Source organism: Lepeophtheirus salmonis, chromosome 2, assembly GCF_016086655.4.
Source record: "Lepeophtheirus salmonis chromosome 2, UVic_Lsal_1.4, whole genome shotgun sequence".
Classification (NCBI taxonomy): domain Eukaryota; kingdom Metazoa; phylum Arthropoda; class Copepoda; order Siphonostomatoida; family Caligidae; genus Lepeophtheirus; species Lepeophtheirus salmonis.
The window spans coordinates 37,982,454-38,054,542 of NC_052132.2; the positions used below are offsets into that span (position 1 = coordinate 37,982,454).

General features: G+C 30.0%; 1 protein-coding gene and 1 pseudogene across 1 annotated transcript; both read right to left on the bottom strand.

Annotated features, from left to right (window-relative positions):
• Positions 1 to 8,633: 8,633 nt before the first annotated feature.
• LOC139907640 (cytochrome c oxidase subunit 3-like) lies at positions 8,634 to 12,002 on the bottom strand (annotated as a pseudogene).
• Positions 12,003 to 24,309: 12,307 nt separating this feature from the next.
• Positions 24,310 to 57,557, bottom strand: LOC121113790 (uncharacterized). Its single transcript, XM_040707652.2, has 2 exons — positions 57,254 to 57,557; positions 24,310 to 25,348 (listed from the first exon to the last, which is right to left on the bottom strand). The coding sequence occupies exons 1-2, from the start codon at positions 57,256 to 57,258 to the stop codon at positions 24,604 to 24,606; spliced, it is 750 nt and encodes a 249-aa protein (XP_040563586.1). The 5' UTR covers positions 57,259 to 57,557; the 3' UTR covers positions 24,310 to 24,603.
• Between the last annotated feature and the right edge of the window lie 14,532 nt (positions 57,558 to 72,089).

Here is a 72,089-nt window from a genome sequence, read left to right on the forward strand (position 1 = left end):
CCGGTCAGTATCGATTCCAGATTTTGAGCAAATTTTCAATACAAGGCAATCGATTCCAATATTAAATGATTAGGTATATGGCTAATATTAAATATATCTTTTAATTTAAACAATGACAGTAACGCAATGCACAATGTACGAGTATGCTGGGAGCAGTACCTAAAAAAACAATTTTTCAATAGACGGCTTTAGTAATGTGTATCTTGCGTTATATCATTGCGATTACCTTACGTTAGATAATATTTTGTACTAAAAAAAACTGGTTACACAGTTTTGTGATTGTTTGAGCGTGCGTCAAAGATGGATACCAGCAAAGAGAAAATACGCTTTTTTTTACGAGTTTTCTTCGAACTCAAGCCAGGGGGCTAAAAATAGGAATAGTGTTCGTGATTTTGATACAGAACAAGCCAAACTCATGCAATTTTGGTTTTGTCGATTCCATTACGGTAGTTTTGATGCTAAAGATTCGCCACGCTCTGGAAGGCCAATTGTCGAAAATGTAAATAAAATAATGGCAATGGTCGAGTCCCACCGTCGTGTAAGCACTGTTTTGATTGCCTAGGAGATAAATGTTAATAATCAAAAAAAAAAAGAAAAAAAGAGAATAATACTGGATTTCTTATAAATTTCTTTTTATTACACTTAATATTATACTAAATAACAACTAAAATAATCACTGAAGCAACTTAATATAAATATTCAAACGAAAAAAAACAAAAACATGATTTTTTACAATAATGGTCCCAAATCATCAATTACTTCGGCAGTTTTTTTTCAACGAGTAAATATCTACTATTTATAAATGAGGAAAAGTAATTCCTGGTCTTTTTTAAATCCCTTTGAGGAGGAAAGGTTGACAGGGCAAATAAAGATTGCTATGTGTTAGATTAATTTACCTATATTTTAAAGTATTTAAATTTAGAAACTTCATTTCAATCTCAATTATAACGTTATATCGAATGTTTTTACTGTGTCAAAAAAAAAAAGCATTTGTCTGTCCATTTGTAGACATGGCAGGCAGTAGGTTGCTCATCTCAGGTCTACGTAATTGAATTTTTCTAATTCTAGAATAGATATACTAACACCATTTTTTTAAAGGGTCGATATGACCACTTTCAAAAATATCTAACAAAACAACGCGCATTTTTGAAGTTCAAGGTATTTTTTATAGTAAATACATAATTAATTAATAAAATAATAATTAATTTTTCATATAAATACGTATTAATTTTACAGTTATTATAAAAATTACCTGATATAAATTTAAGTCACATCAAAAAATATATTTTCCTATCATTCTTACGGATTTAAAGACTTCAGGGATCCTCACAAGTAATCTTTTTATAAGGCACTGTTTGAGCAGTTCCAGTGTCTCGATAACGTTTTAGGATTTTATAGATCCCCCTTATAGTTATAAGTCTGTTTAAGATCATAAATTTTTTAGAAGGCTTTTTTCCTTCTTGATGTAAGGAAATGATACATTATTATCTCTTTGATTTCCAATCATGATTGACAAAGTAATATTGAAGGTCGAATATTTTATGTTATTAAAGTGGGATAGTATTACCTGTCAGTACTGAAGTTTTGGCGCATAAATATTTGGCACGAACCCAAGATTTGCCACTTATATAGAAAAGTGTGCACACTTATTTTCCCAATACTGTACATAAATATTGTGTTTATATAAATACGTAGTTCTAAATCTATTGTTTCTTCAATAACAGAGCTATTATTCTGTATCTATGTGCAAATAATATGGTCATATTTACTCCATGCGAGAATATCGATCAATATTTAATTAGGTTTATATGTGTTTCCTGAATTTTGTAAAACATTAAATATCATTTATAATTACTTTGTCTTAATGAACTACAACAAAAAATTTATATAAGTCATTTTTAGCAAAAAATAAATTATTCGAAATAGTATTCTTTTTACTTTACCTAAAGTTGAGGTCTATTTTGGAAAATTAAATAAATTTGAATACTAAAAAATATAAATAAGAGCTATTATTCGTAATTTGAAGTTGAAAATGGGCCACTTTGACTCCTAAGGACAACACGAGGGTTAATGAATCCTTAATTTGACTTCCCTATATCGAAAAGGAATCGTGATTCAAGTCCAAGATAGTAAAAAACGACTAAATTACTCATGAATCGAGTACTACAACTCTGTCTCACGAACTTCGGAAATGAAGAGTCTGACTCTAAATATGTATATTAAAGGTTGTGCCCGGTTCATCGGTACTGGTTCTTTCATTTCAACAATATCGGACTCAGTTCAGCTTTGCCGGTCTCGGTTCTTTTTCCATCAGGCTCAGTTTGGTAACAGTCACTTAATACAAAGGATGTCGCTAGAAAATTATGCATCGGTTTGATGTGGGCAAGGCGGCAATCCCAAAAGTTGGAGGAAGGTTGCTTAGAAGAATTGAGAGGACATTCCTCTCCCAATGTCAAAAAGAACTCCGTCCTCAGCGATGTGAACAACTCTTGAATGATCTAAAGCACAAAAGCAAATAAGTAATTTTTGTCTCTGATGAAAAGACCTTAACCGTTGACCCCGTCTACAACAAGCAAAATGATCGGGCTTTATGCTTTGGCAAGGCTGACAACAGCACCAGGGCAGTCACCAAGACCAAACATCCGTCCTCTGTGATGATGTTGGGGGTTGTGGTATCAACTGGAGATAAAATACCTCCAATTTGGTTTCCTATTGTATACCGGTTACCTGCAGCCGACTACTTGATGGTGTTGAAGGAAAATGTTGTCCCATAGATCACCAAGATCATGATGGGTAGCAACATGAACTTACGGTCCAAGAACCTTTGGCCCCTCATAGCCCAGATCTGAATCTACTACATTACTTTTTTTGTTGTATAAATTGAGAAGAAGGCCTGAAAAGTCCTCTTCCGAAAATTGATGCCCTGAAGACCCCCGTTAACCAGTAATGGAGGATCTTAAAAAAGGACTACGTTTGCAATGTGTGCAAGGGCTTCCGGAGGCGGTTAGAGGTGTCTCTGAGGATGATGATAGCCAGATTCATAATTGATCTGCATTCTGATAGTAAAAAAATATTATAAAATAAAATTTTCTATGTGCAAAATCATCTTGATCAATTATGAGTATTTTAATTACTACTTAGAAGCAGGTCTCAGTACATTTTCTACACACCCGAAATCACAGTAAAATAGGGCCTGAATATAGTGTGTTTAACATTTTTTGTAATGTCAAAATACAAATTTCAGCAAAGATCAGTCTTTTTCCAAAAAAATTATTTCAACTTTTGAATTTTAAGAATTATTTTTGACAAAAGTTTTAATTAAAAACTCATTACTTAGTTTGGATATCTTTTTATACGTTTATTTATAAATAAGTAATAAAAAAGTGTATCAAAATACAACTTTTGCTTTAAGAACTGTAATTGTATAAAATACATATAAGAAGAAGAACCTATGACTCGAGTGGGAAAAAAGGAAAAAAAAAATGATGTAGATATACTTCCATTTATCTAGAATTCCATAATAGAGTATATTAAAGAGAATTAGGACAAAGGGACAAAACGGAAGAGATAATATTGAAAAAAATTAACAAAGACAAAAATTATGTTGAATTATAATTCAAGTAACTTCTATGAAAAAAGACTTAGGATGGGAATTTCGTAAAGGGCGAGGAGAATAAAACAGTAATTTTATCCACATAAATCCTATCCCCTCAAAATGTTGCAGACAAAAAAGTTATTCCAGAAATTCAGAGTTCAATATGATCATATCTTTTCTACGTTGATTTGTCCTCTTGCGAACAAGTCTTTTAAGGATGACTTTTGTATTCTTCGTCAAATTATAGTCAATTTCTATAAACAAGTTATTCTTATTAATCCTTTGGAGATATCATTGTGTCTGTATGTGTTTATATGAAGTGAAAAAATATATTGATGTTTTTTCCTTTTCTTTATCTGTGTTCAATATTGTTTTTATGGTGATGCAAACATCTAGCTTGTATATTTATTCCTTAAATATGTTCCTTGTATAAAATGTTAATATTAAATCCAACTTTAAGATCTGTTTTTTGTATTATTATACTATCAAACACTGTTTTTTTTTATATAAATCCAATTCGGAATTCAAGCCACTACTACGAAACGGCATGGAAAAAGTAATCATGACATATTAATTCCTGGAGGTTCACTCCTCAAGGACAAAACAATTTAAGTATTATGTGTGTTTACATGTGTCTGGAAATTTATTCATTAGAATGATTTCCTTTAAGCAATTTATAATAATTGCATTTTCATATCATGCAAAAATTGGGTCACACGACTCATTTCATTCAGGCTTCAATGCCGGTTCCATTTGACTCACTTATATAATTGTAATTGGCAAAGGACATAAACAATCTTTATATTTAGGCATGGATACGCAAAAAGGGATGTAAGATCAAAAATTAACAAATACATTCGTCGTTCTAACAAACAAAGCAACGAGCACAAAATAAATCGATGATTGTTTTTTTCAAAATTTAAATATTTAGAAGCGTTTTCTGGAATTGAGATCAACAATGGGGTCAATAATGATTTGTAACAAATAAAAATATATAAATGTCTGAAAAAAAAAAAAAAAAAATTGGAAAACAGCATTAATAGAAAATATGAAATGAAACAAGTATTTGACTTACTTTTATATATAAAGAAATATTTACAAGACACCATTCAACTTTAATCACGTTTTTGATCATAATTTCGATTCCGAGCCATATTTCGAAATGAAATAATTATATATATCTGAAAATCAAAGGGTATAAGAATGACCAAATCATTCCAGCATTCAAAAGATAAATTATTTTGAATACAAATTCATTCAAAATCTATCTAATTTATCTACGTTAAGGATCATATAAGCAAGCAATATTTTTTTCATTTCCTTTATATTATTCGTAAAATTAAAAAATAACCTCATATAAAAACTTTAAAAGCTGTCAAAAAAAAGTTCGATTTTAATATAGTTTTTTTACGGTTTAACTTTTAATTTTTTAATGAAATATTGAATAAATAAGCAATGAAGGCTGCGTGAAAAAGTTTCGATATTAAATATAAATTTGGCGACTATTTGACTAATTCTAATAAGGAATTAATATTTATAAGTACAAGAACATTTAAATATGTTTCCTATTCATGGTATTAGATTAGTAATTATTAATTACGTACAAGCAATATAATCGACTTATTTATATTCAATTTCTGAACTTTTCTTGCCTCTAAAGTATTCATTATTCATTACATTAATCAAATAATTGACTTAATTATATTAACACATTATACATTTTCATGCAAACATTACAAATAAAACAGTTTATTTGACTTGATTTTTGTATGATTATACACATTTTGTATTCAATATAACTTAATACACGTTTTATCTTTCAAATGCTCGTACAAATTTTTTTTATCAATTGTTATTTCCTTTAATTGAAAACTTTCTTGGGGGTGGCTGTTTAGGGGATAGATGTCCTATAATCATGTTAGCATGGATTCCAAAATAGAAAAACTTTTGAAAAAAATAACAATGAAAAGTTGCATATTAACATAGCATCATCAATATGTAACTTTATTTCTACTCAACCCTGTAGGTATATTCATAAATAGGTAAATGGTATATAATTTCACTTTCAAATGAGTTAAAAAAAGAAATAACTCCTTTTATATTATAAATATCATACATACCTCGAATTGCTCTAATCATTAAATCATATTCAATTAGTTCCAAAACCCTTATAATTTATTGATTGTTCATGTTCATTGTTTCACAGCCCCCCCCCATCTATAGACAATTACAGCCTATCATAATTGGTGTGCATAAAAGGTATTATACGTGTAATAAAGGCCTATAAAATTCATACACATTTGGCATGGGTAATATATCATAGATAGTTGCTGTTGACCGTGAGTGGGTCTTTTTTTTATTGTTGATTTCAAACGAGACATTATTAATAAATGAAATAAAACTCCAAGATTATAATTATCCATAACAAATGGTCTGGGAAGATTTTTGAATCAATATACATTATCGTTATAATTTTTCATTAACGTCTTATTCTCTTTAAAGCGTGAAAATTTATTAGTTTCTATTCGTTTTTGTCTAAATTTGAACAATTTAAAATGAATCATATTTGAATATTTTTTTAATGGCATGTTCCTACCTCTATTTCAATGATAAAGAGGTGGGGATTGGAATACAGACATACGATTTGACTTGAAATTAAGTCCATATTTTGAAAACTTGCTACTTCACTTGGACTCGAAACCTAAGAAAACTCTAAATTTTAGGGTATATATATGTGTCTTTAAAGTTATAAATAATAGAATAAAGAATTTAATTAATTAAACAGTTTCATGACAAATAATAAAAATAACTGTATAAATTTAATATATTATTTCTGAAATTTATTTTGTCTGTATTGAAAGATTAGTAACTACATAATTACTGGACGAATTTTAGTGATCTAAATAGTTTCTAATTTCTTATATACAGTCTAAAGATATTGTTCATAAAATTGAATAATAAAATGTAGTGAAACCCTTAGGTAGTAGACATAAAAATGAGACAGGAGCGGTTCTCCTCTTGGTATACAATTGCCTAGGACGATAACTTGGTGTCTGGAATTGGACGGATTCCTCCATTGAGGATTCAGTTTTCCCTGATTAATGATATAACAAGCCATGATATATGTTTTAGCAACCACCATTATCATCAAAAGCAAAGCAGCTGCAATGTGTCTTATCCACATTTCGATTATTGTCCACTTCTACGTAAAAGTACCAAGATCATTCTGCGACATTTGTTTACTTAATACATTTTGCTATTATCTTGAGAGTTTTTTCTATCCAAACTTCTTGAACATCACAAAGATGGTTAGTTGCAATCAAAGCAGCCTTTCATTTTTGTAGAATATCACGGATCGGATATCCTGTCCAAGTTATGGAGGAAATTCTACTGTGAAACACTATTATTTTTGATTATATTTTATTAATATACGGAGTGGTCCATTAAAATCTGAACACTTTGAATTTTAAACTTCAAAACGATATAATTTAAAAATTAACTTAAGAATTTCAACAAAATTAATAATATTAATAGATGTGCCGCCTCTGATCTCTCTTAATCATAAATGTAGACATCCTCAGTGGCAATGATGGCTTCTAGTCCGTAGCAGAACGCCAACCTCCCGATCCTGGATGTAGTCCTCTGTTCTGACATCCCAGTAATGGTAGATAGTGGCTTTTAGGGCCTCTGCGTTTCGATGTTAGACACTGTAGGCCTTTTCCTCGACATTCACCCAAAAAGGTGTAGTCGAGGGGGGTTGTGTTATGGCTGTAGGGGACCAAAAGTATCAAAAAAGAGTTCAATCCTCATTCAAAAGAGTCTGCAACGGAAAAGATGAGTTTCTTTCATTGCTGGTGTCAAAAATGGCATTTCCATCCACACAAAGCTCTTTTCACTCACTTTTGTTGGTAACTCTCTATATATGTAGTCTGGTGTGAAAACCCGAGACATCTTGCACAGGTCCTCATAGATTTGAGGGATTATGGCTGGGCTATTTTCTTGAACTCCAGCGCGTTCAATTTGGCCTTTTTGACAGAACCCTTCTTCTTCAATGTTTCGGACTTGATGACGGCGTAGACAGTGGACCTGGTGACACCGCTCAAATGCTCTGAGTGCACGATTGAAAATGTGTCGATCACGTTCAAGTGTAATTTTCTCGACTTGTAGGTAATCTATGTACAGAGTTCAGGATTGTTTTGTATTGTGGCTAATTGTTTATACTTTAATGAAAAGAAATATTAATGAGTTAAAATCACTCCACCTCCATTAATTATTGAATTACTAAGTGTTCAGACTATCCGGTATATATCGATAGTTTTTACAATTTGAGATCATACGAGCTGTTACAAATTGATTTGATAGAGGGCGCCTCAGTGCCAATTCTTGTGCTTGAAACAGTCCCGTTAGTACAACAATTGATGGAAATGACGTAATTGGTGAACTACTAATTAATTTCGGTCTATTTTTAATGGAAAGGCTTAGGAATATAATTAAAATTGTCATATGTTACAGGTAAAGAGAGAAGTAAAAGCACAGCAGTGATTAAAACAGATCAGGGGAACATAGGCATTTGCCCCACTAAAAGTCCTAAACATCGTAAATTTGTGATAGTTCTGATAAAATTCACCGCCCCCAATAAAGGGGCTTTCGATGGCTCACATTAGGATTAAACCCGCACTCAAAAGGGCTCAACTTATCTAAGTTAACTTCTCCTCTGCGTTTTACGGTGTAACCTAGCACTATAATCAATAAAGAAATAATTAATCTCAAGCCTAGCACCCACAAAAATAAGAAAATTATTACTAGGTTAAACCTCCTTTACAGCTTCAATGTAATACTCTTTATAAGTTATAGAAATTCGGAGACTAAAGGGATTTATTGTCAGTTTTGAAGACTGATAGTTTTATTAACTTAAGTTTCCCAAACTAAAAGGAATTTCTTTTTTTAGCTTGACAAGCTAATATTTTACATAAATTATTAATCTATCAGAGAACTAAAGTTTTCTTTAACTCCAAAGTTAATATTTTCATAAACTACTCTAATAACAACCTTTTTTCACTAAGCAATAAACCCCTAAAAATAAAAATAGTCAAACTTTATCTACAAAGTGTCAATACCAAGCCGCAGCCTCAAACCCGAAATGATGCCTATCCCCGAAGTGGCCTGACACTATACGAAAATAGCAAACTCCTAGGAAAGTAGCCTCCACTAGCACGTGTAAGCCATGAAACCCAGTTAGTAAAAAGAAGGTGGAACCGTATACTCTATCCCTAATCCTAAACCTAGCTTCGAAGTATTCGACTCCTTGAAGGCAAGTAAAGTAACATCCTAATAATACGGTAATAAGTAAACTTAAAGTAGCACTTTGGTGCTTACCTCTTACCAGCCTGTGGTGCCTTCAAGTAACCCTGGCTCCAGACCATAATAAAATGATAGTATTTAGTAGAGGAATCTCTAAAGCCCTAAGTCTTATAACACCTAAGGGAGGCCACTCTCCCCCCCCCAATCTCTACCCTTGGCACTAAGCTACTATGGAAATAACCTCAAAAAAACTTAAAGAAGAACAAACCTTCTGATCTAATAAACAAAATTATTCCTCATCTCAGTCCAATTTGAACTACTTTTGAATTAAGCCCCTGATAGGTCCCCTCAACGGATACGTCTAATCATCACTGAATTATGATTAAAGCCAAGAAAGTTAGAGAGGTGAAAATCAAGCTCCTTCTCCTGTTTACGAATAAGCCTAATAAACCTAAGGCTACAAACCCTCCAGCAAAAACCTTAATAAAGGTCACGGAGATTCATCTACTAAATGGAAAGGGTGGTGAGACACATTAGACAAATAGCTTTGAAGAAACTCCACCAGTTATTTTCAAAATAACTTTTTAAAAGCTATATAAAATTAACTCTCCCTAACTGTTATCAATATTTGAGGGAGAAGTACCTGGAGTAACCCTCTCTTCCTCTCACCCCTGGAGTAAAAATTCGCCCCCCTATTAGTTTCAAATGTAGATAAGGCACTAAAAGTTCCATTAATGATTTAATTAAACGATGAAATTTGAGATTTATTGTGACTCCTATTATAATTTGTTTAAAAATCAAAATCAAATCCCTGGGTGTGCTATAATAGTTTTTGTTTCTTTCTTCGTCCCATTTGCACCTTTCAAAATTACAAAACAATGACTTAAAATCCAAGGATCTTCATTATAATTGGACTTGCCCTAATTATAATTTATGAATCGATATAATGCATTCCAATGGACCCTGTAAATTATAGCTCAAGGATTGGTGATAAGTTAACACAAAAACAATATGGAGCAAAAATCATGAAAATGAGAAATATCCAATACATGGAGCAGGGATCAAATTGTTGCCTACTTTAAACCTTGATAACTTGAAGACGACATAATCAAATAACAACCTGGTTACCAAATAGGAAAGCTATTCTCGTTTGCTGACGATACGTAGTTCAGTTAGCATCATGCCGTCATCACATGAGGAGATAAAGAGCTATAAGTGGAACGAGGAGCTTTCGAGGTCCGCCGTAGTCATGGCATTGGTTAATAATGGAGGTGAAATCTCCAATTCAACAATTGCTTCAACCTTAGGAGTGCATTTACGGACTGCTCAGCGTATCCGTAAGAAGCTAGAGGACACCTGAGATGTTGATGCCACCATAAAGAGGGCACCCAAGGAGGAGGGCGCCGACAGGAAGGTCAGGGACACCGACTTTGTCGACAAGGTGAAGAAGATGGTTGATGATGACCCTACCAGGTCCATGAAGGCCATGGCGAGGGAGCTGGGCTGCCATGAGAAAACAATAAGGGAATGTGTACCCTGCCATGTGTCCAAAATCTCCATGCAGTGGTTAAACGAGAACTGTTATGACGTCGTAACCAAGGATTTGTGGCCTCCTAACTCTCCCGACCTTAATCCTTTGGACTATTTTATCTGGGGCTATGTCGAGAGACATACCAACAGACATCCCCATAGCACCAAGGCCAGCCTGATGGGCTCCATCTAGGAGGTATTCGGCAACATGGACAATGAGATGGTCAGAAGAGCCTGCGGCCGGTTCAGAGGCCGTATTGAGGCCGTTATTGATGCCAACGGTGATTATATCGAAGGAATGGCTACTCTATGCATATATGCTCGTCATAGTTTTGATTTTCAATAAAAAAGTTAAAAAATGTATATTTTGTGTTGTTTTTTGTAGAAAAATATTTTGGCGACAATTTGATCCCCGCTCCATGTATATTTGTTTACATAATATTACACATACATATATAATTATAGTTACATATAATACACAGCTCAATATTTCAATCATATAGATATTTCTCTCAATTATATTCTTAGTATTCAAATCTGCACGATACACTAAGATATGAAGGACTGTTAATTATGGTTTAAAACCTTCATTTGATTTATAAGACTCAATTCGACTCGAATATGGACTCTCACATAAAATCTGTCAATTTCTAATCTTTTCAATTTGACAATTAATTTTTGTTAATTTAAGTGCAATTTACGGCGCTTCCAAAGGGTTAAACAGAGTAATTTGTTAATATAAATTGACGATAAATATGTAAAAAATGACAATGTAATCCAGACTCCTTTTTGAGAAAATTCCTTTTTATTGAACGCATGGCTCTTCAAGGAAATTATCTTCCTTTGTTTGTCCTCATCAAACAAATACCGATACTGGATTCATCACGACGTTATCTCACTAAAAATATAAAAATGTAACGTGAACTTTGTCGTAAGCAGTCAATTATTTTAATTCTTTTTCCTTTAGCCATGTTCGGAACGTTGATTGGTTGAATAAGAAAGAGTTCTGGTTGTTAGAGTGTGAATAATTCCCTACAATTACTAAACAGTAATTCCATATTTTTTTTTTCTCTTGGCGAACATGGATTATCTATAATTCAATTTAATAGAACGATGAAAATGATGGAAATCAATAACATATATAAATATTCAATTACGTCCACAAAAAACAAAAAAAACACACTAAAATTTAATCAAAGGCATAATATAAAACAAAAATTCATATATCACACAAATGTACAGATAAAAACTTGAAAAAAAACCCACTGAATTGTAGAGTTGAACTATCCGTTTTAAAACACAAAGGTTAAGTTCCAAAGCGGATAAAACGCCGGAGATATCATAGTCTGAGGAAGCACACTTCGCATACAAGATAAACTGAGCTTTTGTAATATCTGCCTTAATAATCTACTCCATTTTTCCAGAATAAAAGGCTAAAAAGTAATCTTTCTTCATTCTATAAAAAACAAAATGTTCCTCTAAAAGTTTGTCGATGGCGTTCTTTATTTGGCAGGGCGTCTCGCAGTCAAAGAGAAAATGATTGCTTGCCTCGTCCTAAGTCCGACAAAAGCCCCATATTCCCTTATCTCCGTAAAAAAAACTTTGCCTTAGTTCTAGAGTACTGGAAAGTATTCTATACTTTGGCAATTTTTCTTATGATGATAGTTATTTTTTTTACATTATTTAAGCTCTTCCTTACAGGGTAGTTTATTGCTCTTTTCCCATGTATTTAAAAAAAGGGTCCCATGTTGGAGTTTGAATGATCATTTTTTATAATATTACAGAAATAACCTTAGGTAAGAATTTCCCCACCTAAGGGACATCTCAAAAGAGCAGAAGATATCAACGCCCATTTTGATAGTCTTGGCATCCTTTCCGAGTATGTTATCAATTTTTCCAGAAACATTCCAAGACTTCTATAAAGGTTCATTAGTATACCTTTAGTCTTAAAACATTGGGAGATGAACACTCCAGAAATGTTCCTCTCATCCAAAGTTGCCTTATCCAGATGGAGTTTCCATAAAACATTAAAAGACTTGACGGAAAGTCCACAATATTTCAGAAAATTATAAATTATCTTCAGTGATATATTTTTTTTCTTATTTAAATTTAAAAACGTAATCTCTATCATGAGAATCTGTGTGCAATTTCTTCCTCATAGAGACTTACTTGCAACAAATGAATGACTTTCAAAATTATATGTACCTGTTCCATGCCCAAAATTTGTCCCAGGTGTTAAAATTGAAAGCTGAAAAAAACCACAAGCCCGCTCAACCATTCTAGTGATTTCTTCTAGATTTGTTCAATGCAATGGATCCCAATCCAAGACCCTAATAACTCCCTGTTTTCTGTCGTGTTAAAGGTTGACCATATTTTTTCAATGATTCCATTATATCGGCTGAGTATTTTAGTTTTCTTGGGGTTTATTTTTAGTCCAATCACTATGAAAATAACATCTAGGAGCGTAAATTTCACTTAAATAACTTTATGGTTTATTTTTACTGTTTACTGAAGAGTAATTCCGTCGTTGGAAAGAATTAGCTGACTACAAATAATTGTGTCTTTTTTTTATTTATTTCTAGAGGAAAGGTTGTGAGATATAATAAAGATAACAATGTACATAAACAAAGATGAAGGGATTAATGATTACAACATTCAACTTGTCCTTACATATAGGTACACAGGACTAAATAAAATTAATTTTCTATATATATTATGTTATGTAATCTCTCACGTACTTCAACCCATGTGACTATTTTTTGAATCAAAAGAAACAGTTCTAATCTTATTATATTATATATTATTTTGTGTCCCCTGTAGATCAAAATATGAAACTTTTCTTTCACAAGGTCCTTGATGTGTTAGAAAAATGGATTACTCCATATTGCAACTATGAAGTAAAATAATCACTCATATAGATATTCAGATTTTTGAAATAATGAAATAGATGATTGTTTTCAAGAAAAAAAAATCTTCATTATAAGTCAATCAATCGAATATTTTATGTGATCAAGTAGGGAAGACGGAGTACAGTTGCAACACTTAAGTCCTTGATTTAAAAAAAAAAGCATAAACCGGCAGAAACAAATATGTACATAATTCAATAAACTTAATAAAACAAAATAAAAACACATTAATTCATGATTGACATTGTAAATTGGGGATAAAAGTTGTTGACAGTAAACAATCAAATCAACCATAATATTAGGTCAATTTAGCCCTTTGGTCTTGATGGTATAAAGAATGCTGAAGTCAACATTCCCAATATACTTCATTAGGGGTATTGGAAATTATAATGGGTAAGATCTTTATTCAAATTTTAATATATTTGAATTATATTTGCTGAGATAGAAATGATTCAAGGTAGAAACTTACATAAATCAAACATGTGATATAAATAAGTAATCCCTAAAAAGTCCCGAATTAAATAAATACCACGATTTTCCATGGTGTCGAATGGCTAACTTTCAATATGAGTATTATAGTAGATGTAAATTGAGTTAATAAATAATAGATCAGTATACTAGATATGAGAAGTTCACTCGCAGGACGCTAGTCAGAGCCTTCCTTTGTCAAACACCTTCTAGAGCCTTCTATCAAGAAGGGATTGACGAAGCTCGAGTCTGACTACACAGTCAAAGTAGTATTAGGCTACGTATTGGGGCAATTATTAGAGCTGATGGATAACATATTGAATAAAAGTTGGGACAAATTCTATTTTCCAATGATTTTGTCATCTAAATAAATGTACTCACGAATCCTCTTGTTTAAATTTTATTCTTGAAAAATTAAAAAAATATAATGTGTACCACTAGATAAAATCAACCAATTTATTGCTTCTCCACAAATTATTTTTCCCAAATAACTGGAAGGAAAGTTGTAAATATGATTGATTATTGATTTTTTTTGCTGTAAATTTTGTGGTTGTAGCTTTTTGAGAAAAGCCCTCCTTACAACTCATTCCGGTATCCCCTAAAAAATTATGCAAAATAAACTGATGCATGTACAACAAAGACTTATTCACACAATGGATAATCTCAAGTTAGTGTGATCAAGATTTTTTACTCTTTTCCATCGATTCAGTTATTATCAATAGTATTCCATCATAAAAAGAACGCTTAATTTGTATCTATCATTTTGAGATAAAGTAAGCAACAAGCACTTATTTCTGCGTTGTACCTAGAAATTAGTTTAATTTCTTTTTTATGCAGAATTAAATACCCTTTAAAAGTTGAATAAGTAAGGTTGATTTATGGCAACTCTACATGTTTTGGCCCTTTTAAGTTTTTTTCCGTTCATTCCTTCATTTCTAAAATTAGTTGTTCATTTTTATTTTAATTGTTGTTTAAATCTAAGTTATACGAAGAAACATTTTTTGTCACGAGATATCCATAGATTAAGGTTCCTCAAAAATACCTCACCTAATCATTTTTTCTCGTTACATATGTCATCCTCCCTTCAAAAATATAATTACTTTGTGAATTTATGGAGGTTGCCTAGTTATTTATAAAGCAGTTTATGATATTTTCAGCTTCCCTAGGAAACAAATAGGTATCCCCTTTTGCCAATTAAATTCGGGCAAAAAATTGATTATTTGGTCGATGTTTAGTTACTTAGTTTTAGCTTATGTGTTTGGATCACCATAAAAAAGGATCAAATGAATGAACGGCTAAATGAGCTCGATTTGGGCCTCACCTGACCACATCACCTTTTCTCATGCCTCTTCTGAATAATTTTCGTGTTCATAGTCTGACTTGGGACGCGCCTGTATAATAAGAATAAATATCTTTTTAAGGAAAATAGCGTGCGAGGAGAAGGCAGGAGCGGGATATACGGTACTACTGAATTAAGAACCCAGCTGCCAGTTATATGATTTTGTGGGAGAAAATGAACTACTCCTATAAAGAGGAGAACCTTCTAACAAAACAGTTTTCTGATACAAGTACATATGATTCGTTTTGAGTAGTTTTGAATGAGGTACAATTATTTTATTGACAAGAATTATTTTGTGAGAGACGGAAAAAAATATAATTTATATTTTCCCAACGTTCTTTAAGACCTTTTTCACAATTACATAACTAATTACTTATTTGTCTATTAATTGCCAACGAGTGAAGAAGAAGAAGCAAATCCTTCATAGTACTTTTTTGTATTACTATCAGATTGTTCACTCATAAATTATAATTATTATTTATAAAAACGATTTGCTATTTGAATAAAGGTAAAACCAAACTTTTACGTTGTGAAATCATTTTTAAAACACTTCATACTGAACTTTAATAAATGTTAGATTTACATAATCTACTCTTATTTACTTTATATTATTTCTAAAGGATACATGGAAAGATATACAAAGATTTGAATAGGGTGACCAAAAGCTATAAAACAATATTGTGAAACCCTCCCCTCTCCCACAACATGTCGTTTTGGAGATACTACAGAAACATGTTACTTAATCATTTTCCAGAGCTGGAAAAAAGTCCTTATTCTTCAAATCCAAGTCAAGGATCAAGTCTTTGATCACAAGTCCAAGCACTTGAATATTTTTAAAGAGTCCAGTTCGAGTCTTCAGATTTCTTTCAAGCTCATTTCAAGTCCATAATCTGTATATATATAAAAGAGTTTGTGTGTGTGTCCTTTATGGGTTCTCAGACCGTCGGGCCTAGGAGGCTGATACATTGAAAAGGGACTGAAATGTAGATTTTTATGGGGTGGGGGAGAGGTGTCATATAAGGGGCTTATTTTATACCTAAAATACACAAAATATTCTTTGAAGGCTCAAGGAGACTACTTAAGGTTGAGTTTAAATGAAAAAGTGATTGACATAATCGCAGATTAGTTTTTTTAGTTGGACAAAAAAAAAAAAAAAAAAATAAATCGATTTCTAATTGAATATTGGATTTCTAGAAAAATAAAACTAATTGATATTTGTTTCCAAATAAATTAAATACAATAAAAGTTGATGTTTAATTGAAATATCGGTCATTTTCTGAATATTTTTTTTTTTTTTTCATCGAACGTCAATTATAAATTTTTAAGAAGAAATACCACAAAACGATACATTTTAGACAGATGGTTAATGACCTTCAGTATTACAGTATAATATTTTTAATTTCCGCAACATTTTATAATATACTTTTTGTGATATTTGCAAAAATGAACCAGTTATAGAATGTTTTTTTCTTCGACGATATTATTCTCCATAACTTTTTGGGTTTTGCAAGTACGAAAAAAATCTTGAGAGGTTTGTGTTCCTATATACAATGCCAATAAATACTATTAACTACAGTGTTTTGTAATTTACTTAGCTAATTTCAATTTGGAAATTTTCATCTAGACAATTTCCTCATGCATATACATATGTTGTTGGATTATTTGTAGTTTATAACACAATTTCTACAAATCATAGTAATACATTTTAGACCCTATATTATAATACACTAACGCTCATCCAAATCAAAGGAGCTTAAATATGAACAAAATTGCATTGACAGTTGACAATCTTATTTCTCGCTCCCTGCTTGTCCCGAGCAACGGCTTGTAACACCTTGCTAGTTAGAATATAAGACCAATAGCGTCAAAAGCTTATCTTGAGTCAAGTATAAATTAGTTACAGAGTTCAAATCGAGTCTATGTCAATTCTTGAGCCTTGGATCATGAGATAAAGTGGAGTTTTCAAAATGTTGAGTCAATTCCACGTCGAGTGACGAGCACAAGTCCTCACCTCAATCAATTTCTTTTAGTGAAGTATGCTATTTTCATCCCATTTTAAACTCTATTAAAATAGTGAATTGATTGAGGCTGCGTAGTTAGTTAATTCCTGACATCCTTAGCGCTCATTTGTGTACAAAAGTATTCTCGTAGCTAATTTAGTTTGGAAAAACATGATCACGTTATCATTGTTTCGCCATCTAGTTCATAGTTTTAGTGAGGCGAACTGTCTTATTTTCCCGAGACAAATCTTTTTTCTACATCCTGTTTGAGGACTTTTTTTTATAAATTCAATTAAATTTCCGGGTTTTTGTAAATCAGATAGTTCCACTAGAAAATATAATTAAAATGAAATTAAAATCTAAAACATAGAAATGCAAAAACAATTTCTTTAAATAAATAAAAAAGATTCAAAATATCTTTTTTTTTCTTAAATTTATAATTGGTACTTTTTATGAGATAAACTATAATGCTCCTTGCTCGCTAATACGTTTGAATTTTTAATTAGAAAAAAAAAAAATAATCAGAGATAATGTTAGATCCCTCTAATAAAAAAAATACTACAGTTCTATCTGTCCGGTACTCACAAAATTTGTTAGTCCTAGTACCGGTCGTTACCGATTTTTTATGGAAACTCACACAGCTAAAGTTACGTACTTAATACTAACTATATCATTTGAGTCGCTGAAGTTTCATCATAATTCATAACTTCTTTCAAGAGGGACAAAATACCTTAAGTTGAAAATAGGATATGTGTGACTAGAACGTATTATTATACGTAGCTCATAGCCAACGCTCTCGGGAGAAAATATTCTCTTTAACTCAATAATGCGTAGATTCGATACTCGGACATTCCTAGAGAAGGAAATGCACTTAGCGTAAATGGAATTCAAAGACAATGCCTCTGTGTGATTGAGTAATTATAATACCTATTTATACTTAATCAGTGCAACTCCATCTGACCAATTAAAGGAACATTAAAAAAAAGAATATAGTAACAAAGGATTTAAGATATGATAGCTATAGCGTGTAATACTTTATTATTACATGTTCTAGCTACACACCTCCTGCTTTAAACTTCAAGTATATTTTCATTTTGAAAAAGGTTTTGATATTAATTGAATCAACATGGTAGATAAGGTCCTCCAAGTTCTACTTTTTTAAACCTGGCGGATAAAAAAAGTACTACTGTTTTGCAAGCCAGGAAAGCGAGAGTAACGAGTTAAGCTCGTAATTCCGCAAGTAACTAGTAATTCCTTGAAAAACTTTAACTACTAAAATGAAGTTTTTAATAATCACACCTTTCTGTTGATCGATCCTAAGACTGAAAATTTTGGCTAGCACCAGACTAATAGGACTGCAGACTTTTTTTTTTTTTTTTTAAACCGATCTTACACTAATAAGAGCAGATTATCATCAAATACTTTTTTTAAATGTTTCCTCTCGAGGATTTCGACAATTTTCACATCCCTATAAATTAATTATATTAATCTGACAATTTAAGTAAGTACTATCTAAGTAACAAATATTCAAAATATATTGAATGCCATCCATGTTTTATAGACGAATTTAGGAAAATGAAAGGGTGTGAGTAAAGTTTGAACCAAGACTTGAACCGACACCAAGATCGGCAAAGTGAAAGAACCAAGACCGGAACAGATAGAATCGTTGAAGTTTAACCGGGGTACAATCTTTCAATGGGATATATGTTTAGAATTGATTGTTGAATTGAAGAAAAAACTTATTTCATACTTTATCAAATATTACCTATCTATTAGTGCCATTTGTTTTTAAATTTTTTTTTCTCAATTTCAATTTCAGCTAGTGCGGAAAATTTGTGATTTGGTTTGAAAATTACTTATGCAAAATTGTATAGTCCTACGATGTCATCGTATCTCACACATTAATTTTGATATCCATTTTTTTAAACTGTTTTTTTCTAACATTCTCCAATGAAACAACAAAAAGAAAAAAAAAGTTAGTAAAATTTTATGATCTGCGTATAGCACGCATGATTTTTTTTTACATTTTCAGAAAGGAAAAATAATTTTTTTTAATGTTTTCTCTCTTTTTTCTCCATGGGTACTTTAAAAAAAAACATTCATATATTTTTTTAGGTTATATATACATTAATGCAAAATTATGATTAATGCGTTATTTAAGCATTTATTAACTAAATAAAGAATTTTTGTCCACAGTCAAACTTTGAATGAGATGTGCCTTCCAAAGATGACATTATAGAATTTTGCATAGGGTATTTTCTTACCGTATCATAATTTTTCTAAAGTAGCCGTAATCGAAATTTGAAAAAAGTTGAAAAACAACCAACTTACGATCCATTACTAGGCTCTCTTTACTTAAATTTTAAGTTTTCAAAGACTTCTTCGTAATTATAAACATATTTTTGGACTTGTAAGTGTAAATATTTATGAAAACAATATAATTTATACTTATTTGTTAGTATATTGGATTATTACATAATTGTCAATCTCTTTACATCACTTGAAATGGTTTAAATCTGTGAAAGTATTCCTTGTTTTTAATTTTTATTTACGCTAATTATGTTGGAGAATCTTTTCCAGTCACGGTTTGGAGAATGTATATTACTCTGATGTCATCTTGTTCTTTGTTACTATCCTTCTCATAATATGTATATTATTATCGTTAGGTTAGATTTGACGAATTTATGATAATTATTCTAAAAACAAACACACATAAGATCAAAATTAAATATTTTCATCATTTTTTCACCATGTTAAGACTTTTTTTTCTAGGACGTTAAATGATGACCTAGATCAAATCTGGATTAAAACCCCATCTGTGTAAACTTTTTTTATGTGCTCAGTTAGTTAGTAAACACTTTTATATTCAGCAAATATTGTCCATTATATTAATTATCTATAACAACAGCAATATATTTGTCAGTGACAATTTCTAATAAATTACTATAATCAACAAATAGTTGGTAGAATTGTTGCGAAATGTGAAATATAATTAGGAACTATAATTATTATTGTGCTAATAGGGTGTCTTGTTGTTGTAAGGAAGCCAATCATTGTCTTTTATTAACAGGAGCTGCTCCTGTAAGAAAATCAGCAACACGAATTGAATTCGTGGTTAAGTTTATAAAAAAAAAAAAATCAAAAAAGAAATATATTGCTCAAATTAAATTTGTTATTGAGTATTGATATAAAGTTAATTAGACAGTCACCGTTTTTGGGTTAATGATTATGTTCCTGCAAAAAAAAAAAAAAGAAAGAGTATTTGCGGACAATCAAAAAACTGACTTAGGTAATGTTCGAAGCCTCTCAGGTAATTTTTACTTTAAAAAATGAGATTTTTGGGTCGAAATTACATATTTGAAGGCCTCATTTTTGAGCCTCGGTTTTTGGCCATTACCCTCATTCGTTCATGGAGGCCCTGAAGAAGGGCATTACCCGTACAAAGCGAACTGTGGATCTGTGGGAGATCGCCCGGGCCTGCAAAGCTTCCAGCCCCGGGTAGCCGATGTTATCAAGAGAGGCTGATCTTATTATAAATAATTGAATATCATTAAATGTAGCTTTCAACAAATAAAAAAATAGTGTTCTACCCCCATATAATTCGTTCGTTATCAGCATTTAAAGATTTTCCCAATTTATCTGAACCACTCTGTACATGCACTCTCCTGCAATGTTTCACTAATATACGAATATATTACTATTTAGGATTATGTTCCTTCTTTTTACAACAACTGTAACTCCAACTAAAGTTAAATTTTGCTATATTATGCTTGATATAACAGGGAAACTACGAATCATTGAATCTTTATGTTGAGGGAAAAAAATGTTGACTTGAAAATGGGACAGTCTAATGAATAAATATAATTAATTCTGGACTCCATACATGGTCTTACATAATTCCCTTGCAAAAAGGAGAAAATTAGTAAAGACTCTAATTACCTAATTATTTGATAATAACGAGCGGAAGTACCAACTTACACATATTTCTAATATTCAACATGCCATAGGACATCTCATGGAGTGTTTCTTATATTTTATTACCTTTAATTTGATGGATGGATCACGATATAAAGGTATGTATGTATATAAACGTTTGTATAATTCAAATCATCACGTTAAGGTCTCAAGTCCAAGGACAATCTTATCTCTCAAAAACAAAAAAACATTTCTCCTCCGAGATTTCTCCTCCAGTTTGATCTTTATTGATTCAAATATTGAACGTTTTGGAAAAAAATTTCAAAAGTCTACAGCATTTCACATTTTACGAAAGAAGAGGAACATATCATTTCAAATAATGCACAATCCCTTAAAGTTTGGAGGATAGAACATCATAATCATTTAAAACATGTGGAAATGCCTTAACTCCTACTGGGTTAAGAAGTTGGGGAATTTCCATCACTACTACTCTGACCTCTTGCTTGCCTTTTTAGAGAATCATATTTTTTATTATAGTATGCACTCATACCGTAGGCTCTCAAAAGCAATTTTAAAGCTTGGACAATTCTCGCGCAGAATCAAAAGCTTTTGCGATAGATCCAGTCAATGTATTTAAAAAAATTGAGTTTTCATTGCTCTGGGAGATACCTACAAAAACACATTAACGTGAACTGTACCACAGATCAGGATTCAGAAATTGTAGCTGATGTCATTGTCAAATTCTTTGGTAAGAAAAATTGATTTTAAATACGATGAGTCAGTTTTAGGAAAATATACACCCATTAAACTTCTGTTTAAAATTAAAATAAGCATGCTCACTACTACAAGCCTAAGAATATATTTATACAGCGCAACTCTGAATACTTTTACCTCTTATCTAAGTCACTGCGATATTGCAAGGACTCCCAAACAAAGTATTAAAGCAATTAAAAATAAATTGTTGGTACGAGAAGTTGTTCAAATATTGAGTATAGTCAGGTACACTTGAAGTTGCTGGCAAATACTTTAAAGGCAGCCAATCTAATTGTTTCTTCTGTGAAGAAACAATAGAAACCATATTTCCATATTCTGTGGGATTGTAAAATCTTAGCTGACACTGATAAAAAAATTGAAAACTCATAGAAGAAAATTTTAACTGCCAACTACATAAATAAGACTTTTTAGCTGCTTTGAACAACGAAAAAATTGATGCAATTATAACCAAGGTGCAATATATTATCTATACCTGACTAACTGTCAAAGAAAATAATATTGCTGGAATTAAGGCCATTGTGAAATTGTATTATAATGTTTAAACCAAATTTGCTTGATTTTTAGTGCTTCACTATTGTTGATTTAAACTTTTTAAAGTCATCTTGTATTTTTTTTTAGTTGTTTTTTTGATTGACTCATGATTTTAATTATTTTCGAAATTTATTGTGTTCTTAAATTATTGAATGTTAAATAAAATTGCCTGGCCAGTTTGAAAAATCTACAACTATTCACAAAATAATAAATTTTTTGAAGAAAAATTTCAAAAATCCATAAGTATTGACAAAAAATTAATTTAAAAAAAATCTAAAATTAAATTCTAAATATTTAATTCTTTGAAAAAAAATTTCTGATATAGAATTATTAAAAAAAAATTCCCAAAAATCCATAGCTATTCACAGAAAATTATTTTTTTTTGGGAAATTTGGATATGGGGGAGGTACAGACCCTTTACCCCCTGGAAGGAAGTTGCAACTTTTACAAAAAAAAAAAAAAAAAAATGGTTTGAGGTTTTGAAAGTAAATTTTTTGATCTATAATACTTATAAGTATTTTTGTGTAAGTCCATATTTATTTGGTTTAGTCCAGTCATTGGAACAGTCAGTCCTTTGAAGAGTCAGTACTCTAACTGATTTAAACAAAAAATTATGGATGAAGTTGAGTGAAGTCATCAAAGACACAACTTTATAAGTCTTAGAACTCATATGCAGGACTGAACTGTACTGGACCAAGACTGAACTGGATGGGACTCTAGTCTTTAGTACTAATAAGGACTGATCTAACAGTAATAATGAGTTATCTAAAATATATTATTGTATTTTGAAAGTCAATAATTATTCAACATCATAAAATGCCTAGTAATAAAAATTATTATTCCCATAATTTTAACTTATTATTTAAACTGTTGCACTCAGTGATCTGGTGATTGACTTGTATAATCATTAAATCGATTCAAACAATAGAAGACATATGTTGTATTTTTATTTTGTTGAGTCTAAGATTTTTTTTTCCAAGTGGTGTGCCCAAAAATATAAGGCATTGCAACTGTGCCCTATATATCCCTATCTGTTTGATTGTCTCTGTACTAAAATGTAGATTAAACGTCTACTTCTAGCCATTTTCTAAGCTAGACCCCATGTGTCAATTTAAATTTACAAAGTTACACTGAATTTCTAGCAATGCAGTTTTTGACACAAATAATGATGGCCTTTGTTCTGATTGTTCATTCCTGACTTTGCCCAGACTTTCTGGCAACTGTTCCATGGGTTTTAAATTACTTTTTAATGACATACACGGGCATCTGTCTGATCTTATTGAAAATCTCAGTTTAGTACTTCCTGCGCGTGAGCATTTCTAGTACAATCATTCTTATTTCTTCCGTTTTGTTGTCTTTTAAGATACAGCTAATATTTATTAATAAAAGTAACTGTAAATGATCATTCTAATATAACACAACCTGACTGTTGTGAAAATTCATATCAAAACTTGAGCTATGAGTATTTCTTTAAGTGTAAACTTAAATATAAAGCATGGGGCAGATCATGTGACAATAAGTTTGAATATCCCTGTTTCATAGAAGAGGTATACGAATATATAAATAGAACTGTATATGTAAATGGCCCAAGCGCTTTGAAAAATAAATAAGCAATTATCATTGCATCATAATAGTCTCTGCTCATACCCTACTCTATGTACATATATAGGTTAATTTAAAGGTATGAATTTTAAATTTCCGCCTCTTTGCATGGATTATAAAGTTCATTCGATTGCTTAATGATCATAATATTATATTGTAGTAATATAAAACTATTTTGATTACCATTAAGAAAGTGAACGTTTTCGTAGAAAATTATATAATAAAAAGAAGTTTTTATTTTGTTAAACATATGGGGATTAATATTAATGGAGTTGAAGAGTATAACCTGTTTGTCTCATGCTTCTATCAAAATTGAGTGGAACAAATTAAAAGTCGAGTTTGGTAATATGAGAGGTTTTTTTGACAGATAGATATATTTTTTTTTTGTTCAACATTTACACGGCAAAGACGACATTACATACAATAATATACATATAATTATGGTAAAAATAACTTTAATGTTAGTTGACTATTTGATAGTTGAATAAAATATTTTTGTAATCATAACAAATTTGTATATATACATGTTTGTAAATTATGTATTTATATTTTGTCATAAGAAAATTGAAAAAATGGGGATTCTTTCTTGCAAAGATAAGTGGAAAAATTACATATAATAATCTGATCCAATGCTCGAGTTTATCATCTCCTGAATAATCGAAGAATAGGAGAGGATGGTGCCTTTGTTTCTTCAAGGGAATTACTCCAATAGAGGGATGAAAAAGGAGATTTGAACTCGTAGAGCTTGTTTGGAAGTCCATTCATAAAGAATTTGCCTAACCAAATTATGGGACTGTCCGTGACAGTACTTTGATTGTCTTCAGTGGGAGCTATTGTGGTCGTTGTTGTTGTTGTCGTCGTCGTCGTTGTTGTAGTTTTCGTCGTTGTGGAGACTTGTTTCATCCTTTGAATCCATTTGTAGACACTGAAAGGCTTTCCATTCGAAATATATTGAACATTAGGCCGATTCACTGAAAGTCGATTCCCACTTCCCCCACGAACACTCTCTCCTTTTGGTCGATCCGATAAGTGGTTTTTGGATGAAAAGATACCTCCCTTGTTGGAGTTACGAGATTGAAGAACATACATGGAGGGCGGAAGTTTGATGAATGTAATGGGAGAGTTCTCCATTTTGCTGAGTGCATTGGAGTCCGCTGATTTCTTACTTTCCCACTCTGTTAGGTATTTATCATTTCGCCTTCCCGCTCGACTGCTAAAATGTGGCCCTTGATCATTCAGATTCGAGGGGGATGGATTTGATCTTGAGCTTGGAAAGTTATTGCTCCAGGAAAGAGATGCGAGGGAGGATAGAGAGTGTAGAAGAGAGGATGTGGACATTGCGGATACATTGGAGACGAGTATGATGCATAGATTCAAATGAAGGAATCTGAAATGTACAAAGGGTTTAATTAATTAATTAATGAAAATGAAACTTGAAAAATATATGTATATGTATACTATTGTGTTTATAAAAAGTGAGAATGATTTTTGAATTTTTTATTTATATATATGTTGGAACTACATATACTAATTAACTATTTGCAAGCATGATAATTAAATTCATTGTTTTTCTTTGCAAATATCATAACTTCTGATTTGTTATTCATGACAACTTAATGAACCGAATCCTGTTTACGTCATCAATTTGGTTGAAAAAGTGATAGATATATTCGTTAGTTATTGGCATCAGAGTGATATTTAGACTTATGAGGAGCTTAGTTCAAACTTTGAGCTGCAGTTTCAAGCAAATCGATAATAAGGAAAAGTCCTTGTACTAAAACAAACTATCACAAGGACATATCTATTATATGTTAAACATATATATGTTGAAGTATGCTTACAATGATAAGCATTCAGGCTATGTTAAATAGATATGTATACTTATATATTTATTTAACATGGCCTGAATGCTAAATAGATATGTATACTTATATATATTCAGCTGATCATACATGTACAAATAGAGTTGTAAATAATATGTCTGTCTGTTATGCTTAAAAAAGAAATCGAAAAATAACATGGTAACTTTAACAAATTGAAGAATGTTTGGTATTCTAATATTTTTTTTTCTGGTCATGGTGTTGGTACTTGAAGATCTTGATATTTTATAATTTTTTGTAATCAACTTGAATTTTTATAACTTCAATAGTTTTTAAACATTTTTTGATCATTTATTGACCAGAAACTAAAAGAATTGAATAAAATCTCAAACCATGAATAAAATAAAACCCTTACAAGTGAATGGGAAGTTCCAAAATTCTGGGTCTCTTAAAAATTTTGCAGATGACAGGGGGGTCCGCAGAAATATGTATATACATTTTATTTTTGGGTGGGGAGCTTGGTTTTTGGATTTTTTTTGAAAAAAATAGAAAAATTACCTTTCCAATATTAAATTTTTGATTTTTTTTTTCCAAAAATCCACAGCTACTTAGAAAAATTACAAAAATGAAACTTGAATATTAAATTTTTGGAAAAAAAAATTCAAAAATCCATTGCAATACTCATAAAGTTGAATTCACAGTAGGTAACAAAAAATTTAATTTTTTTGGAGAAAAATTTCAAAAATTCATAGATATTCACAGAAAATTAAAATTTTTGGAAAAAATGGACAAATTAAATTTTTTTGAAAAAAAAAATTGAAATATTTTTAAAATTTCAAATGTTAAATTTCCTACTAAAAAACAAAAATTCCTTAATTTGAAGGCGTCAATAACCCTTATAGCCAGTCTTTATGAACGCCCCTCGATGAGTATTGTTATACATATAATAATCATAGTTTAACTTTTGATTGATTTTTCTCCATTTATTTTTGATAAATTATCCAGGGTTAATCTACAGAAATAGAATTGACTGATTAATTGGTTGTCGGGATTTCTCCTCTTAAGAAAATAAATATACTTCGATCCTAATTCAAACACTTTTTCATGTTCCGTCATTTTCAATCACTGTTAATTGAACTCAAGTCAAATACTATACGTATGCATCTATCTATATAAAAATCCATATCCAAAAAAGTTATCTGTCCAAATAATGGTCCCTTTTACTCATGCATATTGCACATATGCATTATATTTGCTTTAAAAAAAGAACATGCATTTCCAAAAAATAAAAATAAAATTCGTAGAATACACACATTTCCCTAAAATCATGGGTTAGGTCATTAGTCTCTAAAAGTATTCTTTTAGAGACTAATAATGCATTAAAAATGAAATAGGTCAATCGCCGCTTTAGTGGCTTTATTTATATTGTATATGTCAATCCTTCACATCAAATTAATTTTGATAGATTACATTTTATTTTTTAAGGGTAAAGTGAGGGTTAATTTAGAAATGAACTGAAAGCTCAAATCCATCAGACAACCATAGTGCTTCTTTTTGTTGTTTTAGGAACGATATGAAAATAGCTAAAATATTTTATTAAAAGAGTAATGCAGGAGAGTCGAGTATATAAAATATGACCAGGGTTGGTTTTCTGTTAGCTTGGCTTTGGCAAGGATAATTGCATGGAGTTTTATTTTTCTTTAGTTAAAAATAAGTTAAACAATTTGTTTTTTTACAAAAATAATTTCGATTTTGTTTTAGAAAATAATGTTTAAAAAAAAATCGTAAACGTCCTTTTTTTTAATTTTTAGGTGACATTTAATAAAATGAATGACTGTTTAAATTAGAGACTTATTTTTTCCAATTACTTTTTTATATAAGTCCTTTTTGAGTATTTCTTGTAATCAAACAGAGGACCTTTAAATAAGTGTCGCAAATGCATCTCCTCTCTCATAAAGCAGATACTGTCTATGACGCTGTTTGAGAGGAATTCTTGCATTTTGCAAACAGGGAAATGATTAACCTATATGAAAAGGCTTAGCTCCAAGTTGCATAATTAATTAACTTCTAACATTTGCAATGAACTGTTGTTTTTTTAATGATATATATAAATAAAACAAAAAGTACACAAAGGGTCATTATATAATTAAGAACTTACTATCATTTCTACTATGTACAATAGCATAGGTAGAAGACACGTCATGAAAGAAAGTTGCAAATACTTCTTCACATTAACATTTGTTTAGATTAAAATCTTGATAGAAAGTTTTTAACGAAAAAAATTACAATTATTATATTGTTTATAATTCTCTTTCTCTCTCTCTCTTTTATCCCCCTGTCATAGTGTAATATAATAATGCATTTCTAGAGGGCTCTTCAAAAAAAAATATATATATATGATACATCAAAAGTCCCTTTAATAACCCACACATGTCAGATAAATAAAAACAAAAATATTTAACGGCCATTCAAAAGTATAAAGTCAATAATTTATTAAAGTATACTTTCTGTGTTCAAGTATTTGTTATCTGAGATCAAGATCAGATCAAAGGCTTTGAGGGATCGAGAGGAAAAAAAAAGGCAAATTTCACTATTTTTATTCATCTACTTGGTTTTGTCTTTACCCATGTGACCAAAACTCTCTTGGAATATGGGTATTCTGTTTCTTCAGGATTTACAAATATGGTATGTCAACATAAAAACAATCCTGAATAAAAATCAAGAATAGGAGAAAATCACCATTTATTTTTTTACTTTTCATATATACATACATACAGGCCAGTATTTCAGAGACGTACTTGAGTCAATTATAAACTTTGTATTCAAATTTGTGGGATGATTTCAGATACACAAGAATTTTTAACTATTATTTAAAATCATTATTTGATTGAAAAAACTTATTTTGGCCGATATGATCCCTTTCAATTCTGTCAATATCTTTTTTTTATGTTGACTTTCAATTTTGGGTTACTTTTAGTTTAATTTGAAAGAACCCAAAGGGAAAAGAAGAATATTTTATTAATATAATTGACAATTGTTTGTCGAAGAACATAAAATTAAACCACTTTCATTTTTGTGAAAAATCTTATTTTTTGTTAACAGTCCACAAATTCCAAAGAAATCTCGTCTTTTTTTTGGTTTTTTTAATAATACAAGCTATTGTTATTTGGCGTACCCCTACAAAATATAGTGATACTAGAATACAGACTCCTCTAAGGCAATATTATACTGAATAGTTATTATATTTTTTTAGGAAATATAAATATATGTAAGTAAAGTTGTCTTTTATAAATAAAATTCATTAAATTTTTGAGTTAGGGAAAAGTTTTTTTCCGACTTCAAATAATGCAAACAATTCTGTTAGTGCTTGTCAATTAGGATATGCTTTATTTATTTTTTTGAAAAACTATGAAAAACCCATGTCTCTTTTGGTACCAGAATCGAAATTAAAGAAATAATTAAGAAATTGATATTACTTAAGTTGATATAAGGTTTCTTCGGCTATTATCTCCAAATTCTGTTTTTCCCAAAATTTCTCAGGATTTTTCACCTACGAGAAAAATTCAAAACAAATATTCCTAAACAATTTCGCATTTCAATGTATACAATACATGTAGTTTCCTTTATGCAAATAATTAAATCATTAGTTGCATATATCTTGAAGATTCACTTGAGATAAAGTTTCCAACAATTTATGCTAAAGTACCTATAATGTGTAACCACGACAAAAATTGATTCCAAACGAAGCACATATAATTCAATGACAGAGAGCATTCAGAATTTGACGTGATCTTATGGGAGACTAGCTCCCTTAAGCATCTAGACAGATCAATGAGAAAATAAACAAAAACATAGACAGCTGACAAGAAAATACACTCTACTTTTCAATGTTAGTAAGGTAACGCCTTGATAAACCAATCAACGTTGATTTTTTTTTTACTTAATAAACAATTGAATGAATTATAAGTTAAAAGAATTCACAATGTATTTTTTTCCAATTAAGTGAATAAAAAAATAACAATATTCTCTTTTCAAAAGAAGAAAATTGGCAAATCATCGGAATTAGCGCAAAAATAAATAAAAACAAGCCTTGAATAAACCATTTAGTCACAATTAGATTCATTTTGTGATCTATGAATATGTTAATTGTCAAAATTGTTGCAAGGACATTATACCTTTAATTACATACTTTTGTTTTTTCATTCAAATGGAAAGACAAGTAATTAGTAATCTACTTAATAATAAAAGTACTTATTTATTACCTTGGTATTAAAATTAATATGTGGGCAGTCAACAAAAAAACAACCTAGAATGATTTTTTGCAAAATCTTTCTGGATGAATATGAATTAGCAAATTATACTTGAAAGGTGTCATATCCTTGCAAAATTAACGTTCTCACAATTCAATTCAAGCTTCTTAACTACGTATAGTTAAAATTTTTTTAGATATCTCAACTTATCACAGAAATTTGTATACAACACCTATAATCAATATGAGTATATTCATATAATTTATTCTCCTATTTTGAATCAAAACTACAAAATCTCAATAAAAAAAATCTTCCATTTTGACCAATTTAAAAAAACAAAAAACTTGTTTTTAGAAATGAACGAGGGTTCGAATTTTATAATAAATATCAGAAAATTCTGACCACATATGAACGTCGTTGGCCTTATAGGTTTAATTAAATTTTGGACTACAAAAACGTTATCAAAAAATCTCATGAATGAAGAAAAAAGCAACTAGGTCTCTAAAATTATATCATTCATATATATTCAAACGACATATGTCAAATCCCTGAAGTAACTGATACGGATATGGACTCTTCAATCATGGAGAATCTCTTTGAGTATAGGTTTTTACTTCTAAAAAACTCAGACAATATATAAGAAATAATTTCAAGAAATTGGGTACCATAAATATGTTTCCAAGATTTCATTGATTAATAATAATATCACAAAGGCTATAAATGACTATTTACATATATGTATATGCAGAAAGGTTCATGTCAACCCCCGGATTGACAAAAAAAAAAAAAATATATATTTGAAATGATTTAAATGGAAAGTTGGAGTTCAAGCTTTATTATAAGTGTTTTATAATGTGGATCGTGGGATTTTCTCTCTTCCACCTCTCAAGTGTTATGTAAATATAAAGCCTCAATTGTTGACATGCTTATCAAATTATGTCCTTTGCAATGAATTGCATGAACCATCCAAATGTTTAGATCTCCACCTTTATTATTTTTGTGAGGTTAATCATTATAAATTCAATTTAGATCACGAATGTGTTATGTACATAGAACTACATAGGTATTTATGTGTACATAAACTTTTGACAGGAGTCACGATTTTTGTCAGATATTACTTTCATTTTCATTTCATTTTTCCAGATGTACAAACATTCATACATTGTTCAATCATAGAGTTGACTTCTATGGTATGTAAAAGTACATATACGTTTGTTTGTCTTTCTCTTTTCTCAATCCAACAGATCCAAATATGATGATTCATGATCGTACATATCAAGAAGAAACAAATGACAGATAATTATTATTATTCAGATAAGAAAATTACTGTTTGGAGAACAAGGAACAAAGAATATGTAAGTAGGGGGAGGGAAGGAGGGCCTGGTCAAGTATTTGGTTGTGAAACATGTATGTATTTTGAATTCGTTAACAAGTAAAATAAGGATACAAAGATTTCAAAACAAAACTATTCTATATTGCTTCAAGGACCTGTGGTTATACGAGCTTGTTTACGTCATAAAAATAAGTTTTGCCCACCAATGATGAAATTAAAAAACAAACAATACCGATACTTATTTTGGAACCGGAACGACTATAAAAATATGAGTTTCGAATTACAAAATATGACTAAAAAAATGTTGGGTGTTAGTCACCAATTGATTTCCAATTTATATGAACGATTTAGGCGTTGTCTGTAGATAGTAGGCATATATAGTATTTCATTTGAACCACAGAGAATATAGTTGTTCGGTGTACTAGTACATTACATCGGAGTACTGATGTATTTTTAGCGGTACTAAATGGAAACCGGTTTCCAAGCATGAAAATTTTACTATATAAAACAAAGTCCCCTTGAACCAGTTTAAATAAAAATCCAATCGACAACCCTGTAAATCCATGTAAATTGATCGCAACGAAATTATAAATAGTTATTGAGAATTATTAACAGCTTAACAAAAAGAGCTAATTCTAAATTATCCAATCAACGGAAGTAACACTTACTGAGCAAAAATATTGAGAAAAATTGACAATTGACTACAAAATACAGTGCAAATTTTTGAATTAATGAAGTATCGTCGTGAATTGTATATCTTAAACAACTACTATTTGTTTGTCAGCTGTGGATTCACCTACTCATCCTACCCCTAACTAATGTTTTAAACGTTGATTTGTTAAAATCTAATTACATATTGTTAAGCCTTAAATATGCTTACCATTAATTGAAGAAAAGTCCAATCGTTGGACCGAATGACGTCATAGAATATAAACAAAGTGACACAAAATTGAGTTGAAACTTTATTTGATATATGAGAATTAATTGGACCGTATATTGTTTCTTTCAAATAAAATCTTCATTAAATAATCATTCATTCATTTAGACGATAATATTTTGCTTCTTTATGTAATACAATCATAATTCATCGAAGTTACAAATGTAATCCAGGCTCCATTTTAAGAAAAATCACTCAAGTTTCCTTTTATGCTGAGGGCCCAGATGTGTATGCTACATTTTTGTAATAAAGGTTTAAAAAAATATACCAAATATTTTCTCATAATTTTATGTATTTGACAAATATGGCTCAAAATTATGATATTATATCAAAGTGAGCCCCTAATATACACTTTATCTTGATAAAAAAGAAATGGTTTTAAGCATTGAAATACGCATAACAAAATTTAGGTGTGTATGAAATAATTTCCGTCTAATTATTTTGTTTTTTTTTTTCTTGAGAGAAACATAAATTTATGGATACGTAAAAAAACATTTACTAGTTAAGAAATCAGAAGAGCTATAACAATTATATCAATATCCACGATATTCTATTTTTGTTCCTCTTTTAAAAATTAAAGATAAACTATATTTAATTATAGTAGTTTGGATTACGAAATACGTAGAGTAAACTAATAATTACATTTATGTATTTTTTGACTAGAACTTTTTTTTCCAATGACAGGATTGCTCCTATATTGCCATCAGTAGATAGGAGGGGTTGTCGGTGCCCTTTTGGTGATTATGTCATTGACTTATAAAAAAATAAATAATATCCATACTATGTACATACCTAATAAAGGAGAATCAAAATTCCATTCATGCCCAACTTTCATTTTTATTATAGTACTTCAATATGATGTAGAATTAACATGTAGGAACTCTATTTAAAAAAACAACAACATGAAAAAACAGTTTTTTAATCGATTTATTGGGGTCGATTTTCCATATTTGGATAATAATGATTAGAGGAGAGAGGGGAGAGTTGAAACACTTTTTGTTTTGGGCTCAATTACTCACTCCGAGCTGGTTTGACTTATATTTGTCAAATTTTAAAACAACCTATTTACATATACTAGCTATTGTTTGAATTAAGCATTATTGTAGAGAAATTTGCAGTAGTTGATCCCATCAGAGTGGAAGGAATCAGAGCTATTTTGATCGCAGCCGTAGCCACATATTCTACGTTAGGATTTGAAGGGCGTATCAGTGTTCATGGAACTATGCTGGGGACATATTACATTACTACCACTCGTTGTCCAATAAAAACTTATTATGTACTATTATTAGAAATTAAAAAGATATTCTGGATATACAGAATGATTATTGTTTTATGCTTTTATTGAAATATGATGTACAACGAGGAAAATCCATTGTAAAATGGACATGGTAAAAAAAAAAGAAACCGAAAATGAAGAATGTAACTCGAACAATTTGAAAATGTTTTGGAAGAGAGAAATAATAATGCTTATGACGTTTTTATTAGATCATCTATAATCATTTGTGGCAAAAGAGGAAGGAAAAAAGGATATGAACAAGGACATTTGCTAGAATTACTCCAATGTCGATCCCTAATTCTACTCTGAGTCCAAGAAGGACTTACAGTTATAAATGCCATTTACAAATTAATAGGACAGCTAAAAAACACACCAGATTTACATAATTGATAATATAACTACTGCTCACTCTTTTTTATGACGTTTTTAGCTATTTTGTAGTTGTTTTTTGTTTATTTATATATTGTCGAATTTTATATAAGGAACAATTTTTCAAGATGTTAGGTTTGGAGAATGAATTTTAAACCGGAATGTTTATATATATATATTTGTGTACGTTACAACTTCTCGAAATAAATAAAGTCAAAAAATAAATATTGACTTTGAATTAGAAATTAAAATAAATTGACTTGTATTTATTTTATGATGAATTAATAACTAGACATTTCATGGTGTTGAAATATTAAAATAATGGTGGATTGAGATGCATTAAGACTTATGTATGTATATTATATATGACAGATCAGTATTATAGATCTGATAAATTTGCTGTCCGAAAAAACTCTTCGGGGCCCTGCTCCGGATTCAAAAACATGCTTGATGTGAAGTTGAACTATATAAAATATTAAGGAAAAATAAACAATGCGAGGAAAATTGTTGGACTTTTGTAGCAAGCGTTAGAATATGTCAAATTTCCCCTCACTAATGAGTTTTTGAATTTGAATATTATTATATGAACTCGTAGCAAAATAATCAATCATTCAAATGATATCCGTTGCAGAAAAAACAATGACAAACTGACTGCATTATTACTTATATAATGATCCTCCCAAAAACTAATTTTGCCCTTTAAATACAGTCTTTGAAACAGTTCCCAGTCTACCCTACTACTTAAAGCTAATCATTCACTTAAAAGAAGAGGAAAAAATGCAATTCTTACGTGGTAGCAAACAAATTGGATATTAATCGTTGGCTAACTTATCATTATGATTTGTTGCACTATTATCACAGAAGTGCAAATTCTTATTATTTGTGCAAATACTACTTATTGTTTTATAATGAAGAGTAATTTGACCACAAACCCCTCCAATTACATTAAATCATTTCTGCTAACAACAAGAATTAACAAGACAAACATGTTGGGATTTGGGTTATATTTATATTTGAAAAGTAATTTGTAGTTAGTAGGCATTTGTCCTGCACTTTTTGAGTATGAATAATAATGAAAAGTTCTGTGATTTCTTGTCCTTAATATACTCGTATAACAACATTATAATAAAACAGCCCATTCTCTCTATCTTTGAATTGCCTACGGCGATCCTTGTGACGAACGAGAGTGAGGGAAAAAAACCATTTATAATTAAATAGGGGCGATTGCAGGTGATGGGTTGGAGGGGTTGTAGCCCCTCCAAATTAAGAAATTTTTGCTTTTACTTGAAATTTTAATTTTTAATTTTTTTTTTTCAAAATATTTCATATTTGAAATTTAATTTTTCAATTTTTTTCCAAAGCACTTAGTTTTCTGCTGATAGCTTAGAGTTTTTTTTTTCCAAAAAATTAATTTTTTGAGAATAGCTACGGATTTTTGCAACTTTTTTCAAAAGATTTTACTTTTTGGGTTTTTTTTCAAAAAAAAAATATGCATAAATCAAGCCCCCCCCCCTCCCTAAAAAAAATGATATACATATATAATCATATGGACACCCCTGTTATACATATTTAACAGACTCATAAGTTTTTTGGCCGGAGTTTTTAAGGTAGATAATGACGTCATAAAAACTATGAATTACTTTGTTTGGTCAGTCATAATTTAATTGTAAGTTGTACATATTAAGTACTCATAAAAAACGGAAATATTCCAAATCACCCGACAATAGTGATAGATCTATAGCAAATGTCTGGATTAAACTAGTACCCACCCATAAATAAGCATCCAAACATATATGTATAATAATCTGCAGGTTACTTGTTTTTGATGATAATATGGGGGTATTTCTTACATTGATTTTTTTAAAGTAGAAGTCCATGGGTACTGGTTTTGATGCTAATCAGGAGTATTTTAAAAAGCATGTTTAAAAAAACCGAAAATCAACATGGATACTCTGAGAATTTGAAGAATATATTGGCCTAGCTGCCAGGAATTTTCCTTAGAATAGCTACAATCAGCTGTGACAAGGGAAGGGGGGGGGGAAGAGACGGAAATAAACTAGGTACTCCGATGTTGATCCTCAAATCTACTCTGAGTGCAACAAAGACATAAAATTATAACTCTGTAAGAAATCCTTAGTGTTACCCTCCTCCGTCTTTTATGAGCAACGGAAGTGCTCACTCGAGTGCTGTATGTAATAGAATAGAAAGATCTCTACTTAGGAGTTGAATAGTAATGACAACAACATAGGAGGAGCAACTAGATTCTTCAGATTACCAACTTCAAAAAAAAATGACTGACCTAAAAAATGCACACAATTTCCATCATAAGGTATTACTAAGCCCATCCTTTGTAGCAATTAGAATCGGCACTACCTTCCTTCATCTCCACTCAAATCTCTTTTTAACAGGAATGCGATACTTTTCCATGAGTTAGTTGAAGTCTTTTTTTTTTTTCTGTATTATTATGAATAGAAATTTGTCAAATCCACTCACATAACATTTATTCAAAGTATGCATTGCAAAAATAAAGAGAAGAAGTTTTTGTCTTTAATTATGCATATAAGCACTTCCCCACCTACCTACATAATACCTAAGTTGTACAATTGCTTAATAGACAACAAGGTGAAATCTCTCTAAAAGAAAATTAGTAGCAAACTTTTTTTTCTTCTTCTGAATGTATATATATATATATATATTCTCGTCATTGTATTATGTGAAAATGTCACATTATAGAAGGAGACATTGTTGATCTTCATCTGATATTCAGGCATGTTGCATATGTAATTACTTAGTATTGATGGAAGTTAATACAAAATATAAAACAAATTCAAATGATGGAACAATGATTAAATGAATAGTTTGAACCTAATGGTTCCATGTTGGAAAATCAATATTTAACCCCTCATCCAAATGGAACTATGATTAGGTTTGAAAAACTGAACTTCCTTACAGTATTGTAGTGCTCTAAAAAGAATTGATAATCATCAAATTAATTAAGTGTAGTTAACTAATTATAAATATCACTTGAAAATATTTTCTAATCCTACGTTTTTTATTAATATTTGCTTTTAATTAGCCACAATGTCCCCATTCTCGCGAGTAATATTATTCATGCAATTGAGTAATGGTTCCTGCAGATTCTTAAATAAAGAATAAGTTAATTTGCTGCAATTAAGCACTCCTAAATTAAGACAGTAGTTAAAAAAAAGAAGCATGTTTTAGACATTTTTGCTAACATTATATGTTTGCAACCCTGGGAGGTCATAAGTAAGATAATTGTATGCTTTTTCTATTTGGAGATTACATATTTGAAATATCATTCATAAGGTATTTAAGTAAAAACAAATTCCAATTCCTCCTCATATTGAAAGTTCAAAAACTTATGTATCAAACATTATTAAGGTGGACTTGGGCTAAAGTAATTTTAAAATGACTGGATTCAGAACTATGTACACAGTCGATCTAAATGCTGATTTTGTGGACATATGCCATTCAATTTAAATTATTTATTTTTGAAAAAAAGTGAAATGGCACAACATTCAAGGGTCATTTATTTTTTCCTTAAAAAGATTTCAACTTAATTTTTATTTTATTTTAAAGGGTCAAATTGTATAATTTGTATGGTTAAAATAAAGTACATCTACTGCATTTTTTGGACCTATGTACAAGTATCCAACTACTATGATATGGACTTGACAAGGAACACAGATTATTTTGGCTGATCTGTATCGTAGTCCACATTTTTCGAGTTCAAGTTCAGTTGGTTTCAAGTCAGGCCGGGCCCTAATTCATACTACACTTAAAGACAAATCTAAGTTAATAAAATATGACTCCGGAATCGAGTACTTTTACAGCTCTACGATATGTACTCGTTGAATGTTCAGATTGGACTGAAATATATTTTCACATCAATAAGTATCTCAAAGAGATTAACTCTTTTATTTTGCACATAAAAATATTGCCAGATAAAGAAATCATAATAAATCTGTATATTATGTTATAAAAATGATTTGATAATAGGGTATAGATAAAAGGTATATCTACTGATAAAAATCGTATGTACATTGTGGATGTTAAAAAAAGAAACTAAAAGGCAATAAGGTAACCCTGACAACTTCAAGAATATTTTGGAAGAGGGCAGCTTAGTTGTCGTGAGGTTTCATTAGATCAGCTAGAAGCACCTGTGACAATCCGTGACAAATTCTGTAAGTTACTTTCTGTCTTTTCTGAGCAAATAAAAATGTTCAATCAGGTTTTTAATATAATTAAATGGAGGAGAAAATCAGTTAAATAATAATAACTACAGCTGACGAAAAGAAAATGTATTTCTCAGATTACCAACTCCAAAAAAAAAACGACTTAGCAAAAAAATACACTCTATTTTCATCACTACTTATATCCATAAATAAAAGAAATACATAGATGTGGCAATTATTGGGTCATAGACTACAGCTGTCAAAAAGGGTATTTTCCAAAGGCGATGTCACAGTTGTTTTGAGGCTATATATGAATAAGTTTAGAACTTAATTTATATCATATTTGACATTTATAACAAGGGAAATGATATACAACTCTGATAGTGTAATAAAATGTTAACTAATCCTTTACATTCCTTAAGTTAACGTTGACATTTTAATACATCCCTTGTCATAGCTGCATTTAATTGCAACAAATTTATTATTTTAATAATTTACGGTCTTACTATGCCAAACAGCGAATGGAAATCCCTTTGTAGTCTCCATGGGTTAGATCTTAGTTATAAGCAATAATTAGGTCAACCTAACTATTCGAATATAAAAAGGCAAGGCACTTTACATCCTAAATATATATATATGCCATAATTAAAATGAAAAGTTGTGAAAGTCCGCAGTTTTTTCCTCATCTATCGCATCTATCATTGTGCTGCTCCTTAAGTATAATTAATGAATAAAAATAATAATTAAATAATAATAAAAAATGTTAAATCATATTTATGTATGTGTGTCTATTTATAATGGTATTTAAAAAGTGTTGGTTGTATGCATTCTTATCAAATTATGATTATAATAACGATAATTTCTTCCAATGACTATGAAATTTTTATAGTATTTTTTACTTATTTATTATTTTCATTTTCTACGGATGCCTCATTTTCACTATCTTTTGATGAATTTAATAAAAGAGAGCGAAAGTTAGAAAATGATCTATATTCAAGACGTACGTACACACATATACCTATCTAATTAAGACAGAAGAATTAAGACTCACCTCACTAGTAAGAAATAAATAAAGCAACAAACAAAGATCATTAAAACATAAAAATACTTTTGAAAGTGAGTTAATTGATTGAGTCCCTTATGTATGTAGTATCTAAGGATACCGTTGTTATATTTTCCAATAAAAAAAAAATTCAAATCCATTAAAAGGTGCGTTGTTTAGAAATTTGAACACAGTAATACTTTGGGATACGATCCCTAACATAAGAGTTTTTGAGATACTAGTTGGATTCTGAACAAATATTTAGCTCTACATTTACAAAATTAATTGGACTCAAATAACAATAGCTGCACAAACTGGATGTGATTAGAACACTTTTGTTTAGGTTTAGTTCGTATTCAATTTATTTCTTCTCAGTTTCGTAGCATTTTTTTATGGTAAAATATTTTGTAGGGATATTATATAAAATAAAAGACTGAAATAATAAATTCAAATGTCCTTTTCCATTATTTTGACGGAAATATTTGATAATTTATTTTTCCTAACTTATAAAAAGAAATAATTGGTCTACTTTTGGTGAGCATTGCGCCAAATAGAACTCTGTGTTATTGCCCCATGGATCCTTCTCTATTGTCTGTATTATGGAGTATGATTTCATAGTTATACTTTGCCTCTTTGCCTAATACTACACCAAACATTGATCTAAAGAATCAACGACAAATGATACTGGCAATTTGAAAGTGTACATATGGCAATGAGGAATAGTTTTACTCTGTCCGATGCTCCACCAAAAATGCACTTAATTATAAATACATAGAAATAGGAGAATTGGCAAATTAGACATTATTTTCTACCATGCCGATTCTAGAAAAATAATCTGATAATTCAATTTCTGATTCCAATTAATCGTCCTACCACTACTAATTAGTGATCTGAAGGTTGCATTGTAAAACATGAATTGTTTTTTATTAAGCTGAGAATATAAATAATAAATATATATTTTTCATGATTGTTTTTTTTTAATGAACTTTTTTTTAGAGAGAGGATGGGATGAGATCAGAAATCTAACTCAAAGGCTTGGGGAAAACAACATTGTCAGTTCAGTATAGCTAAAAGTGCCTTTTATCTATCATACCAATTTAATATAGCAACGATTTAAATGCATCCGGATCCTAGTATCATTTTAGTACCGGTACACCGAACGACATTAGCTGCAGTCAAAATTAATAATTCAGTGTATCAAATATCTTTGTACTTAATGACGTTCGATCTGTTCCTGTCCTAAATCCAAAGGATGCGTACAAATTCGACCTAAATGTTGCCCATGAACAATCTCAAATTATATCTACTCATAACTGTGGACTTGACTTGAAATACATCCCTATGAGACGTCTTGTGAATGAATCAAATATGACCTTACATATTTGATAGTCTATCTTTGGAAGGATGAATACATAAATACGAGATAAATCACCCATTTCTGATGCGTCATATTGTTATATAAAAAATCAGTCATATGATAATATTTTAAGTCATCATTTCTAGAATAATAACAATGAGTGGTTGTTGGGTGAAAATATCACATCATTCCTCTCATCCGATTAGAGGGAGAAATAGTTTGTCCACTCAAAAGTATTCTTGATTATGAATTGCTAATTGATGAGTTGCGGCAACTCATCTGTCCTGACTTTTCCGTTTTGTTGAAGATTGGATATATTTTTATATACCTATATAAAATTTTTCCTCCATGATACTTTTTTGATGGATGACTTCTCAATATTCATGAGTTGAAAACTGCTTTTAATATACTATGTAATCATGTTGCAATAAGAAATTGTATCTAAATGTACATATTCATCTAGAAAAAACATGATCTATCTCTTTGACGTAAACAGTATTTATGTGGCGTCCCCATTGATGATGTGGGCCATCTTGAGGATATAAACACCTAACTTTTGTATGAATAGAAGCCCCTTTTTCATCAGGATTTTAGAAAATGGTGAGCTACTTCAGTGGAAAATGGAAAATAAAAGCCTTAAATGTTTACGACCTATCAAAAATGAATTTTTCTAACTATATTTTATGTAAGACCTGAATATGTATTAAAAATATATTATTACATTGTTATACAATCATATTTCCGTATTGTAGACAATAAATTAACTTTTACATTCTAAATAATTAGATATTTTCCCCTAACTATTCTACTTTTCTTGTTTCTAATTGATTCACATTTAAAAATAAACATTTAGCCTTTTCTTAGGGACTATCAGTACGTTCTACACATTCGATGTTCATCAAATAATAATATTTATATTTGAAATTAAGGAGTATTGAGAAAAGTTGTGAAGTTTTTTTCTATTGTCAAAGCCATTTGGCAAGGTTTCATCAATATTGATTGTAAATTAGTCCATTTCAAGTAGTAAAAATATCAACTATGAACCCCGAAGGTGGCGTTGTCTTCAAATGTGATGCAATTTGGGATGTTATTGACAACGCTTTATAGAGATAAATTAAGTTTTCATTTCCTTATCTACTTTTGACAAATGACGTCACTTGGCAATAGTACGTTTTAAGCTCTTTAAAAGTATTAATACGTTTAAAAGTTATATGTCAGTGTACAAGCGCATTAAAATGGTACTATACTAAAATAGTATTTGAACCGGTTTTTGAAACTCCCCTGGGTCAATACCAAGCTCCTAAATTTACCAAATACAAACTCAATTTCAAAATTGAGATCCCACCTTAATGAAAAATTATACAGATGTCGTAAGTGCATATAAATTGTTCTGTAAAAGATTTTTGAATAATATTTATAACCAAAAAAGTATAGAAAGTACTTACTTAAAGACCGATACTTATCTTTGTACCGGTTCCGGTACAAATATATTGTGGAAATACAACCTCTGTGTAATATTAATGCATTTGAACACCCTTCTCTTGACTCTAATCTATTGAATAGTAGAGTATTTATGTATACCTTAGTATGTAGAAAGAAACTTAAGTATTTATTTCACCATCCACTTGTCACAAATGACGTCACTTGGGGCGGGTGGAGCAATTGTAGGTTAAGACCTCTTTAAATATACTCTTCCATTTGTTAATTTGAATAAAGTACTCATTGTATGGTGGAAATGATTTTTCCACCCTTTAAAAAAAAAAAAATTTTTAAAGAACAAAAGCATCACTGTCGCATCGTTAGGTGTGAGTTTCTGTAGATGGCTAAATACAAAAAGCCCTTATTATTGTATCCTAAGGGTCTTACATAGTAATTCCACCCCTCATACTCACATTGTACATATCTCTTCAACCGACCAATTTGAATATCAATAACCGATATCTGCTTCATATTACATATTAATCTCTGCAGCACGACTCTATGTATAAGATTATATTCACATATTTATAATGTATGTACATATTAGGGTTTCTCAATCCCAGGGAAGCAAATTTTTAAAATACGGAAACCGTTAATAAATACTTTGAAATTTAAGTATTTGTTTTTAAAAAAATCTACAGGTGTTCACAAGGAATTACATTTTTGGAATACAAATTTTAAATATTTCATTTTCTAGTAAAAAACCAAAATTTCTTAATGTGAGGGGGGGGGGCTACAAACCCTCTAGCCCAGCCCCTGCGGACACCACTAAATTGTAATAACCACACCATTTAAAAAAAATTCATTCCAGCTTGCTTTTGTGTTGACTTACAACATATCTACATACATTTGTCACATGGAAGGCTACATAGGCAAACAGGGACATAAACTTTCATTTTACATGTATTACTAAGAACCATCATTCTATCCATCCATACGAGTATAATAAACAGACAATCATCATAAACACCTGACGCTTAATCTTCGTGTCAAATTTGAAGTGAGTGAGTTAATTGATTTGATATTACTATTACACTCAGAAGGAAAGAGGGGGGAGAAGAGAATATTATAGCCTTCAAATAATATTATATATTTGTTAAGATATAAATAAATTTTATATCTTTACATACTTTTAAATAAGCTAATTACTATACTAGTATATAATATTATGATGTGTGTTTAAATAAAAAAATAATGTTATTTTGAAAACAAGGGTTGTAATTATATAATTTCATTTTGTTTTTGTATTTAAATTTGAGTTGAAATTGAGTAATCAACATCCATTTTATATAGATGCAGCGCCTATCCTTCTATGTCACAATCCACTTTTGTTAATGAAAAACCCATTCCTACCAAAGGTATTATGTAGTAAAGCATTTTAATTACTGGTGCTAGGTATAAGTTAGGAAATACTAGATATATCCGAGAACGTAATAATATTTGTTGAAATCTACTTATTCTAGATTATGATAGGGGATTTGTTCATGACCTTATGTGGGTCTACAAATGGTGAACATCAACATAATGCATCCATATGAATTTTGAAGTGTTTTATATGTATGCAATCCCTATAACTGGGATGGGGAGATACTTTGTCCACTGAGTGGGAGGGCAAAAAATCAGTCTAAATAGCTCTAGAAATAATCGCTCAAGACCGAAGAGAAAAATAAATCAGTCTCAGATGGAGTCTCAACCCAGGTGGACTACCTTTACTGTATCTCACAACCTTTCCTACAAAAAACACAACAACAACAAAATAGGAGAAAGATGCACAAAATCCTTTGATAGTTAGCCACCAACAAATGACTGGAATTATTATTTAATAATAACTTTTGTCAATTGTTCACAGCTTAACCACAAACGCTAATTCGAATTCAAACAATCAATTTTCATAGCATTCATCGACAGTTGCCCACAAAATACCAAATAAATATTAAATGTATGTGAGAAATGACCGTGTATGGTAAAAAAAATATAATAATTTTTTAGTAAAATAGGAAAAAGCTTTGATTTATTATATATGTACCTTAAGCAATCTACATACATAATGTAAGGACTCCTGTACTTATAAGCCAATGTTTTTTTTTATTTTCTCAAGTCAATTGCTCTTCCTCTTATTGAATGACATTCCAAACCAAGTGTCGAAATATGTACATGTGACTTTTTCAATCTTCCTTCTTTCTTTATTTGGAGAAGGGGGTTATAGTCTTTGTTTGTCAGAGTGTCATTATTTATGTATATTTCGTGTACTAGTTGCGATTTTCTACAAATTGTACCCTTTACACAACATTTATATTAATTGGAATACTTTTGATACCAAAAGAGATTCAAAAGAAAAGAAAAACCCTGACAAAATACCCTTTTAATAAGTAAAGGGTTTTTTAAAGCATGATCTATGTACGTCATAAAGTCATTTCTATTTTTGAAGGGAAGGAAAGGCTAATGAAAAAATGTTTGTACGGAAATAAACTCAATGAAAATGAATAATTCTCCCGAACCAAAGTCTTCCCCTTCTATTTATCTTTTTTCTTATCAATATGTTATTCAAATCATATCAATGAAATGAGAAAATGAAGATAAAATATACAAAGAATTGTAGAGAAAAAAAAAAACACGTCACTTCCGTTATATTCATTAGTGTGAGTCAACGTGCCATTGATGGTGATCTTAAAAGATTTAATATTAAGTTATAGGTTAAAAGATTGTCTCATACATATTATCTGTTCAAGAAACGTACCTTGGCACAGATTTCCACCCCATGATATTTTCATATCCTTTATTTTACTAAAATGGAAGCATAATATTTGGAACAATAATTAAATATGAGTATTGCATACATTCTTATGTAATGCCCTGATAGATTACTTTTGACCAAGGATAATATATGAAGAACTCAAAGAGCCACGCGTATTGTGAACTCAAAAAAAAGTATTTAATTGGATTTATATTTTTGTATTAATTTATAGATATCACTCAAGGGCCTTCCGTAGATTTCTTGTCATTTCATAGTCTGTCATTGATATTTATTTTATATAATTATCAACTCAATTATACTAATATTAATTACAACTGTATTAAATAATAGTGAAAATTTGGTAACAAGAAAAATATAGAAGGGAAGGTATCATATGTTTTTTCAAATGTTTCAATTCCCTTTTGACAGTAATGATTGAGAATGGATAAAAAAACTATTTACGATACCCAATAAAATGAACAAGCAATAGCCAAGGACAGTAAATAGTCAAGTCTTGAAATTTATTTATTAAACATTTTTACATTATGTTATATTTTTTTATAAAAATTAATATTTATAGTTGTTAATAAATACGAGATTTGGTGGATATTTTTTTTAATATTTCTATTTAGTAGTTGAACTGTTAGTAGCTGTTTAGTACAGTACAAAGGAAAGATGCCGATTGATCTGGACTGCCTGCATTACTTTTTTGTTCTTGATATATTTACTTTGCTTCTGGCTGCCGAATAAATTGTACATAAAGTGTTACATTACATTTCAAATGGAAAATAATGGAGACCCAAAGTTCGTTGTTAGTTGACCAGTCGCGTCATTTGTTCACCCTTTTGGTTAAGTTAGGGATATTTCAAGGAAATACACATTTATTGATTGATACATTTTGTCATTTTTTACGAAAAATGACAAAAACAATTTGCCAGAGAGGGGGGGGGAAATGAACTCTGCCCTCCGCACATTCTGTAGTCATAGGCCTGGGAATAGTAAATGATTGTTAACTGCTTCACAAAATATATTACCACAAGTTCAGTTGCAGAACGGTTTGAATACAAACGAGGATTAACAGACAGCTGTCAAATACTGCAACTATGAACTACTGATTTTTTGGGGATTGTAAGTTACATGATTATCTACTAAAAAATCGAGTGTACGAGAGTTATGAAGAGTGAAGCTGATCAAAAAACATAAAAGAATAAGATTTAAAAAAAAAAATCATCATCTTTCAATCCTTGGATGAAAGTGAAGATTTTTTTTTATCTGCTAGAAAAACGATGAAAAAAGAGAAATGCCTCATTTATTTTCTTGTTATCATAATCCCTCAATATTTTGGAATTTTACACCACGTTTGTATTAACCAACACCACCCTAAAAAATATAAACAGACATAGAGTACAAAAAAACCATGAATAAACTTATTTTTTCATCGTCTTCTTCTAATATGATATGGAATGAAACCTCTAATTGAGGATTTCGAATTGGAGCAAGTTCTTCCTTTCCTTCTCCTTTCAAACACACGCCTATTTACATAGGTATACGCAAATCTACTTTGTATCTCTCAGCATGCAAAGGTACATAGATACTTACTTGTACCTACTCCACGATGGTTTTAATGATAAGGATGACGAGGGGTAAAAATGAAGGTGATATAGAATATAAAAACACTTTGTCATAGTATATTATATCTATATACAATATGTTTTCGACACTTTGTAAGTAATTCATGTAGGAAAAAGGATTGACGAGTAATAAGATGAAGTTTGTGAGAAAACGTCTAGAAGAAATTACATATGTATCTTCCACAATGAAGAAAAGAAATCATATATAACAAACGTACAAACAAACATCCTTTAGGAATGTTATAATTACATACATTCTATGTATGTACAAACTTTGCTCTCCTTAATTGACAAAAATACTGATGTGGTAATTTCACATTTGCTCATGAAAACCGTAGGTACATGAAAGACACTAAGGGAATCAATTCACCATGAGCATCCTTCTAAATCATTGATACCAAAATCACTACTTAATTTAATCTATACTTAAAATGATAAATTCTAAGCATTTCGTTCTAAGTTTTTCGGAAAATGTTAATCGGAGCTTTGTTTTTTATTTACAAAAACTGTTATTATTATTCTAAAACTCTCAAAAAGAGAACATGTAAGTATAAAGTAGGATGAACTATTGCTCCCCTTCATGATGAATAGTAACACTGATAATTTTTTGGGAAATAGATATAAATAGTGTTCTGTCAGTCCTCATATAGGAATGCAGTACCGTCCACTTCAGTCCTCAAAACTTATAAAGTTTGGTTCCTCAACTTAATTTCTTCTTTTTTAATCAATTTTAGTACTCACATTCCTAAGGACCGGTCCCAAGTAATTATAGGATCGGTCCTAAGACTGGACCGAATAAATAAAGACTGACACAAACCGAGCTATAGATGTAAATCCTCGTTGTCTCAGTGTAGAATTGAGGATTGACATTCCAGTAATTGTGCTAGACACAGCGTGGGATTTGTATGTATTTTCTTTCTCTAATACTAACTTGTATAGATAATCTAATATAACGTCATGACATCTACACTGCGTTTCTCTAAGCCCGTCTTCAAATCTTCAGGGAATACGTCATTTAGCAAAGATTGTTCTGTTTTTTTACACCACCGAATTTGAAGAGTATTCCTTAAGATAAATGACAGGACCGAACTGGACATCCAAATTTTGGCAAGTGTTACATCACTAATACCTACAATTCCCAATCCCTTTTAATAAATGCTCTCTATCCCTCTGATACCACCGCAGTGGACAAAACAAAGAATTGGCAGAATAACATTTCTTGATGGATATTTTCCATCCATCATTCATGTAGAGGCCATCAAAAATCACACTTCAATTCAATTTTCTCTTCAAATATCAAATTACATGGATTTGATGGACTATCTACTAAAAAGTAGTAAACTAATTCGCCATTTGTCACTAAAATTCCAATCCTGTTTTTAATATATAAAAGAACAAAATGGCCACCATTAGGAGTTCATACATTATTTCCCTAACATTTAATCAAGGGATGCATTTGAATACATCTTTTGGAAGTTACATTATGTACCTACTCTACTGTTTAATTATCAAATACATATCGTACATTGCTCATATGCGTTTCCATGGAGCTATGTAGTTTCTACAAATACGTAAATACATATTCCTTGACGTGAGAAGATAATAATATAATTAATCATTGATCTATTCTACGCATGATTAAGCGAGTTTTTATTGAAGCAAGTTTTGATTCTATAATATCCATCTTCTCTCAAGTAGCATGAGTTGTAAAAAATATATGGAATCCAAAGAAACACAAACACTGGAGGGTAAATGATATCAAAGGACATAATTCATAGTAATGTACACTGTAAATTTAATTTTGACACACTTTTTTAATGATTTTTTAAGACAAAAAACAATCCAAAATTTCCATAATTAATAATCATTGTATGTGACTGTTATTTTTCTGCTTATACAAAAAATGAGTTTTCAAATATCTTATATATTTTTGAGGAGTTTGTTGGTCTTTGTGACAAAATCTTTGACAATTTTGTCTGAATGTTTTTTATAGATGTCCAATTTGACAAAAAAAATTCTAAAAAAAGTTACAAATGGCTTAATATATTTCTTATAGGAAAAACAATTTTCTTTAAACTTGCCAATTATAATTGTTTTGAACACATATTTGGAGAACGGCTCTTTTTATGTAATTAAATTTTTGAAGTAAAATTTGAAGAAATCCTCTTTTTTGAGCAATTAAAATTTTTTGAAGGAGACAAAACTATGAACATGGAAAAATTATACATTTCTTTTGGACAAATTACAACTAAATGCTTCAGAAATTTATGTTATTTAAAAAGTGCATTGAAGATCCTTCATTTTAATAAAATATTTCCCTCATTGTCAGAGAAAACTTCCTATAGTATTATGTACTAAAGATAAATATATTAATATTTACTTTCCTAAAGATGCTTAAAATCATAACAATATGAAGGGTAAAATAAATTATAAAAGCTTTACTTTCCCTGAGTGAGCAACTAATGTGAGATACGTGTCAAATTTCATGATAAGCTCATAAAAATAAATTGCAAAGTTTTCATACAAACTCCTTCAGCGAAAGTGAAATATGAATACAGACACCTAAAAAAAAACCCTCGTATTTTAATACATTAGTATGTATTAACATAATGGTACTACTCATAAGTCATTATGATTGTCAAAAACAATTTCACACAAAAGTTGTAAAGATATTTTTTATATATTTAATATTTTATGTACGGGATTCTTAGAAAATAAAAAGTGAAATTAAATGTTGCCAAAGTGAGGATTGAAATAATGATAGTAGTATATAATTACTAGTATATAAGTAACACTTAGTATAGTATAATATAATATGGTACTAGTACCCACCGACAACTAAAAATACATTAAATAGAAAATGAATTAAATTAAAAGGAAATTAATTTTAAGAAAATTAAAAAAATATAGTGACGAATGATTTATTTTTCTTTCAAGCTCCTGTCTGTGTAAGAATGGATTCCAATCAAATAAACGAAATTGAAGATTACTCAAATATACAACCATTTGTTTGAAGCAAATAACTATATTCATGGGACACACTAACAAGTGAGGGAATAGCAAAAAATACCCAAATACTTTTGTAGTCATAACAGTCTTTTTTGGTCATTTAATATGGCAAATTAATTGGGTGACTAAGGAAGCATTTATCTATATTATGAAAGAAAATTGGGAAAAGTATATATTTCAGTGTATTTGGATGTCAAAATGGACGGACAAATAATAAGACTTATAATACCTCTACTCTCTATCATAAATCTGCCCCTTTATCAGACCCTAATATGTATTATAAATAGGTCCTTTCTCTCGTTATAAATTCTTATTTACGTAGTTTAGACAATAAGTTAAGCATTATAATTGCAAGCATCAGACATTTATCTCATATTATCCGACTTTTTTCGTCTCCAATCAATTCAAAACAGCATAAGTAGTAAAAAGACGCCCATTTCAAAAGGACTTTCAGCAGCTAGTAATTTGATTGACTTCCTATATCATTGGTATCAAGTAGTACTCAAGTAGTATAATGTTTTGTTTCATTCTATTTTTAAAGTCATCTGATGGAGTTTATTATTGGGATTTTGTTCATTGTATTCATTAAAAATATTGACTATGAGTCCCTAATATTTATAATATGCCGCGTCACCTCCATCAATTATGAGACAATTGCTGACGTTTTTGAAAATGCACTCCCATTGGGGAAGAGTCAAAATTGTCGAGAGCAAAAAAATTAAGGATTCAAGCTGTAGTGATTGCATCCAAAAGAATTATTTTTGATCATATCAAAGATGTATGCAACATATCCTTTGCAAAGGGGCTTTACATATGTACGACATCCAGGAAAATAATCAAAATTTCATGTAGGTACACATGTAATTATTACATAGACAGTAAAGGTCGGATCCTTTCATCTGAAGATAGATAAAAGACATTAACAGCTTAGAGTGTCAATCCCTTTGTTGTGTAGATATTAAATACATAATAAATAAAAAATTCTTTTGTGGTCTCTACATATACTCTCATTTCATCATCGCTTCATCCCTTCCTCATGATGAAAGATTCAACAACAGTATCCACCACCACCACCACCAAGTGTTGAATCTGTTTTTTATTTCTGTTTTCTTTGTTGCCCATTTTTCTTTGTATTTTTGACAATTACATTCAATTTTGTGTTGTGATATATGAGTATAAAAAGTGTAATTGGTGCAGTAATGAAACTATTTATAAATATACCTATGAGTAAACAAAAAAGAAAATAGGTACGGATCATAGAGAATAATTGGCTTATACGAGTATTTGTCTTTTTTTGATGATAAAGAGAGCAACGCTGTTGCTCTTTTTAAAATATAAAACTATATAATCTACAACGCGGATTAAATCTCCTTTTAGAGTCATTATTTATAATGATTTTATTTCTTCGTTCCTGGAGATTTTTGTCTTTTGATGAGAATGGAATTATGAAGTATAATATAATCTTTCTAGGTTAAGTATAAACAATCTGCTATTAAAATCGTGAAAAGTAATAGAAAAATAATCACAATACCTATGTATGTAATAGCAATATATACACGACTATAACTAATGATGGGTGGAAGTGATATGAATCATGATCTTAATTATAATTTGAAATCATGTGCAAAAACTCTCTCTATAAATTCTGCAAATGCTCATCATTGTTTGTTAGGGAAACCAATCTACAGAGTAAAATGAATTCAAGACAAAGGTGGGGACTAGGACTTGAGATTCGACTTAGACGTGAGTCCATATTTTGCAGACTTAAAACCTTATATAATAATTATGGGGTCGAACAATTAAAAGAAAATAACTTAACTCTGACTTGTAAAATAAGGAATTTTCCCACATGTAATTCAAGAACTGTTTGCAATTACAAGGAATGTAGTGTACCCTAAATTTTGGCTTCTTGTCAGATATTGTCTGAGTATTGAAGTCGTCCTATAGAAGAATTGTAGGTAAATGGTCTTCACGTAGACATCAGCCAGTGACGTTACCATCCCCAATCATTAATGAACAATAAATATTTTAATTTATGTCATTAAAATCAACATTGCACATAAAAGATACTTTAGGTTTGATACAATATTTCTAATAGCGAACTGAGTTACTTAATTATATAAAATATAAGGCAAGATGATGTTTTTTAGAGGTGGCTGTAATATTTGAGACGTTGTTCAAGGACCAATTTTAAGTTCCATATGAAGGATTAATACAACCCTAGTAATTACTGAAGAATAACAAAAGGGCATGGCCACGGTAGTATGTCAAAAGATCAATGACATTTCAGGTTGGATTGGCCTTCTTGCCCTTGAATATTTTATTCGTAATTGATAACTATTTTTAGTGGTATGGATAGTCGAGAATAATTAACACAAAAGTAAGAAATATTTATTTGTCTCAAAACGGAGTCAGGACTACATTATTTGCATACTGCAACTAATTAATTACACTAGTCCACAAAATGTTAACTTTGGATTACAATAGTTTTTATAATCCAAAATGTGTTATACAAAGTATTTATTTTTTACAATTTCTACGTGATTAAGTAGAATTGTTTTCCTTTAATCAGTTAGATGTATTTAGCAGAATGCATTTCTACAAAAAAGTTATTCTATTTAATCATTTTTAGTAGGCTTAAGCCAATTTTGAAATAATTGGAGAATTGCAATTTACGATCCCAATTCCATCATTGCAGACTGGAGAATTGGTCCCAGAACTTCGTCACGGTCCCAGGGTAGTATATATGACTAATTGTAAATAAGGAATAGTTTGGAGGCAAGGGCCTTACCATAAGCTTCATATTCAATTTATTTGATTAATATTAGTTACTTTTTTAATTATGAAGTCAACTTAATTAAATTGGATTTACAATTATATAACGCAGACTTAATTGATTTATTTTTTAAATATATTTTCAAAAAGAAAAGTTCAAAACTAAATTGAAAAAGTCAATGAAAGTCCCACTTTTTGGGCAATTAAAATTAATTTTATCTGTGACATAAAGTAGTTGAAAAAAAAAATATTAGCTTCTAATTTAGATCTTTTATTTTACTTTGTTTTTGTATGATAAGACACGTTTTTTCGGGACTGTAATAAAGATTTTTTTCTATATTATTTTTTCACGTCGAAATATGGCTCTAAATCGTAATTTTACCCTAAAAACATGACTTTTAAGGCCAAAATTATCTGTTTTAAAAGGGTTAATGATACTTTTTGATTTTAAATAACAATAAAAAATGTCAGTTTAGAGTATGGTCAAAAATAATGTCACATACTTTGTCTAATTAATCCTATCAAGACAGAATAATTGTTCAACTATTCTAGTTAGAGAGAGGATAATATAAAAAATGATACGCAAATAGTATACAAGTTCCTACCCATAGCTTATTGATGAAGATGATACTTGAATGAAAAATAATGTGAGATATTCAATGTATATATGCACTAAAGTTCACCCAGTATCATCACGAATTCTCTGAGGAAAAAAAAAATGAACGAAATAAAACTGTATTATTATGATATCGTGAAATAAAAAGAGAAAGAAAGAAAATCTCGGTAAATTATATATACCATGGAACACATACAAAAAAAATCATTCAATTTTTGAAAATTTTACTTTACATATTATATACATACAAAAAAAAACTTCAAGAAAAACCTTTATATAAAATGTATATAAATGATCATATTAATCAACATATTGCCAATGCTTATATTTTATAGTTAGATACAGTAAACAACAGCTCTAATGCTATCGAAGTAGATATTATCCATCAAATAAAAACGAGATGATATTAGAGTAGTGTTGTGTCAGAATTTATATTGGACTAAGAATATCGATCCACTTCAGTTCAGTCTAGTCCAGTGCCACTTTTTAACCCTTCAAAAAGAAACAATCGATCCTCGTGATTTCATTGAAGTGCTTTTTCCTTAATTATGAATGAATGATATTTAGATGTATTGAAAGACAGATCCTCGGGACCGGTCCTAGACTGGACCAAATTAATTTGGACGAACAAAATACTATATAAGAGCGATTCATTGATGCTAAATATCGCATCAGAATTGAAGGGGATACAATATTATGGTCATAGTTAAAATTTATATTGAATAAAATGGACAAAGAAGTTATTAAATGGCTTTAATCCTTTGATACATGAGTTTTGAAATCTTGTATTTGAGTAGTTTAACATTTTATAAGCTAAAAAACTTGATGGATGCAATAACAAATATATAATCAATAAAATGAAAAAAAAAATCGAATTTCTTACTTATGACCTTCTAATGCAGTAAACGTATTGTTTCATTAAACAAAATGATAAAAAAGATGTTCTCTAAAAGAAAATTACAAAGATAAAGTCCAAAGTGTTACTTGGAGGAAATTATCATTATTTTTTTTTTTTTTAAATAACAGCAAGAATAGTTTTTAGTGTCTTTATATTAAAAAAAAAAGTTCTCAACTTCTAACCAAGAACTTAATTATCTCTAATAACAAAAACAAAAAAATAATCAGCGATTATTGACAGATTTTCAAAAAAAAAAAAACATTTTGGTTCTTAGAAATGAAGATAGATTATATTTTCTAAAGTCGAAGAAAAATGACCACGTATTAACCTATTGTACGTTATAGGGTTAAAAATAAATAAGAATGTCATTTGTCACAAATGTATGATGAAATATAAACTTGAGTTTCTCTCTCTAAAGCGTTTTCACTGACATCATAAATTGCTTCATAATTGAAATAGACGTAACTTTGGGTGATTCATTCTTGGTATTTTTACTAAATAAAATATATAAATTTCTAATATCCGTATATTGATTTACCTTCATTTAATGGCTTTAGAGATAACTCAGCATTTGCTTTTCTTATAACTTGATGCCAAATTAAAACTGTGATGTTGAAAAAAAAAAGAAGAAAAATCAAGCTACTGAAAATTCCTATAAAATGTCTAATTTTTACTGTCAATTTTGTTATGGATCGTTTACAAATACAAAAAAGTTGAATATTTGGAACAAAGTATTCAATCATTGGAAATGTAATATTAATTTGTAGACTACTTTGACGAAGTCATTATATATTTGTATTTTATATCAAAGAAATATATTTGTGAGTCCTTTTATCTGTGACTCCCATTTTGACATCCAAAGGAAATGTACACTGTATTTTTACGATGGTAGTTTCTTATTTCCTTTAATCCTAATAAAATAGGGTTAGATGTATATATATATTCCTATCAAACATGGTTGATTAGGTCTCTAAAGAGATAACTGACATTGACAATACGAACATCACATGAAAACGCTCTATAAATCCAATACCAATCCCATAAATTATATTTGGATAGATATAAATACATATAATGTACGACTAACCCAGTTTTTATATATATTTAAATCGTATTAAGGCTATTAATACGATAATGATATACAATCAATTACAAATCATTAATTAATTATTATTGACAATCCTATTATTCCTTTTTTGATGGATGTCTCTAGCCAGATTGGTGTGTACGTACTTCCCAGAGTGAGGTGAGATGGGAGGGGGGACGGAGAAAAAGAGTTGGCATTGTACTGTACTATTGACGTAATGATATTCAAAATGGGTTAGAATCAGAAATAAAATATTAGTCAAATACGGATAAGAGCAACTCCTTTGCTTCAGCCTAATTGTCGATCGTCTCCGGATTTTGCTACTATAAGTAGAGAGAGACAAAATCCGATTGTTTGATGAACTGTACAATGAACCAAGATAATTTTCTATAATTTCAAAGCATATTTCTTTGTATTTGCTAAGAATGACTGATGTCTTTGTCAATTTTCTCAACAGTGGAATTGTCAAGCCCATTTATTATATAGAACAAATCTTCTTTCAATATAACGATGGACTGAGAAAAGACAAACACATCCCTGGGGATTCAAAAAATACTTATATCTTTTTATGTATGAAATTTAAAGAATTTTTCTATATAAAAATGAAGGGCAAAAGTTAGACTGATCTGGATTTTTTCGGGAATAGTTTATGGGTAAAAGTTTTTTGACTGTTGAAAAATTGTTTGGAAAGGGAATGTTTTCTCTCGATTTTGTTGTATTACCTTATCTTATGGTTGAATATAGAAATAATAAGAAAATAGGTAGAAGATGCGTTAATGGGGCCGAGAACCGGTGGGCTTATTCCTTGATTCTATTAAGTCATGGGAGGATAGCTGGACTCTCATGCAACAATTTATTGAGAAAAACAAAAAGATATCCCGAGGGAAGGAATTTGTTGAGGATAATTATATAATGAACACCTTTGTGCTTCCATTTAGAATACTAATTACCAAGTATTTAGGGAGCTATTATTGTTATTTTTCATTTTCTTTGAAGATGAGTTTAAAAAGTACAGGAGAAGAAAATCAGTATTAATTTATGTAGATGAATGAAAATCCCTCTTCCAAAGAAAGAGAAAATCTATTTTTTTTTTTTTTTTTGTTTAAACAATAATATTTCTATAATTAACGTATACATTTTAATTATAAAGCGTGTGTCTCCTCCATAAATAGTACATAAAGGAAAAAATAACTTTTCTCAATGAATTCATCCTTTTTTTGTAATATAATTACAAAAAAAAAAAAAATACAAAAGATACAAAAAACATAACATCGAATAACTTCACTACCCCAGAGTCTTGATTGATTTTGAATTTTGTCATTCACTGTCATAATAATATATGTTCTGGGTCCACAAAATCACTATCCCGGTGCCCAGTATACTTTGTAACTCAGATAGCTAAAAGTTTATATTTGGTTATGAGGAAGTGGACCGTAGAAAAAGTGAAAATTCCAGTATAATGGGGGTATCATAAATGTTGTTTTTCAGCATACTGTGGTAGTAAAGTCCTATGGAAGTTGAGCACAAAGGGCACGAGACATATTGTACACAAAACAAGAAAAATAGAAGAGGAGACTCTGAGTCAAGAGAAAATGTCACAAAATCATGTAACTATTCCTTCAACAACAACTGGCATTTTCTAATTAGCCAGAATAATTTATTTTCTTGTTCTGTGCCAATCAAATATTTGAAATGTTAATTACTTTAAATATTTCCTCACTTGGATTTAGTGTTGCATCGGTCCTAGGCCTGATTTCTTAATCAGTCTTTCCCCCCCCCCCTTTTCAGTCTTTATTTTTATCGGTCCGATATTTTTTATCATGCAAGGGTATTGAGGACCGATTAGTCACTCGTACAGTTCTAGTTATTTTTTATTTTCTTCACTCCTAGCTTGGTTTGAAGAAATTAAAAAGGAAGAAGAGAATGAATGGGAGCTAGAACGTATAATGTCTGAGTAATATATGTTTTAGCCACAAATATTATTAGGACTCTACTCATATGACTTGAGACCGATACAACACTACTTTAATTTTAAACATTCGAAATAAAAATGGTTCAGTTCGATCCGGGAAACTAAAAACTGAAGAGTGCCTGAACGAATTGCTACTATGGAATAAGATACTTTGCACAGAACCCCCAATCAATATTATTGATTTTGAAGTTGTTTTTTTTTTCATAATTTCCTATAGAAGAAGATTCCACAACGTTTCGTAAGAAAGATGATATCTTTTTTTTTCTTATTTGGACAATAAATCAATTCTTTCGAATAAATGTATTACACACGAAACCGCAATGATTAAAATGTGAAAAAAACTATATATTGCGAAAAAATAACTAAAGTATAAGAAGTGGGAAAATATTTTAGGACTAATATGTAAATTTTACATTTTTTATATTTGATGATGTAATTTACCTCTAGGTCAATTCTACGTGATTTGTTATAAGAAAATATATATCTGTATATGAACAATAGTCATTCTTACCTCATTTTGTCGTTTGTGTAAGAGCTGGTTTTGAAGTGTTATTGTAAAAATAGTGAAGAAATAGCTTTAGATTTATGGATATAATTTGAATTCTTCAAATTATATATTTGAAAATACCAAATGCTCCTGATGATTCTATTTCGTAAGAAAAGTTTGACTGATGTCTTGATAGGTTTGAAGGTATTGTTAGTTGAATATGTATGATATAATATTTCAATTTCACTATTTTTGTACTATGAATATATATTTCTTTCTTTGGGAATTCTTATGACATATTAATTCGACTGTTTCAAACCATGAACTGAAATAAATAAAGTCACACGAATAAAGTTTATGTATATTACTTTTAAAGGATGTTTTTTTTTTGTAATATTCTTCAAAAGAGCGCACTTTTTTTTGAAAAAAAAAAATAATAATACATTATAAAAGCTTTAACCTTTTTTTTCCTAACAAAGTTTAAAATAATCTTCCTTTTTTTCTATGTTTATTTCGCAGTTCTCAAAAGTTGCCGGAGTTTTTCTTCAGCGCATGAAGGCGTGCTAAACAGTTTCTTTCCTTGGTTCCTTCTCAATTCTCCGTCTTTTTTTTCTTCCTCAAATGATCATTGACTTATTGTATATTGAGAATGTACGAACAGAGTACTTTTAAAGCTCTTGGTAGAGTTAAATTATGCCATCTTCATGTGGTAAAATGAAGAACTTGCGTGATGATCAGAGACCTATTTTTTTGTATATTTACGTAAAATTATCACTTTAATTGGTAAGATTATCGATACAGATTAGCTACTTTCAATTTTGATAAGGGTATCTTGGATTATGAGTTATTTTGGACAAAAATTGTAATTTTTGATTTTTTTCTCCAAAATTCCAAATATCAATCCCACTCCCAATATCTATAAAATATACTCCTCCGGACGCCCCTGCATCCACTCTCAATTCATCCATCCTGCATTTAGTCTCTTATGATAATTAATTGATAATTGCCCTAATTAAATGGTTGTAGATTCATATTTTACCTCCGTTACGTACCTCGGGGGTTAATCTACCCCATAGGTCCTTCTTATTTCTTGTTCGTATCCTATTTTTCCTCTATCTTCTTTGTAAGTCCTTAATTTATCATTTACTTTCTGCTAAGAAATTTTTGCTAAGAATGTTTTAATGCGTTGAACTAGACCAGAACGAGACTGAACTTGAAGGCACTGCAGTCTTGAGTCCTACTTAAGGACGTTCACAAATCTAATGAATATAAAAAGGGTTAATAGAAGGGGAAACGAAGATTCCTAATTCTGTATAAAATATCCTTTGTTTGATAATGGTTTATTAATTTAGAAATAATAAATTTGACTACAGTCTACAAATTTTAATATTCCTTTCTTCAATTACTAGATTATGAATTTACATGTATAGAATATAATGGTCAAAATTAGTAATGTTTATAAAAACTATTAAAGGCAAATGAAGTTTTATATGGCTAAAAAGTGGCTACAACCCCTTCTGTGAAGTACTTGCGTTAGGATTTGAAGGGAAGTAACTTTAAAAAAAATTTGGTCAGTTTTAGTTTACCAGTATTTCTCTAACCTAAATGTTGCTCGTATGAATATCTTTATATGTATGATCTATTTCATTAAAATTAAGGCTTATCTGATGAATTGTTAGATACCATTCATGCCTCCGTTTTTTAAATGATCTTTGGGACTGGATCCGAGTCGTTAAAGATCAAATCAGATAAGGTAAAACAGAAGTGGAAATGATTAAGAAGCCAATCATGTCTAGTGTCAACTGCCAATTTAATAGTTTGAGAACAATATTCAGTTCGCGCCGCTAAACCGGATATCAACGGACTGACCAAATATGATTCCTATAGAAGAAATCCGTCATATCAAACTAATATTAAGGTTGCATGATCAATGCAATACATAAATTATAATAAGCCATGTAAATATTGATTTCAAATTTATCGAAACTTTAATTTATTATTCATATATAAATTTAGAATCGTAGTTCGTTTATACTACGGTTTGTACTATTGAAGATTAACATTTCTAGTTTAACTTTTTTGTACTTTTTTTTACATAACAAACGAAACAAATTACTATGCATCTGCACATAAAAAGTAGTAGATCTCTTCATGGGATTCAGTTAGTATGTGTTAAGAGAACATAATATGTGATATTATTATATAGACAAGATAATATCTTTTAATTACAAGCTTTTTTGAAACTGCAAGTAAGTTTTAGATGGACAATAATGCTATATGATCTTATATTTGCTATGGCGGAAATCCGTCGTAGATGGATCCGTTTTCCACAAAATTAATAGTTCAGTATGCACATGGCGGATCTTAATATTGTAAAAAGAAAAATTGTACCTAACTTTTTTTCTTTTTGTAGATAAAAACCTCCCATTTTACATAAACACTACTAAATATTATATGTATTAATTGGTGAAAAAAATCTAAATTGTCGCTATTTGCACAAATTACAGCCTTGGGTCTGTTGGGCAAAACATAACAGCTGTTATAAATTTTTGGGGACCACTGTTTATGGTAATATTACCCTTTCCCAATGAATCATTTTAATTTGGATAGACACATATAGTGCTTCTTCAAGACCTTGTTCTCAAAAATAGACTAAATTATAAAATCTTATTTGATTTGAATCTGATGTTGAAAGTTAAAGACTCTTTGCCAATATCCATAAAACTCTTACATGGTGTTTTAACTAAAAGTATTGCATTTTGAGTAATTACTTATTATGAAAAGTATAACGTATATATTGTATCCTGTACATAAACTGTAATTCAATTTTAATTACTCAGAAACTGCCCATTAATGCTGTAAATGTTGTTAATTTGTCATTTGTTTAATGAAGCAGGCAAATGATTTGATTATAATAAATATTTATAATTTGTCAACAGGTTACTATATACGAGTAGATCCCGATCATATTGTCAAAGAAAATTTATCTCATATTTATCCAAAATAAAAAACTCAAAAATATATTTTAAGATGTAACATATCTTCTTCTATTGTACCATTGAACTACCTAGTAGTAGTTCAAAAGACTAATTCAAAAAGTATTGCAATCTGTGTTTTTTTCATTGCTGGTGTCAAAAGTGGCCTCTTCATACTCAAAAGACTCTTTCCACCACCTTTTTTGATAAGTTTCTGGACAGTTTGGTGTGAAACCCCGAGATTTCTTGTGTGGTCCCTCATGGACTTTGAGAGGATTGCCAGACCTGTTTTCTTTAACTCCTCCAGGATCAGTTTGACCTTTTTGAAGGAGCCTTTTTTTTCTCTCTCCAACGTTTCAGACTTGCTGACGGCGTAGAAGGGTTGTTCTGGAGAAACCCAAGTACTCGGAGGGCACATGGAAATTCATCAATCATGTTCAAGTGTAATTGAATCGACTTGTACTTCAGCTAAAGAGCTCAGGTTTGTTTTTAACTAAGTGTTTATGCTTGAATATTATGATATATTACTATAGTTATGATTTATCAATTTAGAAAAAAATATATGCTTCCTCAGTCTACAAAACTTAAATATTATTTTATCATACTACAGATTTTGAATCACAGACCCATAAAATGTAATGGTAAACAACTATTCAATTTGATTACTGATGCTTATAGTAGGTATTAATTGTAATGACTACTAAGGCTAAGTAAAGTTGAATAATGCCAAACTATCCGTCTTAATATCAGAGTAGCTAAACACCCCAGGAAATTTCCCATTTGGAGGAGAGTAAGGTAGAGTTGCTAATATTAAACAAACTATTTGATGTAAAATAGATTTTTCACAACATTTGGGTATTCATTCTATTTTTAAACTGTTTTTGTTTTTTCAACATATGGCTTACAGAAAACGAGGATCCATGTAGAAACTTTGTAATGTGCCTTAAAAGAACAAAATAAAAATGATCTTAATGGACTTAAAACGCCTTATTTAAATATAACTCCAACCATATTAATTATCAAAATTATTTGATACCATCATTTCATTATGATGTATTAAATTACAAATATATTACGTATTTACGAGTCATATAACTAAGGGCATCTGAACTTTATAATATACAACAGATTAATTATGTATTTGTGGTACATCAACAATTGATATTCCATTTTTGTAAAAGAAATAATCATTTTTGGGGATAACTATATTTAAAAAGCTTTATTATAAATAATATTAATTATTATAATAGTCGAATTGATTCAAAATATAAATGTTTTGGATAAAATACAATATTTTGTATTAGATTGGCTATTTTTTTTGATTATAATTCTATTTTTTTCATAATATTTTGAAACTTACAATTTCATTGGCAGAGTGTAATCTCTAAATATTAATCAATATTGCTAAAACTAAAGAATTTTTGACAGACAGCAAAGTTACGTCCTCTTATTTGTTATTCATATTTTGACATCCAATAATTCACTATTTTCCTTAAGATTAATAGAAAAAGGGTTTGGATTATTATATAAAATTGGTTATTTAGCCTCTTAAATGACCGACATCAACAACGATGAGGTCACGTGAAAACTAAGGATGATGATTTTTATTCTTATAATATTTGTTTGTTTACACCACTAAGATCGTCAACTTCCACAATGATGAAGTCCCCTTATTTACCTGATTCTAAAATACATTCTTAAAACATTCACCAATCCCCATTATCGGAAATGAAGTACCTATTTTTGCAATTTATAAATATTTATTCCTTAAGCTATTTATATGATTCATAAGATAACCATTTGATTCATAGTTCAAATTCTAAAGTAATATCTAAAAAAAAGAAGTTCTTACTTTTGTATTCCTAAAACCCAAAAAGAAGTTGAAATAAAATAAGTATGTTTTGATATCCTTTTCAGAAGTTACATAGATTGGATAAATATATATAACACATTATATCTAAACATAATATATGTAGATATTATGTATCAAAAGAAAAAGTATTCATTAGTCCATTTCAATAAAAATCTACCTATATTGATAGATTAGAGTGAGGCATTTCGCATTGTCCAAGAAGTTTAATAAGCTTCATATCCACTATCTGAAACTCAAAGTGTTATATTAGATAAGATCTGGGGTTTCTCAATTTGAAAAATATCGGAGTCTTGCCTCACAATAATGTAGTTATATCAACTTTAAATCTATAATCATACACGTACCAAATAAGTGCTTTGATATACGTACACTACAGACATAAACGCCTTACTTTATACACATACAATTCTTGTAGATAAATCTCACTTTGATTTGTTTCAGAGTCAAATCATTTCCGCGTTTTATATCCCTCAACTATGGAAAAAAAAATAATCAAGGAACGTTTAATTTATTCATTTAAAGAAATATCGTCTAGAGTAATTATCTATTTAATTTATTTGTAAATGTTTTAAATAGAGACAAAGTTAATAAAAATACAAATATTTATTATTCTCAGACATAGTCTCGATTACATTTGTTTCTAATTTATCACTTTTTCCCCCCTTCTTGGAGAGTGTACATGGACAGTGTGATTCATTACTATGTCAATGGATGGTGCTATTAGGTATTGGACAAATATTATGATCATTTGCATGTCTGGACTCTTTCTCCCTAGGAAATATTCAACAATTCTAAATGCACGTCAATATCAAATGACTCTTTCCTCCAAAACAGTTAGCCTCGTATTTTTTATATTAGAAAAACAGACTATAATGATTTATCTCAATATTGAGTCTGAAGTATCTCCAATTTTAACTTTATAGCTAAATAAGAGCTAATTTGAATTCAATCGATCAATGCTCAGTACACTAAAAGGGGGGGGAAGGAGAAAAAGCAACAAGAAATACAATGTCAATTAGAAGGAGCACCCTGTAGAGCGTAAAAACACCTCCTAAAACCACATTGAGTTATGTATATCAATTTGTTTCAAAACTATGGACCATAAATAATCTTCGTAACAAGTTAGATCAAAATCGATCTGTAACGTTCGATCCTTAATTATCTCTGTCATAGCAATGGATTGAAAACTGATTTTTTTTTTCTCATATCAAATACTTTGTGTGCCCTATCAGGAGAAAAACAAAGCTATAAATATATTTCTAAAAATTGAGTCTGGATGATATTTGAACAACTAATTATCGTCAATTTCTATTAACACATTGTACTGAATATTTCTTTGGAAGCGCTGATAAAGGTACTTAAAGTAGCAAAAAATTTGTCATTACAATCAAATATTTAGACATTGATATGTTTGATGGTGAAAAGGGTCAATATGATCGCGATAAAATTAACCTTCCCATAAATCAAATGACGTTTCTAAACTATAGTTAACTTTTTTTGTGTATTGTAACTCCTAGAAAATTTGAATCCAAGGCCTATAGCTGATTAAAATACGTTTATAAAATATTGGAATATATGGATTACAAAAACGAAATGGACATTTCTTAATTTTTATTCAAGATTTTTTTTATGTTAACTCATCACATCCATATGAAAGTATAATACACAAATCCGATCATTTCCTCAATAAAAATACTAATGATTTAAATGATATAAATGATAAATGAATAATAAATGATCTGATGAGTAAGGTCTTTTTCTTCAATCCCAAGATTCTTATTTACCCCATGAGGAGAGGACAAATTGGAACATCATGTGAGGTAGATTAAAATTTGTTGAATATATGTTTTTTTTTTCATAAATGAGGCATATTTTTTTATATCTCATTTGTCAAGGACTTAGAATTTGATACAATAATATCATATTCCACATTATGAAAAACAAACATCATTAGACTATTCTAATTATATCTTTTCGTGAAGTCAACAATAGTAAATATAATTATAAGTAATCAGCTCAAAAAATTCGGGAATACATAAATGTTAAGAAAATTTTGTTGAAAAGTAAAGTCTCAACGACCGAGGTAAATTGCTCTCAAATTTTTGACATTGTGTACCACTTGAGAAAATATAAAATTTAATAATTTTTTTATAATACTTTCTTCAAAGATTGTAATAATGTAAAAGACAAAGCACATATTTTTATGGTTACCTTTTTTAAAACATGGTAATTATTTCTTTTACAACATGAAATGAAACATTAATTCGAATGTGGTCATTTATAAAACGTATATCTTAATTTATCATGGATGATCTTGTGTGATTTCCTACTTCCTAGTTCTGAATCAAACGCAAAAGCTGTCCATAGAACAATATTTCCTAAGTGATGTTAAAATTAAATCATCATCACCAATTTTGAAAAGAATAATAAATATTATAATTAGACCTAGATACAGAATAAATGCAAACTATTCTCGTGATCCAATGTTACCTAAAGTTTTAATCAAACTAATTCAGTTATTGAAATTGGCGTAACTCATTGACAACGCACTAGGGAGGAATTATTCTCTTGAAACCAATGTGCATAGGTTTGTGCCCTACTCATTCCTGGACAAAAATATACTTTATGTACGCGGACTTCACACAAAATTCATCAGTTAGATGGAGTAAATGTAGTAACATAATGTTTACTTATCCTTAATCAGTGCAACGCCATGTAACCAATTAAAGGAACATAAAAAATCAGTTGTAAATGGTTTAAACTTTAAATTTATTAAAAATCTTAGTATCGTATTGTAATCAATCTTTCAAAGGTTTGGTCACTCCTTCACAGAGCCATCGTGTTATCTTAATCTAGAGTCTTGATCACAATGCTAAATAATCTTTTAAGTAGGAGTCTTCGCTTATTTTTAGATTTTGGTCAAGGCTACAGTTGTATCAGTTCCATTTTTTTTATTATTCTATTCCAAAAATAGACCACCGGTGTCATTGTTTCAAATTTTACACTTTACTCTTAATGTTCAAAACAGAACTTTTTGGTCCATGTAATTTACTATCAGTTCAGAACCAACCTCAAAAAGGTTTATTGCATTATCAAGTTAACGGAATAGTACTTTTATTAATCCTAATTAATCGCAACTAGCCTCCATCGTTTAGTTAAACAAATTAATGTAATTTAATGGGCAAAAATTATTTTCAAAGGATTGTTTTAACAATCCATTACAAATAAAATTAAAATCCAAAATATCATAGCTCAGTAATCATTGAGATTTAGTTAAAAACGACTTGTATTTTTTTAATATGATAAACATGAGGGGAAAAAAAAATCTTTTCAACACGTCATCAAGGACCATTTTTCTTTTATTAGAAAATGACAATTTCGTTATTTTCATTGTATCTGACAATTTCTCCTTCGAAGGGATTAAGAAAACAAGGACCAAAATCACTTATTAATTATCCACTTCTTCTTCAACAGGCGCTGAGCTCAACTAATCAACAATATGAGCATTAAAGAATTAGAAATATATGATGTTGACAAAAAATAAACCTTAAATATTCATGTCCATGGGAAAATACCGTGTAACATGTGGTACAGTACATTGATCGTTAATTAGTTTCGTCATCGAAATAAAATTGAAGCTGATTTTTTCGATCAAATTCATTCCATAATTTTTTTATCAATATCAAACGTATAATTATGCTCAATTTTTTTTTCAAAATAGAAATTTGTACACTTTGAGGACGAACCATTGTAAATTTTTATCAATAAATTCATTCTGATTGATCATTTGCACAAATGATCCAATATAGGCGGGGAAAAAAATTGGACTGTTCATATTTTCTAAATTTTTTGTGCAAGATGGTTTTTTTCCCCAATTCACTGCAAATCTACATATTTTCAAGCACAAATATTTAAACGTCCAGAAGTAATGGTTGATAGCAAAAAGATGCCGTATATTCTTTCATGATCATTTGTCAATTTAGATAATTATAACTTTTAAGCTCCTAAATTTAAATAGAAAATAATAAAATTCAGATTATATTTGCAAGGAACAAATGTAAATATTTTGACTTTCAATGTATTTTTTTTAACATAACATACACAAATAAATATCCGACATTAAATAATTTTCGAAGAGGAATATACAATTATTATAAATAATTAATTGTCAAAGAAGCAACAAAGGGATTCCCCATTATCATTTTAGTAGCGTGGGTAGAAAATCAAAATTTTCGTAACCGGGGGGAGGATGGGGATATTAGAAAATTTGTAAGACTATGAAAAACTATACCATGCCAAATTTCAGGACGTTTGAACATATTCTCTAGGTTCCCCAATTTAATTGAAACTTAATTTATACACATTTAGTGGTTTTTTTAAATATTTTCCTCATTACAACTAATTGTGGTAAGAAATGCAATCCCTAGAGAAACTTCATAAATTCTTCTACCCAATAAAAATTAAATTGTTCAAGTAGTGTTCTTATTAAAAGATTATGTGACCCTCAATTCAAATTTTGTATTTTCTGTTAAATATTGCTTTATGCATCAGAAGAGAAATAAAATTTATTTATTACTATAATAATAATTAATAATCATAAATGCCTAAAGAATAGTTAGTCCACATAAAAGTTAGTATGGTAATATTTTTTTACGATACTGTGAATGGAATTAGCCAAGATTAGTCAATGATTTGACAAAAATAAAAGTATTTATATGGTTGGTGTAATCTCTAAAACCCAGACCCCTTGGGTTTAAATCTTCTACAAATTATTTTTATTCCAACCCATCTTTTTCCAATACCCCGTTTTCAAAATTCATAAAAACTTTTGACTTTTTTTTTAAAGACCAATTGGACATTTAATCTTTTTTGTTCAGAAGAGAAAAGTAGCATATATTCTAAAAGTAATTAAATATTGTTAATCTCAAAATTCTGAGAAAAAACAGTTATAAAAAAACATTTTCTATCGACAATTTTGACAACAAGATTTCCACAGGGGGAGAGGGGGGGTAGCATGCACTCACTCCGTCAAAGGTGCGTATTTTGCTTGACAAAACTTGTATAAAATTGTAGCTAGTGGATAAACAACAATAATTAATATAATTGTGTTTTACAAATAATAATAAAATTAACTCTGATATTTATTATGAAATACTACTTAATGTATCGATGAGTTGTTTGTTTTTTCAAGCATTTTTGAGTTATATTTTGGAATTCATAGTTTAAAAAAAAGTTATTATATACAATGTAATCTTCATTTTGAGGAAATAAATTAAAATGAATACCCGTAAATTTGATTGCTACATCCATGGAATGTTAACTTCTATTGCCTACCAAAAGACAATAGATACAAACAGAAAAACAGTAATTAATTGTTGGGCACGAATTTTTGATAAAATTACATACATTCTTTCAATCGTGAATTAAGGACACATAACTTTAGAACTACATTAAATTCATATTTTTTTTAAAAAGAAGCTTATTATTAATTTTATCCTTGAGAGTTATTAGTAAATCACCCTTTGTTTATGGAATATTCTGAGTTTATAATGGAATGGGTGAGTGAGCAGTAAGATTTTTTAGTTGTAAGTAATATATGTATGCAATACCTATATTTCAATTTATGTCTCTCATTTATTTACAATAAAAGATTTGAAATGATTCGTTGAGCTTTAATAATTGACTTAATTGTTATTCTATGTCAATAAACATCAAAGTTATTTTAAAATATAGGAGCTACGGAAGGAAGTATATATATAAAAAATATTTACTGTCGACTGTGTGGCCAATTTTAGGAGCACCAGGTTCCTCACCAGGAATCAAAGGGATGTGGTTCCATGTGTTAGGTGTATGGAGAGGTAAAAACATCCTCAATCTGCCATAATATTGGGAGTACTTGCCCATTAGAATTGACGGAAAACAAAATAAGATCAATAGCCAAATGGAATTCTTTATACTGTAAGTCCAAGTTCTTGAATATTTTTATTATTGATCCCATTTCCAAGTCCTAAGATGTATTATGTGTTCATTTCATGTCCATAATTATAATATAAGATCCAGTTTGCTAAGGATTTTCTAGAATTTAGCGTTCAAGTGCTTGTCGAGTTGCAAGCTTTAGCAATCGAGTCGAAGTTTTGTCATGAAAGACTCTTTAGTTGTGTGCCCAATCTCAAGTCCAAGTCTTGTCATGAAATACTCTTTAATTGTGTCCCCAATCTCAAATCCAAGTTGTGATTAATAAATTGTAAAGGGCTTTATATCCAATAGTAGTTGACAATGCATTTTTAGAGGTATCAAATTTCTTATATAAGCTTTTATTTTTTCTAAAAAAAAAAAAAGAAGAAAGATAGATAGATATCTCAAGGATTTGCTCAAGTGGCGAACCAAAAGATATTCAATACGGGATATCAATGCTGTCTATTTAGGAATGACCTCTTCACTCAGAAGAAGAATACCTAATTATCATTAATTATTATTATTCAAACACACCCTTTTTCTTCCTTGTATTAAATAATTAAAATACCTAAATCTCTTATTTTTCTTCCTTCTACTACTACTACTCTCTTTTGAAGCCCAGGACCACCTTGCCTTTAAAAAAAAAGAAAAAAAACATTTGTAAATTATTTCCCAATGCTCAAATAATGTATTCAAACGTACAGGGTGCATGTAATTTTTTTTTAAACACGTGGCTTTGGTGCAAGATTTATAAGACATGGTGCTATTAACTATATAATATATAAATAGCCAAAGTTTAAAAAAATAACGAATTTCAATCAATCAGAAATAAATAAGACTTTTGAACTTAATATATGAGTTTCAATCCACGTGATTTCAAAAATAGCCAAGACACCAAAAGGGATTCTTAGGCAATAGGACATGAGCTAACTAAAAGGTATTCAGAGTAGAACCCAAAACATGCATTAGCATCACTTAACTACAATTTTTTATTTATTTATGGAATAAACAAAACTATAACTCAAACCCAATTAGTAATATGTATATATACTATATTCACCTATCGTTTTTATCCTCCTTCACAAGCAATAACAGCCTAGACACACCGGCAAACATATTGGCAGCTCTTGAAGATAAAGGTCGTGTCCGTGGCACACCAGGCTTTCATTATGGCTGCTCGGAGTGAACACATATTGGGTAAAGAGATGCGGCAGACATTCTTCTCCATGACGCTCCAAACTACAAAGTACAGGGATTGAGGTCAGGGATAGAGGAGGGCCACACAGATGAATGATAGAAGTCAGCCATATTTCTGCTGGAGAAGATTTGGTTCTTCTTGACTGTATGGGACTATAATCAACTTCTTGATATTGAAGTCAGTCTAGATGGAGATGCTAACAGTCTCTTCAGCCTTCTCGGCACTGACGCCCGTTGCATTTTTTGTTCTTGCTCCGACATTTTTAAATAACATAAGACATATTATTAAAAAACTGGGTTTTTTTGTTTCATCTATCTTTTGGTTGCGTACAGAAACCTTTAATTAAATGTAACGGGGTTGAAATCGTAATTACATGCTACTACTACTTTTGGGTCCCTAATATTGTACTTTCAGGAAGGTGGTGTTACATTCTGTAGCTTGTTACTTAACAAAATTGTGCATGCTGTCTATAATTTTCACAGCGATGTGAGTATTATACTCGTAAACCTATATTTTATATTAAATAATAATAAAGTAGCTTTGGCTGGCGTTGCCCAGGACATTAAGAAATTAAGAATGTAAAATTTAAAGAACCCTCCTAATACCCCAAAATACACCCTGGATCTTAGGTTTTACAGGTGAAGTGCTAGGCCAAAATACAGTTTAAACTCTACCACCGCCGTATTTCTTGGCACTAGTGCACCACGGCCAACGGGTTATGCAGGTGAATTAAGAAATTAAGACTGTTAAATTGAAAGACTGTAAAATTTAAAAGAACCCTATTAATATTCCAAAATACTCTCAGATTGTACAGGTGAAGTGCTAAGCCAAAATAAAGTTTTTAATCTACCGGCACGGATCTTTTGGCAACAAGGAACCCTTGAAATATTATATAGTACAACCCAGCCAACGGTTTTTGCAGATGAACTGGGGGGGGCGAGTCTAGTTAAATTACTCTGCTGCCACTTCCCTGAGCATCAAGAAACCCTCCTAATATCCCAAAATACACCCCATCCCTCAGGCTGTATAGGTAATGTACAGTTTAAACTCTACTGCCGCCGTGTTTCTAGGGACCAAGAAACCCTTTTAATATGCTAGAATTCTGGGGTGCTAGTCTAATTTTTCCACTGCCGCTTCCCTGAGCATCAAATAACCCTCATGATATCAAAAATACACTCCCATCCTCAGGTTTTACAGGTAAAGTGCTCAAAATGTTATTTAAAGACCGCCATGCTCCGAAGACCAAAAAAATTGTCACCAAATCCGTTTCTAGAGCATCAAACCCTACATAAGTATTTCAGGAAAATCCATGCATTGGTTTGATCGAGATTGAAGGGAAAACATACACACACACAGAGACATTCAAATTTAATATATTGCGACTAAATAATATTATCGTTATGGGAGTTGTATTATTATTGTTCTTAAAGAGGGCGCCATTCCGTGTTTCTTTGTTTACTAACTAATAAGTAAAAACGCTCATGACCATTGGAGATATCAAAGTCTAATGTTTATAATATTAGGAAGATGGCATTAAATGGAATTGTAAAAGTGGTTGAAAAATTACGGATCTGGTTGATTAGATCTGCTGCTTTTAGCCCCAACTGTTCTGCTTACTTACTTTTTATCGACTGAATATATGATTGTTTTGTTTACCAATTTTTATCAATAGAATATAACGAACTTTCCTGATGGAAACAGGGTCCTCCAGCAAGATACAAATACCTTTATCATTCATTAAGATACATGCCTTCCTGGAAATAAACAATGATTTGTGTGAGACATTTTCTCCGTACAGTCCTGATGCTATCCCATTGTAATATGTCATAGTACTCCAGTATGAATTCCAACACTCTCCAGGCCTATGCATGGGTAATAGGTATAGTCTATTTAAGTTGTTGTATAATTGTAAAAAGAATGGATAGCCAAAATATATGTTTTTTTCAGTTTTATTTAGACAATGAGCAAAGGGTTTTACTCTTGCACCCGGTATATGCATGTAAAAGAGTGTTTATACATTTATTCATAATTTACACGTTCACAAAAATAATTAAATTGGTGTTGTTTACTTCTTGGTTTCAAGTAAAACTGCATTGCTGGAAAAGTGTAAACACACATCCCCTACCCTGCTATGCACATTTGAGTATTGATATAAAATCAATATCACGAGCACATTTTTTATTATTTATTTATTTTATTTGCTGTTGTGTTTATCATGGGTTTTTAAATATAGGTTAAACGTGGTTTTATAGATTATTTTCTTATTTTTCATATATCTAGGTAACTGTTTGAAGAGTTATAATTATATATGCGAGTGACTAAGAAAGAAACAGAGCTCGAGACTTGAACCTAAGGCCCCTGTGGTTGCAGTTGCCCATATATTTCATATCAGCTTCGGCCTTGAGTTGAATAATTGCAAATATATTTTTCAAGAAAAGGGCCTTTGAAAAATTTGTTTGGAATACCTTTATATTTAAAATTGAATTTTTGAATTGACACATGAAAACATTGTATCGCGACGTAGAAATTCATTATTTGTTCGTATTTTTTTGCAAAATTAAGGGATGACTGTGAGAAAAACAAGATGGTTTGGACAATGTACAAATTATAATATGTGGGAGAAAGGGAGACATTTTGGTTAACAAAAGCTGTTATTTTTCACCTTCTAGCTATTGAAAGCTCTACCTTTATTCATGCTTCTAGTCACATATTGCAAATTTAGACTTATATAGGTACGCTAATAAAAGTTAATTCAAAATTGGAATACCTTTGTATGTATATTTATTCAATATTCTTAAGTCAAAATACTCAACAAAAGATATTCACTCTCCATTACTGATCTATTTTATCGACACCTTA